Consider the following 72,089-nt stretch of genomic DNA (forward strand, 5'->3'; position numbering starts at 1 on the left):
GTGGTGTGATATGTTCCTTCTCTTGCATTTGATGTACACATGCTTTGTGGCTTGCTCCATGGCTTTCCGGCACTGTCCACTTCACTTTTGGCTAGCACATTTATTGTCCTCCATTGCGGCTGACATCTGGTATGTGTATGTGGCTGTGTGTCAGTGTGGGGTGTATCTGAGTGACTTGACAGGGAGTGTGTACAGTTAAGTGGTTGTTCATATGCAGTATGAGTTTTTTTGTGATTGGACTCAGTTTGCTTGACATGAGTGGAGGTTAGGTGTGAGGTGGAGGAATACCCTGCCCCTGAGCTTCTGTGCAGGGTGTTCCTCTTCACCCCCACCTTCTGAGACAGGCTCCCTGGTTGTTTGGTGTGTGTGGTGTAGGGTCTGGGTGCACCTGGCTGGTTAATTGTGCAGGGGATGCACAGGAGGAGCACACAGCATGTCCCCAAATGGGCATGGGGGCGTAGTGTGTGAAGGGTGGAGGTGGGGCCCTGTAAATCTTTGTGGACTGCCCATGCCTGGCACTGGCCCTGCCTCCTACATTGTGCGCAGGTTTTCCCTCTTCTGCACCGCTGTGGTGACGTGACCAGGACAGTGCTGTGATTTCACGGTTGATGGGTGACCCGGATGCGGAGAGGTGATTTAGTGACAGGTAGGACATGTGTGGGTACACTTGGGGATGTGTTCCTGTCCCCAATAGAGTGTCTGATGTGGACAGGAACTGTACATCAGCCCAGGAGTTGTGTGTTGTGGTTGTGTGCGGAGTTGTGTGATTGCATACCTGCGGTACGCAATCACACAAATCTGCTGGTAGTTTATTTGCTGGTTGTGGATTAGGTACAGCACTGGAAAGACATGTAGAGCTGGATCCATTGCGGGCAGACCGGGTCGAGGGGACTGGGAGTCTGGTTTCGTGCTCCGTCTCTGGTTGGGTGGTTTCTCCGCTGCGGTGTGACAGGCTGTTTGGGGCACCCTGATTTGTACGGTGGACGAGACGTCATTTCGCACACTGCTGGGTCTCTATTGGCTCCCACTGCCGCGGTGGCGTGCGCATTTTTATTGCGGTTCACGTTGCACCACGGCAGAGGGGAAATGGGCTATGTTTGCCCATTGTAATATGGCAGGCATGAGGAGCGCTGCTGGCGTGGGGAAAATTACATTTTCCGCCAGCACCGCGGAGGTGCCTCTGCCCGCCATCTGAATGAGCTCCTAAGTGCTCAGATCCAAAGCCTGCTGCTGGTACTGTTTAAGGTCAGCATGCTAAATACCAAGACTGTGTAGTCTTAATTCCACCCTATGGCTTTTTAATCCACCACTTGACGCTCTCTTCCGTTTTATCTCGCTCTTATAGGTCCTTTTTCATCCCTGCTGCAACCTTTTGTAAATGTTGTTCTATATTCATCCCTCTACATCTCCCCCCCTTTTGTGTTTTTCTCTCTCTTGCTCTTGATCAAAGTTTTTTGAGGAAGAAATGGCAGTCTCCAACCTGCGTGTGAGTGAGTCCCACAGGTTATAACTAAGCACTGATACTCACTGCCAAGAACTAATGGAAACACAATTAAGACAATATCACTATCATTGAAATGTCATGGGCTTCATGGAAAGCCATTCCAAGCAATGGCAAAGCTTGAAAGACACATGAAAGTCAATGACTGAGGGGGGCTGATCTAAAAGTCACTCTCTTGCTGTAATTTCAAATGCTCTTTTTTTTAAAGAATCGATTGCATTTCTTCTATGTTGGCAGAGCGCAAATTAACTTGTACTGTCCTTATGGGATGGTTCTTCCAATGTCACCCTATTGACAGATAGGCAACGATAGGCTTGGTTGGCTCTGCCACTTTTAAGCCAAGCTAGCAAGCCCCCATTGAGTTACCTTGGCAGTTGTAGAGGGGGGAGCAGCTGATTGAGTGTGGTTATGTGGGTGTTTTGGGGGTTTTCGACCTAGCAGCCTGCATTTTGCCCCCTCAATTGTAACTCCCACCAAGACAGCCTGGAATACTCCTTGTCTTAACACAACTAAATACCTTCACCATTGACATGATAAGCCTCACAAAGGTAATAAACATAGGAAGGGCGTCCTTCAGCTCCACATGCACCTTCCAACCACTACCACCCTAGGGCCATGTCTCCCCAGGACATCCTTTCCTACTAGAAGTCCACTGCGCTGCTCATCTACAGCCTGAAATCTGCAGAACCTGGGAGCCGAGGTCACACATGAATGGGGGTACAGAATCAAAGCTCTGTTAAGTATGAGTGACCGCAAGTGTAGCGCTTAAGTGAATGGGCACGACCGTTCAGTGACTCTGTGATGTCACAGATCTCCTTTGACACTAATGTGATGCTATGACCCCAGTGTGCTCCAGCTTTAAAGCCTGGAGCGTCACTGGTGTCAGCCTGGCCTTTGTGTGTCACTTAGAGTACTGTGAGCTGCCTCTCTCCACATAGAGTAAAATGAAAAAGCATTGGCATAGCCAATAAGTCTCGCCTTTGGGACCTTATAAGTGCATAACTAAATACTTATAAGGTCCCAAAAGCGAGACCTATTGGCTATGCCAAGCGGCCGTGGGGCCGCGAAAGTGAAAGTGATCGTGATCGCGATCACACTCAAACATCAAAGCGGCCGTGCAGCCGCTAAAGTGAAAGTAATCGCCGTAAAGCGCGGCGCGTGCGCGCACACATGCACTGTAGCTCTAGGCTGGCCTGGTAGCACTTTTTGGAGCCCTCTCAATAAGTCTCGCCAGACCAGCGCATGCGCTGGGTCAGGCAAGACCTAAAAATGGCTAACAGAGAGAGTGCAGTGACAGGAGGCTGCCACTACCAGATAGATGGGTACCGGAGTATCTGGGTAGGTGTCTGCCTCCCTAGCGTGCTGCTAAATAGATTATGTCAATTACACAGGCACAGAATGAGAGAAAAGGATTGCTGCGCACAGCTGGCCAACAAAGGACTCTAACATAGTCCACTGGTGCTAGTCCAGACAAACTATATGCTAGGACCACTTCTTGACTTCTAACAATGAAAATTACATAAGGGATGTCTGCAATGCAGTCCATCCTGCAGATGTCTGACCATCTCCCCCTCCCATCCATGCCCGCTTCAGGGCTTGAAATCTTAGAGTGGTAGTAGGAGCTACATAACTATCACTGCAATGCAATACAAGGAGCTATACGCACCTAACCACTCCTCCAGTCAGGCTATTCCCAAAGAGGTACCGATAATGAGGTACCAGCCCCTTGGCCGCATCGCCTGACACAATTAAGCCTGGGTGCTGCAGAGACGTGACAGTGCAGAATCCCCAGGGCTGTTCATGCTATAGAGGTCTTTACGTCTTTTCCCACGAGGCCCTGCTTTAGAGGCTATCTGGCGGAGAGCTGCAGAGTAATTGACTTCTTGAGAGTGAGAAATTATCTTTCTAGCTTTCTCTTGACAACGGAGCGATATTTTTAATTAAATTTTCTGCAAATCGTGGGTTAACAAATTTTGCTCACAGTGCTGCTGTCATTGTCTGCATGGTAACCAGGCTGTATATGGAGTTTGTGAGCAGACAGCAGACTAGCTCACTAATAGGGGCCACAGCTTAATTTGTAAAATAATAACTGCCGGGGCCTTAAGCTTTGCTCTGAAGCCCGCGGCCAGTGCTATTGAATGTCAGCGTGGGGGAGATCAAGGCTGCTTCACCTCAAGCCTCTTTTAGCCACCACCAGACACTCCCTGATCCTTTATCGCACTCTTCTGTGTTATTTTTTTATCATTGCTTTCTCCTTCCTTTCTTATGTTTTTTCCGTCTTTCTTTTTCTTTGTCTTTCCCCTTGTTTGTTTTCTCTCTCTTGATCTGGGTCAAAGTCTGATGAGGAAAAATAAGAGCCTGTCCACAAAAAAAAGAGTGCTAATGGAACCCGCCTCCAACCACCAACACAAATTAAGCAGGGGGTGAGCCCTCCAGCTCTCTGAATCATGCAGAGGCTAGCATAACTGCCTCTGTGCATATATTTGCTCCTTCATGGGACAGTCTGCACATTTTCTCCATCTCTTGAGGGTTGTCTATTCTTTCTCCATATCTCTCTATAACAGCATCCTATCATGTAGTACTTTGGCAATGTAATGAGGTTCTCACTCTCTAGAGAAACGGGTCTGTCACTTTCTCCCCAGAGCAGTGTCATGTCTGTGTCTATGTCTTTTAACCAGCCTCAAGATTATCATTGGCTCTCCAGACTGTCTGGAGCCTCTTACACTCTCTCTAGGGGTGCGTGCGGTCTATCAGTATCTCTCCAGGGCTGCCTTTGAGCTATTTATAGGGTTCACTGATAGAATATCAATGTTAAAAATATCTATGTTCTAAATATTGAAAAAAAATATAGACTACAAAAATATCGACTCCCATACCTACACAGGTAAGTACAAAAATATCGAATCAAAACTATTGATGTTAAAAACTATAGATGTAAAAAATATCGATCTAAAAAAAAAAAATATATAAAATAAAATAATATATATTACATATATTAATTATTAATATTAATTGTAACAACATAAATTAAATGTAATATACATTTTTACAAAATACTACACATAAACGTAATTTAAAAAAATAAACACATATTAATTTATATATATATATATTATTGTTTTTACTTTAAAATAATTAATAAACTAATATCTTTCATTTATTATAAAACTTTAAAATTATCTAAAAAATAATATATATATATATATATATAAATATTTTAAAATATAAAAACATTCTAGAATAAATTAAAACATTAAACAATAAAAATATTTAAACTTAATTTGTCCTATACAATCAGTGCAACAGTAGGAAAAGTGTTGGATAGCAAAATAATAAAATTCACTATTCCAACTCCAGTGAGTGCAAGAGTAGGGAAAGTGTTGGATAGCGCAGGGGTAAAAATGACTATTCCCACTCCAGTGAGAGCAACAGTACAGATAATGTTGGATAGTGGAGGGGAAAATATTACTATTCCCACTCCAGTGAGTGCAACAGTATGGAAAGTGCTGGATAGCGGAGGGGTAAATATTACTATTCCCACTCCAGCAAGAGCAACAGTAGGAAAAGTGTTGGATAGTGGAGGTGTAAAAATTACTATTCCCACTCCGGTGACTGCAAAAGTAGGGAAAGTGTTGGATAGCAGAGTGGTAAATATTACTATTCCCACTCCAGTGAGAGCAACAGTAGGGAACGTGTTGGATAGCGGAGGGGAAAAAATTACTATTCCCACTCCAGTGAGGGCAACAGTAGGGAAAGTGTTGGATAGCGGAGGGGTAAAAATTACTATTCCCACTCCAGGAAGAGTAACAGTAGGGAAAGTGCTGAGTAGCCGAGGGGTAAAAATAACACGTCCAACTCTAATGAGTGCAACAGTAGGAAAAGTGTTGGATAGCGGAGAGGTACAATTTAATATTCCCATTCCAGTGAGAGCAACAGTAGGGAAAGTGAAGGCTAGCGGAGGGGAAAAAAATAATATTCCCACTGCAGAGAGAGCAACAGTAGGGAAAGTGTTGGATAGCGGAGGGGTAAAATTTACTATTCCCACTCTAGAGTGTGCAACAGTAGGGAAAGTGTTGGATAGCGCATGTATGTGCGCAACTTGTGCACACATGCATATTTCAGGGGTGCAACAGGGTGTCCTTTTGGCACCCTTGCACCCTTGAAAATGCCTTTGCAAATTGCGATTACCTATTTGGTAATAGCAAATTGCGAATGTCTTCCCATTCATTCCTATGGCCCATAGGAATGAATGGGAATGTATCCCTTAATTGCGATTTGCAATTTGCGAGTCGTAATTAAGGAATATTTAGGATTCGCAAATTTCTCTGTAAATCCTACATACATTGCATTTTGCGCTTCTTAAATAGCAAATCGGTAAAATTCGTTATTTAAGAATCGCCAAAGCAATTCTTGATAAATCTGGTCCCTAGTCCGCTCTGAAGCTTGTGTAATTCCTTCGAGCTATGCCAATGGCGGTCTAATTGCTTGTGTATTCAGAGGAAGGTGTTGGAAAGAAGGGTGCAACATTCACAACTTACAATAGCACAATTCCCCCCCTTTTGCTGCTAATCTAATGCTATCCTATTCTGAATCCATATTTTGGCATACCACTCTACCACTATTCCTAAGGATAATGCGGTGAAGTTATCAATCTCCTCCCTGACTTCTGCATTTTGTCTTGCTTTATCTGAAGTACTAGCTGTACCATATGCTGATATAAGGGCAGAAAAGAATCTAGTTGTAGTTGAAGCAGCCCACCTACCCCATCTTCGCTGTAAAGGGTAGTCACCAAAATGTCTCATTGCAGGTACGACATATCTGGAATAACAGGTCCCAGTCCAGTCCAGGGACAGCCATGGATAAGGTTGGGATGCGCATTTCAAATGTGCATAGCACTCTTGCTTAAGATGCTTATGAAACAGCAATCTTGTGGAAGACGGAATTCATGAGTGAGTGATTCCAAAATAATTTTCTCTTCAACAAGATCATATTCACTCTTTCCAATGAACATACTTGATGGTGCTCACCGATAAATCCTAGTTCAGTCAATACAAGATGATTCACATCTGTCCTGCTCTGGCCCAAAGGACGCCCTCTTCTAAAGGCCCTGAAAAGAAGTGGGAGATATGTCTGTGCACTCTAGTAGTTGGTGCCCAGAGTAGAAGAGATCAAGACGCATGTCGTTATGACTGATGGGCACACCAACCTAGGGAATACTAGCCCCACTTCAACTAGCACATTTGTGCAAATCCAGCAAGAATATAGATGAGTTGTTTGTATTTTTTCAATGGCACATATGAGATGTTCCCATAGGCAGAGCTGCGACTCCACCCAAAGATATGCTCAGAACAGATATGCCTTGTAATAATTCCCTGTTCCACAGCAAGGATGTATCCCACCCCTAACTAAACACTTAAGGCAGCTGTAAAGAGAGCAGGTCAGACCCTCAAAAGGATCCAGTATCCAGCAGGTTGCTTTTTACCTCAGATGAAGGTGGTAATGATTAGAATCTGGGCGACAGCAGTGTGTGATGGTGGGGTATTAGACAGAGAGCGTGGTCACAGAAGGCCTACCCTCTGGCAAGTGGCAGGATAGTGGCACAGGCAGTCCCAGCAGGTGTTTCAAATCAAGGGCCATTCACAGCTCCAGAAGCAGAAATACTGTTAGCTGTAAGGGGACTAGCTCACTTGCTGTGAGATGAATGGATCCGCATCGCTAGACTATGACATTGAACGGATCTACACCAGTGTGGCTGACACACAATCTTCCTTTGTTGTATGTGTATGTACACCATGTCGCTGGGCTGAAGGGTGTGGCAGGCCTTAGTCGGACACATAGGTAAGGTGCTTGAATCTGAGAACATAAACTGTAGGAACACCATATAAGCCTTCTGTGTTGTATTTACAGCAATATGATGCATCCTTGTACTTTCCCGTGAGCCGGCACTAAAACAGCAGCCTAACGCCAATGCAGGCACCCTTACAACATGGTGCAAGGGTGCCTGCATTGCAGGGATGATTGCTAATGTTGAAGAAGGGACACCTTCCTGCCAGCCGCAATTGCGATGCAGCGCGCGCTACGAAATTTGTTTTATTTATTTAAGGGCATATTATCAAGCCAGGCGATAAAATTATCGCCGCTTTAGCGCCAGAAAACTGCCGCTAAAACGGCAATAATGGGCTTGATAATATGCTCTATGGAATTCCAATTGAAGCCCATGTTAAACGTCCTTCACATTTAACATGGGCTTCAATTGGAAATCCATAGAACATATTATCAAGCCCATTATCGCCGCTTTAGCGGCAGTTTTTCTGTCGCTAAAGCGGCGATAATTTTATCGCCTGGCTTGATAATATGCCCCCTAATTGTTTACTTACCTCCAATTATCCATATTCCGGTTTTTATTACCCCCACCCTGCCCCTCCCCCGCCCCGCCTTTCAGCCCCACGGAATGCCCTCCACAGGCCGCGGCTGCTTCCTGCACATAAACAATCATTAATGACAATTTGCTCCTTCTATGTGTCCCAGCAGGATGTAGCACACATAGAAAGAGCAAAAAACAAAGTGAAATAAAAGTATTTTCCCTGGTTGCGCCACTCTAACGTCTCCTTTTAAATAGCGTTAGTTTTTGGTGCTGCCTCAAATTTACACATCAGTCTAGTTCTGGGGCAGTGTCAAACACCAATGGGTGTTGCATGGATACACTCACATCAACACCCATTGCACACCCCTTTGATGCAGAAAACTGTGTTAGGTAAGGAAGCATTTTTAGTAGCTAATTAAAATAGGGTTTTATCGCTTGAGACATCATCGAACGGATGCTGATACGCGACACACTTTACAACTGCCAACTTCTTTGGTAATTGCAGTGTGTTTAGAAGATTTTGCACATACTGGGCATTCTTAATGGGGGTTTCTGGCTTATGTTAAGAACAAGCTATGCATCCAGGGGAACCAAAAGTCATATGTCATTGCAAATTCATTCTTTGGGTTCATATACACTGTAACAATCTTTTCTTTGGCTAGGACGCAGGCTCTGGAGGGCAGCTAACTTTGCAAGAGAGACCTGGCCTGGAAGTTCGGGCTGGACTGTTCCCATTGGGCGCAGGGTCAAGACTGATTTGCATATGGCTGGCTACAAACTGGAATGGCATGGTGAGCAAAAAAAACAGGTGGATTTAGGCCTAGATCTCTGTACTGGGGTGAATGTATGACATGACATTGTTCTGCATTCTGTCCTTTAATTGTTCTTTTTGCAACTTTGCAACTTGAGTAGATTTCCTATTTGGTATACAGTACATACAGTAATACCAGCAACTAGAATAGAATCATTATTTCTGAGACATGATGCATCAACAAAATACAGTAATTCACAGCAAAAAATAGCTGCATCCATTAATTCAACATGAGGTTTGGCCACATGAGAAGTTGCGAGGATCTGATTGTGGGGCTTCCCTTCCTCACAGATGGGCATTAAAGAAGCAGGGTTCTGGGCTGAACACTGGCGCAAGGTGATATCAAAAGCAGACAACAGTAAAAAGTTAATACCGGGTTAATCAAGCTATACAGAGATGCGATGCTGAGTTTTTGTAATGAGAAGCGTAACCACAGTTTGAGGCACAGCCACAGTTAGGGAAGAACTCACACAGTATTTGCAGATGCTTCAACATTATTTGCCATTACAAACTTATGGCCAATAGACCTGGGTACATTTTGATACAGGCAACATAAACTGATCCATTAGAGAGAGAGAGAGAGAGAGAATGACAATTGACTATGAAAATCAATTCAATTATTTATATTTTCTTATCAAGACAATGGGGTCCATTAGGATGTAGGGTGGATCGCCACAGTCCGCATGGCGGTGGCGATCCGCCCTTCATCCTTCCACGGCCGCCACCCATTTCCCGCTGCCATATTAGTATGGCGGGGGGGATCCCGGCGGACGGAAAGATCGTCTGCCGGTTTTCTGCCGGTCGACCAGTCGACCGGGCGGAAAAGGTACTCAATATGGTGGCGGTGTCTGCATGACACCGCCATCCATATTAGGATGCAGGCGGAGACATGCCTTTCCGTCGCGGCAGAAAGGCATGCGGGGTTTGCTGTTGGGGGCCAGTTGCGGGCCCCGAGGCTAAGGGGGTGGAGGGTGCACATGGGGGGTACCATTGTCATGGACATTGTGACAGGCACCTCGCAGTGCCTGTCACCTTGTGCATGACAATGCACACAGTGCATTCCCAGCATTGTGGCGGGCGGTGCTGTGAGCACCGCCCACCACAATGCTGGGAATGGAGGATGCCACCGCCACGGTGGCGGTGGCATCCTAATTGCAGGTGCGGGACCGCCGTACCACTGGCGGCTGGTCCCAGCACCGCTAGGGTGGCGGGCGGACTAAAGTACGCCCGCCATCCTAATGGGCCCCTAAGCATCCAATCAACAATTACTTTCTGGTTGCTCCATGAAGTGCATAAGAAAAGTACTCAAAGAAAGAATGATGAATCTAAAAGTTACAGGAAACATTAGACACAGTAGCAGGGTGCCACTGCGATAAGCCTGTCAGGAAGTCTCCCAAGTATTCAAGGTATATCCATATAAGAACATGTGGCCGATGAATCAAAGATACATCCATTATTAGGATAATAAGAACCAATCCAAGCTTGTATAATTGATATGGCTATTTTGAGCTAGATAGTGGGATTTCATAAGAACGTAAATAAAGGAGAGTAGGAAACCTTCAGTGGTGTGGGAGGACTCCACGCAAAATAAGTGCATAAGAGGGCCAATAGGCTCCTTGTCCACCCTTACGTGTAGGCGGGAGACCTAAACAATATAGTGAAACACTGTACCAAAGCAGCATGTACAGCTTCCTGGGCAATCTCTGTTGGACAGGGTGTGCCCAATACCTTTTTTATAACAATTGTTTATTGAGTTTTAATAACAAGGTCACAACGTTACATGCAGAGACACTGTTCTCAACATTCAATTCTTACATATAACTCCTGTCCAGTAACACCACTTTGGAAATGGCCTCAATAAAAAATACCTTACACCGTCTCTCACCCACCCGCTACCCACCTAGGGAAAAGCTGCAGTATGCCATACCCCCATCAACTCACTCTGCCCCCATCCTATCCCCGCATAGGTCATCAAGACAGAAAGATGCCACAAATGTCTTCAATTTTTGGTAGTTTAAAGTCTGTATATTATTTTTTACCAAACAACAGGAAAAGAACGTGCCCAAATAAGTTTTAGAGGGTCATCAATAGGATCCCAGAATAATAAAGGACAGTCCGGAAAGACAGTCGCAGTTAATCAATCACTTTATTTTTTATATGTTTTGAATAGATTAGATGCAGAGTATCGTAAAAAATATTATCTCATATTCAATCATACAAATACAAAATCAATATCAGCAAATAGTACAAACAAATAGGAGAAAGATATAACATTAATATCATCAGTACATATTATCAAGATGCGAGGTCCCACATAATCAGTCACGCAAAATATAATTCAATCATGCTAGCAACCATTCACATTCACACATTCACAATCGAAACAATCTAGAACAGCATCAGTAAGAATCATAAGCCACATGATGGTAGGATGGAAAGATTACATAAACCATCCACGAGGTGTCAGGTGGAGAGATCAGACAACCTAACAACTTAGGCACCAACGCGCGTTTCGGTGTCTAGCCCCAGCCGGGGCCACACCTTCATCAGGGCGTAGATGGTGAAACAGCACAGGGACCAACAGACAAACCTAAGGTCACAAAAAGATATATAGTCAACAATACAGCAATTTGCTAAAACATTAATTGGTTGACATTGAATTAATAATTAGAAAGCAAGTGTCGGAACAGTAAACATCAGAATATATAGAGATATTTCTTTTTAGTTAATAAAAGGAAGCGGCCAACTGGCCCAATAAAATATGGAATGGGGTGCACCCAAAGATTAGATGGTCAGATACCAAGAAATAGAACATCGCAAATGGTCCTATCATATTTCCTGGGAACAGGATTCAATGCCAAGGTTAGGCCATCCAAAGCAATAAAGAACCCAATGTGATAAAGTTCAGATCTATATAGAGAAATTCCGTGAAGAACCCAGGATAGAACACCTTAAACGTGAGCTTCAACAACGAGTAAGTGAGGATACATGAGAAGCATTAAGTAGGCAAAGAGACAAAGGATCAATACCTATCGGGGGAGAGCAGAGGAGTTATTTTGTATATATATATATTGATATCGTCGAGATAGTAGGCAGGGAGCGACAAACTCGTTCCGCTCCACCGGGAGGTAAACTAAGTAAAATGAAATAAATTAAAATAAAATCATACACAAAAGAAAAATACCCTTAGGTTTAATTTGAGTATGAGACAGAACAATATCCAAATCGTTAAGTAAAGTCTAAAGAAACTAAGTTGGGCGGGCCACGAAGCGCTAAAAAAGAACATTCATACCTGCCAGAAAGGGATTTATCGTGAAGAGTACCCAAAGTTTCTTCCAAGGGTCAACGACCCTATGCCGCGTCTGCCGATAACTGCAACGTAATGGATAAGGCTAGTTCGAAGATACAAGAAGCACAGATTTTCTAATGCGGCCGGCAAGGGTTTCTCAGGATGAAAACTTCCTCGTTGGGTAGTAAAAAGCGTCAGTCCATACACCGAAACCTGCAACTAAACAAGAAAGACAATCGATGCTAACCCATAAAGATAGCCAGCAGACTCAAAATAATTGCAAGTTTAAAAGAGAGAGCATGAAAATGGCACACATATTGAAAGCAACACAACTTTCAAGCAGGGCAAGATAGGCAAGATAGGAGGTGCAAAGCACGTTTGAAACGAGAAAGCGGTACATTTATGTCGTGAGGAACAATTTCAATATTTAAATACTGGCTCGCCATGAGTATGTTGAAAATATAGTACTCCGGGCTGTCAGTACATCGATATAAGTCTCAGAACTACGGGGGGAGGGTCAGGGTGTGCTCGGGGGAAAAAACCTACCCGCCGGGCTTCCGATCAGGATCGTTTTCCGTCAAGTCGAACGGCCGAAGGAAACTGGCTGGAATACGTCTGCGGGGGGCGGGACAATTTAGCGAGTTATCGTAGAAGGCCAGAGCCAATCGTTCAAAGGACAAAGATGAAGAAAGGACTAAAAAAGGGGGACGGAAGAGGAATCCCTGTGAATGATATGGTGGCCATAAAGTCTATACCGGATAAATGACTAATAAGATGTAGAGCAAGGGTAAAGAAAAGGAGGGAGGAAAGGGGGAGAACGAAGTTTGTTTGACAAGAGTAGGATCAAGACAGTCCGCCAGAGGCTGGATGGATCAACGTATTTTGGTCTGGAAATCCGATCAAACTTAATTACTTGTTCGAAAAAAAATATTTTTTGAAAAAGAAATAAAGACATTAATAAACATCATGATCCAAATAAGAATAAGAAAATAAATAAAATGGAATGAGAAGGTGAGAGAAATCGTGGATATAGATAAAACTGAGGTAAGACTAAGGGCGTCATAGCATGGTCAGATGACATAGAATGAAGGGTTCTAAGAGAGTGAAGTATTTTCTTTTTTTTTTTTCTTGTTTTCACCACCCACGCGTGACATCTATACCGAGTTACTGGGCTAACGTTCAACAGGAAAACAAACAAAAGTATCCAGAGTGAAAAGGTTCAAATTTAGGTAATGGCATTCTCCCATGAGCAATGTTCATTCAGGCCTTTTTTAACTGAGTTAAGGAGAAATATCCAGAACACCTCTCTTTTTTTACGAATCAGGTTAGGGTCTCTTCCAGGGCTGATACGAATTTTTTCCAAGATCGACCATTTAAGGTCATTCTCAGAATGTTTGAGGTTCTGCCAATGGGAAACAAGGGGTGCCATGAGTTTCTTGATTCGAATATTTGACTTGTGTTCCCCGGTCCGAGTTCTACACTCACGTTCTGTTTCTCCCACATAGATCAATTTGCATGGGCAGATGATTATGTAGATAACGTTAGACGTTCGACTGTTTGTCATACTCGAAAGAGAGACAGTCCGATCGGGGGTATAGATGGTGTCGCCCACGATGGCATTGGGGCAAGCATGACACGTGCCACAGCGGTGGTTACCTTGTATCGGCCTCATTCCACAAATGGATGTTTGGCGCAATGGGGCCAACTCCTCACATTTTCCTCTCACTAGGTGGTTTCTCAAGTTTTTGTTTCTTTTAAATGCAAAAAGAGGCTTGGGAAGTATGTGGTCATCATTACCCAAGTTGAGGAGGTGCCAACAAGAATTAATGGTTTGTCTTAGTTTGTGATTCACGTTGGAGTGTTTAGTGATACAAACCAGTTTATCCATTGTATATTATTTTTAGTCTTAATATTCCTACTTTGGTCATTGTCAATGCATTGATAACCATTTTTTCACATGAGTTGTTCAAGGTAGGCAACCCTGAGAAATCATGCAGACGTGTTCTCTGCACCTGAAAGGTTAGGGGTTTTCCCATGTCCGTCTCGGGGGTGGACCACATCTGCTGCTAATCTGCAGAGACCTTTTTCACATTCCCATATGATACGTATGATGTCTTCGTCCTACCTTTTGCACCTCCAACAGGATGTCATCGGAACTAGTTTCACCTTAAGGAGCTTCATCGGAGTCAATACCATCTGTAGAGAATTTTAAAGTGACTGTATTTTAATCTTGCTTCGCTCAACCCTGTGGCATGGTCATTCATCAATTCATTCCAGTCTTCATCATCAAATGTGAGCCTTAATCCATTTTCCCACCACCTTCATAACCCCCCACAGTCTAGGAAGAGCATATATAGTCAATAAGAAGGCTGTATAGCCCCGAAATGGTACGCCCCAATTGTTTTTCAGACATCACATATGTATGTATTGTTAGAGGTTAACAGTTCATATGGTGCCCTCCCAAGCACTGCTTGCAGAGCACTTTTCAGTTCGGTATGTCTCCAAGCATGTGTAGACGGTAAATCCTGAAAAGATTTGATCTCCCCTTCCTTGAACATGTCAGCCAGGCACTTAACGTTACTCTGCCTCCAGGGAGACCAGCACATCTCCAGTTGCCTCATTTTGATTGAAGCACTATGCCATGAGGGGGAACCTGCGTGTAAGGTGGCTGTGAGCCACCACGAGAGCTCTTTTCCATGCCATCTGCAAGGATTGTTTAACCGGATTGCCCGTCTTCATTCCCTTCCATGATCCTGCATATTATATTGGCAGATCACCCTCTGCCCCTGACAGATGCCATTCAAAGAAAGCTATAAGGGCATTTTTCTAAATGTTTTTATCATGTAAGCTTAGTTGACTGATTGGTGAGCAAGGCAATAACACTCCAGATGTTGCAATCGTTTTAGAGGTGGCATATAGTTTTGAGACAGGGCCTCTCCCTGCCCATACAAACGTGCATATAGTCTTCGACCATTTGGTGCAGGCAAAGGCAGCTTCCCAAAAATAATATTAAATTTGGGTAAACTGGTTTCATCTTAGAAAGTGGGCTGCTATCTTATCCATCGGGTGATGAGATTGTGCAGGAACATATTATCCAGGCCTATGTTGACCTGCACTTCCAGATATTTAAGGTGTCTGTATTTCGATTTAAAGGGTAAATCCCCCTAGGATGCCAGTGGGGTGGGGGAAACAACCTTTACAACGCAGTCCTTACATCGCACTACATATACAACGCAACCATTGCATCGCAACATCCTTTACAACGCATGTCTCAACAACGCAGCCATTACATCGCATGTCATTACAATGCATAATATTACAACGCTTAGTACCCCTACACTATCCAACACCCTATTGTTGCCCCCCCTGGAGTTAGAATAGTAATTTTTATCCCTACACTATCCAACACTTACCCTACTGTTGCACCCCTGAAGTTAAAATAGTAATTTTTACCCCTACACTATCCAACACTTACCCTACTGTTGCACCCCCTGGAGTTAGAATTTTAATTTTTACCCCTACACTATCCAACACTTACCTTAAATGCAATGTAATGGTATGCGTTGTAATGGTATGCGTTGTAAATGTATAATGCGATGTAATGGAATGCGTTGTAAATGTAGTTTAAAAAAATTCATTGTAGTGGCATGCGCTGTAAATGTATGCGTTGTAAAGGATTTTGCGATGTACAAACTGCGTTGTAAAGGCATGCGTTGCAAATGTATGCATTGTAAAGTCATACATTTGTGGGGTGGTGTACGTGAGGAAAATGGCCTCACATTCAGCCCACTTAATATGGTATCCAGAGAATTTCAAAAGGACTGTCAGGATTGAGCTAGCATCAGAAGGATACCATCTGGATATAGGTAAGCCATAGAATAACCTGCCACTGTTCCTTCTCAACGTATCCTTCAACCCTTTTGGAATTCCAGAGGGCCCACAGGATCAGATCTCATTTACCCCCTCACCTGACCCCAGAGAAAGATTCCTGCATGCTGTGTTTGTCATCAGCAAGCCCTGCAAATCCGGGACATTGTCAAGGGGCATAGGCCATACGTGTGGGAGAATAGCAAACTCCTCATCACTGTAAATTTCTCATTTGAAACCAATCAGACACAAAAACACTTCGTGGTACTTCGACCATGCCTATGGAAGAAAGAGATTTAATATCTGACCATGTGGATGCTCTGGAATTCCAAAAGTGGATTGAAAGATATGCTGAAAAGAGTTGAATGATGTGCCCAAGATAGTCTGCCACATCAGCCTCCTCTGCCCTTCCAGAACCCCAGAAGTTCTTACATTGTTCCAACAGCTCCTATCTTCCAAATCTGTTGTGCTCCTTGTCATAAGCCACCTAACGGGTTCCCAGGTGCTTCGAATGGGGCGGCGGCACTAGTTTCTAAATTCTCCCACAACTTGCCCTCAGTTTACAGGAGGAGACACTGCTCCAGTGGCAAATTCCAGGGTGTTGGGATGGAGAGACCGTGCAGAGTCAAATATGCTGTGACTCTTCTACTCAACAGCAACACTGCAGCACACATTCACACCAGTCTGATGAATGGTACCAGCAGATATGGCACTTATAAACAAGGAAATAAAAAGGCTTCAGTCTAGTATTAAATCTATCTCTTAAAGTATCACCTCACAAAAGCTTTTCAAATCTCAACAAACCTTTTGTCTTGTTGTTGTTATTGCCATAGAGGCTCCTTTATCCAAAAATTTGGAAACTGTAGTGAGTATGATTTTAGCAGCAAAATCACAAGCACATTTGAACTGGTTTAGCTTCACCCAGGTCCTCTCTGGCAGAGCCCTGCCAACAGTATGTACAAGTTGAACTATAACTCTGGTTACCTTTGTTTGCAGCACAACGTTGTGACTGAGATCAGCATGTAGTAAAATCAAGTCTGTTAATGCATCTCTCCTTTTCTACTTGTTCTTTTTTCCACCCAGGTGTGAGACTAATGCAAAATGTTCTTTGCGGTGAGGCGGAAGCGGAAGAATCAAGGGAGCTGGCAAGACAGAGTCCTGGAAGCCTGGAAACAGGTAGGTGGCAGGTGAAGGGGCCAAGCAAAGGTGAGGAGTGAGGATGGTCTTTAAATAAGACTGCTTCAGAATGTTCATAAAGGTCTAATTCTAATTGTTTTAAACATGGAACAGGTGCCGATAATTAACTTGATGAGGCTGCTTTCTAGAATGTGCTTTAGAATGCTCACAAAGGTTGTGTTCTTACGTCTTATAGCAAGCAACAGGTGCAGATAATTAATGTAATGAGACTGTCTTATAGAAGGTTTTTTAGAATGTTCACATAGGTCACATTCTAATTGCTTATAGCAAGAAACAGGTGCAGGGGATTCATTTGATGAGGGCTGTATTCTGGAAACGTTGAGGTCATCTATGTCGTATGCCCTCTGCCACTGTTGCCATCCCTGGTAGTGAAAAACTGGGTGGTTGTCCCCTCGCCAAGGGCATCCGTGTCACCTTCCGGAACTTCTTTTACCTGGCATGTCCTTCTATTGCACTACGCGTCTAGCGGGCCAACCCAGTGCTGTAGACCTGCACCACCAGCTGTGGGTGACTCAGAGTGCACCCCTTATGTTTTTAGGGCAGCATCAAGCCTTGTGGTGCAAAGCCAATTACTGCCTGTCTCATCTGCCCTTTTTAGGATGCCAGGGATGTGTTGGGTCAGGGCTTTCTGCAGGAGCCTCAGCCCAATGCTGCCATGTTCTCCGGTGGTCAGCCACACCCCTGCCCAAGTACATTTTCAAAAACATTCTTAGTTTATCCAAATAGTCAGCCAGTGTGTATGAAGTTGGTACCTTCAATAATATTTCAACTCAGAATAAAGGTGCCAAAGAAAGATTTATTGCATAGAAGAAACTCCAGCCACAGTCTCTGAAAGGTCTCCAGGTAACTGCCTTTCACAATCTCAGCTTCAACAATGAACATTCCACTTAGAAGTTAGAGATGAGTTTGTCTTGGATACATATAACACAGTCATTACTAAGCCTAAATAAATATTTATACATTACCACACAGTGCTTCATCCTTGTTTTGTTTACAGCTCAAGATCTTGGTCCAATCACGTTTCATCTTCGGTCACATTCAGCAATGCATCTTTTGCTGCACTCAACGGTCCTTCAATTCCAAGGTTCTCCCTTGGCCATAATGATTTCACAACCAAACTACCTCTCACTTCGGCTGCAAAGGGGAACATATCCAGCAAATCCTTCTCTCTCAGTCCACATTCTATTTCTCATTTTCCTGTGGTCCATTGATCTAGGGGAATAGATATGGAGAAGTCAGAGCAATTGAAGCACAAGCCCTAACTCTGTCACTGAGGTGACCAATTGGGTATTCTAGTTTCTCATGTTTTTTTCATACCTCAGGCTTGGGAATTGCACTTATGCTTGTGTGCCTCCTCACGTCATTGTAGGAAGTGTGGCCATTTCTCTGCATCTGTTTTATTCTTGGGATCCTTCAGTTTCTTCGCCAAGTTTGCTGATCTTTTGCTGCCAAAGGTACAATGTTTAAGAAAGAATTTCTTCCCATCCTCATTAGTGAGCACCACCCACTCTGGTAAATACCTGTATGTGCCTTTACCATATCGGTGATACAAAGCATGGGCAGGAGTCACTATCACTGGGACTCCCTACATTTAGATCTTTCAGACACACATACACATGCACACACACACACACACAGACACACAGAGACACACAAATGCGTTCAGCTCATACAATGGAGGTAGGGAAGGAAAAGGAAAACGGGATAGGGTTTCTTCAGTTATATTTCTTCTAACTGATCTCATGGAGATGGGGGACGGAATACCTACACTTACACCCAAAGATTCTCTTGCATTCGACTTTTCGTTTTTCCCACAACTTGGGGATCATGAAGGTGCTGTGATGGCTAGATTAGAGGGCCTCTTTCTGTCATATATTCATCTTCAAAGGCCTGAGATTCAGGTCTTGGTGCTCTTGCCTATCTTCCCCTTTACTCCACTATTAATAGAGCCTGCTTGCTCTATACCATGGATTCACACTCATTCAAATTTGTCTATTTACGGAACTTCCAATCCTACCTGTCCAACCAACTTTTGCCAATCATCTATCAGCCAGACAACAAAACATTGACAACTATAAAGTAATACAAGCTGTGCAAAGCAAACAGGCAAATGTACTGTAAGTGCTGTTGAACTTTATCTAGAATTTTGGTTCAACATGCTCACACTTTCTTGCCAATTCACCTGGTCTAGTGCTGGGCCTGTATCCCTGGAGAAACTTCTCCTTTACTTCTGGTGCCTACATGTGTTATGCAGAGTGTGTCCCACTGCTCTCTCATCTTTCTGAAGCAGCACATCCGGTAACCTAAATGCCTAACACGTGTTCAATGTACAAATTGCAAAAGGCACTGCACATAATAGGCGGCAATTGTTTTCATCTGACCAGAGCTCTCTTTCAAAATGCCAGTTGGAGAATGTAATGCTAAAATGTATGCAATTTCGATTAGTTCTTATACACTCTTCTCTCAGTGCAAATCTATGGTGTATAAACGTGTGACAGAAACCCTTACTTCAACAAAACAATCTAATGAGCAGGAGGCAGGATCTTCTAACAGAGTGAATTCGAGAAGACCTAGAATCAAAGCTACACAAACATACTGCTGAATTCATTATTTCCCCCAAATCACACTTCTGTTTGCCAATATCGAAAGTGAAGCTATGCTTTACTATGAGATGCAGGTTAATATTAAAACGATATTCAAATTCTATTTAGTGGTGTATCAGTGCAGCTTGGATATACATGTGCCCGAAAGCTTTAATCTTTCAGACAACAGGAACGTGACCTGATTATTTTTTCCCATATGCAACCTCAGAGGATGGATGTCTTTGAAAAACACACGTTTTCTTCAGCCGGTCTGGCGTTGCAGCCTGTTAATTCAGTTTGCCTGTTGAGTTGTTGTTACACGCATGTCCTTTGGGATTGAATACCATGGTTTGCCAAGGCAGGGCCGTTAGTTCCAGTGTAGCCCTTTGCTGGCATGCCTGGATGAGGTTGACAGTGTGCATGATTTGCTGATGGACATGTTCTTCAATGGATCCCGCTTTGGAACCCTTTATAGATAGCAGAGTGACAACGAGTTCCTTGGGGCTGCTGGCCACTGCCAAACAATTTGTACATAAGTTTTGGAAATTTAAGGGCTACTCCAGACGTTTAGTGTCTTTTCGGGGCCATGGCTGTGGATCTGTCAGGCAATGGGTGGGCGTGAAAAGGCACCAGTCTTTGAGTTCCTCCTTCCCTTCTACATCAACCAGTAAACCGCTGTAGTTTGCCCTCAGTGGCTCATGCCCACGCAATTGGAGGCTGAATTCAACATTTCCTTCCAGATTGGCAATTCATCATGTCTGACAGATGTGCCTTGCAAATTATTCAAAATGGATATGCCCTACCCTATCTTTCATCTCTGCCCCATATCTATTTCACTCAAGAAAGCATTTAGGATGGGCATCTGTCCATCCTCCTACAGGAGGTGTGTCTCTTGCTTTCCAAAGGTGCCATAGACAAGGTATCGGAAAAGGTGGGGTTTGTTGCTCTCTCTATTTCCCTGTCCTGAAAAAGAATGAGGCCCTCAGTCCTATATTGAACCTCCATTGTCTCAATGCCTTCCTGAAGAAGGACAGATACAAGATGCTCATGTTGGCCAAGATCCTCTCTCTTTCGGACCCCCTGACTGGATCATGTCTCTTGACTTTGGTAGATGATTTTTATCACATACCTCTCCTGCAGTCCCACAGTTGTGACCTGCGATGAAAGGTGAACCAGGAGCATTTTCAGTTTGCCCTGCTCCTTTAGAGGTTTGACAACTGGCTGTTGAAGGCCGACTCCCTGCGATCAGTTGTGTACCAGCCCCAGACAATGACAGAACTCCTGACATCATTGGGGAGCACCATCAATGAGCCAGAGTGCCACCTGATTCCATCTCAGAGGCTGCTTTCATTAGGGCGATCTTAGATGTGGTGGAGTTAAATACTTTCCATCCACAGGAGTAAGACCAGGACATTCAGACTATGATTCTGATTGTTTGGCTTGCTCCTAGATCAACGTGAGGGTAGCTTTGAACTTATTTTAGTGAAACCTGAATTCCTAGTGGGCCCACCACAAAGGTCGCCTTTCTCATACTGTCAAGATCTCAGAGAAGTCAGTTCAGGACCTACTATGGTGGTTAACCAATTTCAGTTTGTTACACATCAGGCCACTCTCCCTTCCCCAAGTGGAACTGTCAGTGTTGATAGATAAATCATTGCTGGTATTGGGGGGAGAAGTCACTTGGGGGAGGTGGAGATCAGAAGACTCTGATCTCCAGTGGAGTTGTTAATGTTATTCTCTCTGCCAGGCACCCCTCCATTAAATCTATTTATATCAGGCGCTGGGACAAATTTATGACCTTGTGCGGTTCCAGGCATACATACTCCTTACAGGTCAATCTGTTGGATGTCATTTTGTTTTGTTTTTTGCCAAGTCAAGCCCTTCTAGTGGGAACTTTTAAAGGATATTTTACACCAACACATTTTTACTGGCCTCCTAAGCAGCCTTCTAACCTAAAATTGTGTCCCTCTTCCACTTTGAGCAATCAATCACTCCATCAATGATCTTTTCTCCCCTTCACCACTTGAAAAAGGAGTAGAGGCTCCATTGGTTGGACTCCAAAAGGGCTCTAATCTTTTACATAGATCACACAAAAGATCGAGTGGATGATCAGCTTTTTGAGGGATTCTCCGGAGGAGAAAAGAAAGGCATGGCTGTGAAGAACAGAACATTGTTGAGGTGGATGGTCTTCAGCATTAGGATCTGCTGCACAATGGCTAAGGAACATCCCCAGAAGGTCTGAGAGCCTGTTCCTCAAAGTCTAGGGTTACTACCACTATTTTGATGCAAGGAGTACCTGAACTTGATATCTGCTAGGATGCGACATGGTGATCAGTTCATACATTCACAAAGCACTGGTGCCCTGAGAGCTAGGAATGGCAGGAAGGACTTGTTGCCTGCTCGCTCCTGCAAGACTTTTTGGTCTGAGTCAACTTCACATGCCCTCCACATTGGGAAGGTAAGGCTTTGGTTTCTAGTCTAAGGTGGGGAATCTTCAGTTAGAAGTATACTTACGTTTGGTAATGCTCTTTCTGGTGGAAACTCTTTCTCACTGCAGATTCCTCACTGCCCTCACAGCTCTCTGTTGATACAAGGATTACCTGTCCTTAATATCTGCCATGCTGCGACGTGGTGATCAGTGCATACATTCCCAAAGCACTACTGACTTGACTCAGGTATGGCGAGAAAGACACTTTGCCTGCTTGCTTCTGCAAGACTTTTTGGTCTGACTCAACTCCACATACCCTCCACAATGGGGAGGTAAGACATTAGTTTCTATTCTAAGGTGACGAATCTTCAGTTAAAAGTATCCATTCGAAGATTATTACGTTTGGTAATGCTCTTTCTAGTTGATACTCTATCCCACCACAGATTCATCACTGCCCTCACATCTCTCTGTTCTAAGGGACAGCCTCGGTTTAAGTTCTGAAAAGGTCCCATGTTGGCACTCATAACACTGTAAGCGACATTTTTTCACGCTCTGCCTCTGAGCATGCAGCAAGGGAAAGATAAGAAACTGAACACAGCACACAGAGATGGTGCATTATGCATCTCCACTCCATCACTTCTGGGGTGGTTCGGAGCCTATGCGGAGCTGCACAGGACCACCTAGTGGTGTACAAGAGCACTGCTATGACATATCTCCAGAGTCAGTCTGGCGGCTAGGGTATTTTCCATTGTGAGGACTTTGTAGTTACATAGAATAGCCACCATGAAGAGCATTACCAAGTAACTTGCTCTAGAGTGGTCTTTAGGTACATAATTAACATATTGTAAATTTGAGGAAACCTTTAATTACATTCACCAAGCTACAGTCTTGATTGACCCCTTTGTTGTGGACCTGAACGATGGCAGCCTTTACCAGTTTTTGGGGCAGAGTAGCTCGACCCACCAGTACACCAGTAATGCTTGCAGGTTATCATGCAAAGCAAGTCTGGTGACCTGAAGCAGAAAAGGTCATCTATTCTGTTTATGTCTTCAATTAATATGGATTGACACAAATATTATTTGCATAGGTTTTGCAGTAACAATCTCCAACATCAGGTGACAGGCAGTATGAAGACAGTTCACGACCTTCAGAGCCCCAGTTACAAGAGTTGCCCTTGGATGATAGTGAATCCACTTTCAGTTTAAAATGGTGGCTGCATGTTGGAGGGTGAGAACTGTTCACAGAGAACAGGTAGACAGATTCCTCATTTATGTTCTTCTGTCACCTCTTTTGTGATTTAAGCAGCAGCCCATACAGTTCATTTTGAGAGCTGGGTAAGTTCTGGCCTTTCCATAAAAAAACCCTCCAACAGGGGGTACTCTCCCTTAACTTAGTGGCTTATTTACAATAGAAGTGACAGCATGGCGTTAGCCTTCTTGGCGTAACGCCGTGCTCCACCACTTCTGAAATACAGAGCTGCACCATATTTTAACAATATGGTGCAGACCTGCACTTCCCTCTTTGCTGGTGCTACGTTTAGCTGCCTAGTGCCAACACAGGCACTCTTTCACCACAGTGCAAGCGTGTCTACGTTGCAGGGGAAGGTTGTTTATGTGCAGGAAGGTGTCCCTTCCTGCACATAAACAATCTTTAAATGGCATTTTGCAACTTCTATGCGTGCTGCTTTATGCCATTTTATTTTAATGCTTGTTTATGTGCAGAAAGGGACCTTTCTGCACATGAACAATCAATGGCATTTTGCTTTTTGCATGTGTACTGCACAACACACATGGAAACAGTAAAAATGAGGAGAAAGTAAACATTTCTTCTCGTTGTACCAGGGTAAGGCCAGGTTTTCTCTGTTCTTAATCTTGGTGCTACCCCATATTTACGTCGCCCTTGTAAATATGGGGCAGCATCAAAATCAATGGGTGTTATGGTGTAACGCTCATGGCAACACCCACTGCCCTCCCCTTTCACGCTAAGTATAGTGTCAAAGGGTGCCTTATTTACAAGGCATTGTTAAGCCACATTAGGTGGCTGACCGCTGCCTTGTAAATAAGGTGCAGCCCCTATCGCCACCACAACGTCATGAAAAGTGACTTTGTGGTGGCGATAGGGGCCTGTAAATATGCCCCTCAGTAGCTTAGAAATTCAACTATGTGAATCCACTGCCAAGAAGGACTGTTGAGTGCAAGCTGGAGCCTTACTCTAGCTATACAGAAATGTTACCTCAACCCAGACCCGTGTGATCCCTATTACTGTGCTTCATGAGCATATGGTATTGTGCTGCCTGTTTTCTAGGACTAAAACCTAATGGTTTTCTGAATCTGTGCTAGTCTGTCCTTACTTGTGTAGAATCCCTAAAATATCTAAGAGACCAGAGACGTAAACGTAGTGATACCTTCACCACAGACTAGAAGTGGAAACCATGAACATCTTATTCACCATGCTGGTGAGTTCAGCAGTGGCACTGACTAACCAGTGGACTCTGCCTATGTTCTAAGTGCTACTTCTGATCACAGTTGTGGACCCATCACATGTCCATTCCCAGTGCCCACTAGCCTATGCAAAGGCAAACATAGGCCCATTGCCAGCCAAAAGTGGCCAGGCTGATGGAAAAAGTATACGAGGGCTACATGGTGGGGTCTTCAAACTCTGCCTTACAGTGTATTAGTTCAACAATTGGCTGGTCTGTGCACTAGGTGGTGCTTGATAGCTTCGAAAAGTGTTTCTCAAGAAACAATCAACCAGCAGCTCACCAAAACCACCTACTGTATGTCTCTCAATCAGGATTCCACAGCACTGAGACCACGCTGATTGCTGCCACAGATGATGTTAGAACACTCCTTGGCTGTGGAGAAACTATGGCATTGATCCTCCTCGACCTCTCTGCGTTGTCTGACACAGTCTCCCACAATACCCTCATCAACAGACTCTACAACATAGGCATACAGCAAGATGCCCTCAAGTGTGTCGCCTCATTCCTTACAGGATGCATATAGAGCATCTGACTGCATACCTTCAACTCCACATCCAAAGACATTATATGCGGTGTGCCACAAGGATCCTCCCTCAGCCTGCCCTGTTCAACATCTACCTGACCCCCTAGCAGACGTTGTCAGATCTCACTGACTCAACATAATCTCCAACACAGATGACACTCAACTGGTCCTCTTGCTCACAGCGGACCCTTCCAATGCCAAAACCAACATCTGCAACACCATGATCAACGTAGCCAAATGGATGAGAGGCAACTGCCTCCAACTTAACTCTGACAAAACCGAAGTAGTGATCTTTGGGAAGAACACCTCTGCATGGGACCCCAGCTGGTGGCCTGCAGAACTCTGACCCATGCTACACCCACTGACCATCCACGCAACCTGGGCATCATCCTCAACAGCCAACTGACCATAAAATGACAAGTCAACACAGTGGCCTGCTTCCACAAACTTCGCATGCTCCACAGAATCTTCAGATGGATTCCAACCAACACCAGAAAGACTTTCAATCAGGCCCTCGTCACCAGCTGCCTTGACTACAGCAATGCCCCCTGAACTGGAATCACCATCCAGCTCATCACATGACTCCAGGCCATACAGAACTGCAGCCCGACTCATCCAGGACCTCATCAAACGAACTTGTCTCGCCACCCACATGAGAGACCTCCGCTGGCTCGCCATCCAGAAAAGATGCGAGTTCAAGATCCTCACACATGCCTACAAAAGCCCTCCATGACCTGCCTACCTCAACCATCGACCGAACTTCCACCAAACTGCTAGACGCCTACGCTCCTCTTTACTCGTCCATGCACACCTCCCCGCATCTGTCTCAGGCACATCGGTGGCTGCTCCTTCTCCTGCATCGCTGCCAAGACCTGGAACAACCCCCCCCCCAGCTCCAGAAAAAGACTCAAGACCTGGCTCTTCGACACATCACCCAGATACCCCTAGGGGTAATAGTTATGTGCTTAACAAATGCTGTTTGATTGGTTTGATTGATTGCCCTGGTGCCTGTTGGGGCCTGCTAATAAGACTGCCATTTGTCACCCAACGGTACCTAGATTTCCACCTTTGATTGTGGAGCCATTAACATGGAGTCACAAGCACTCAAGGTTGCAAGCTAACTATTTGTCATGGACCAGAGGACCCCAATCCTAAACCCTGAGATTACTCTGGACTAAAAACACAGGGACTCTTTATTCCGCTATGTTAAAATCTTGTTTTCCAAAGGTACATATTGTACCAGTATGATATTTTGTGTTTTGGTAAGATATCCGGGGGCTTATTTACAAGCCCTTTGCTCCGCCAGTACGTCACTTTTTCCCATTATAAAAGTGACACACCGGCAGCATAAGGGGCTTGTAACTAAGCCCCCCGGTGTTTACAAAAATGTAAAAAAGACAAGCAGTCTTTTTAAGAGTCACTTTGTTTCAGCTTCAGGATTGGAGTTGTGACAGCCATTTATGGTGCTGCTACAAGTGCCCTTTCTGTACTTGTTTTTTTAAGTTTCTGTTCCTCCAAGTTAGCTGTTGCTCACTCTGCCTGATTCCTTTCCTTGTCCTTTTCTTTTGTCTGCTTGAAATATGTATTATATAGGCTTGTATTTCTGGCCACGGTTTTGTCTCTATTCCCACTACTACGTCTTGGCTTGATTGTATATCCATGGGCAGGCCTAGTTTTAATACATTATAAAATAAAATAACAGTTCCTCCCATGTTTTCTCAATTACATCCTACATCCTGTACCCATTGTTCCATCATTCTAGTGATAAATTTAGCATCGTCTTCAGTCATTTTAATACTCTCTGCCATAAGAGCTCCAATGTCTGGCCTGTCTGGGTATGTATGCCGAGCGCCTCCCAGACATGTTGACGGATATTGTTGAAGCATGACCCATCAAACTGTGTGTTTAACAATGTTATTTGAGGGAATCCTGCTCTGGTAAAAATGGTAACAAAGACAGAGCACAGCACAAACAAGTAATATCTGACTACCACTAGTCAGTGATCAATTTAATAACAGACAAAACAGAAAATACGACGATCAATATACAGCAATCTTGATCTCCAATGAGGTTGACATGTAGGTAAACATGAAGAACAGCCGACACGTGTTTTGTCGTAAGACGACTTTTTCAAGGCTTCGGTCGATACTTCAGTGGTTTATGGGCAGCTGCCCACCTTTAAAAATGAGGGGTAACTGAGTTATTGGTTGAGGATTTTTGGGTCTTGGGTCTAACCTTGGAGCTGGTCTATCACTTTGAATGACTTCAGTTGGTTTTATCTATACCATACTCATCCCAGACCACAAGGCACTCTTGCATATAGGGGTCGTACCAATCTGGGTTGGCTTGTTCCTGTCGTATACAGTCTTCAGCAGTTGCTAAGTTGATGGGTTGAAAAGTCCCTTCTAAGGGCCATTGCTTCTTCCCCTCCTTCTTAGTCATCTGAGAAAGGTTGACAATAGTAACTGCCCTCCTCATATTCTATTACCTCTATGGGTGTCAGATCTGACCTACTCCTTTTTAAGATTGGCTTCTTCCACATTTCTAAGGTGTTTCTCACTGTCATAAATGACCCCCCACTGGGGACAAAAATTATATTGTCTTCGGTTAGTGTCATGTTCATTTGCATCCTGTTAGGCCTGTCTTCTCACTCTCTGCCCCCATATGTCTTGCAAATCATTTGGGAGTTCATGATATTGTGGTGTCTCTGTGTCCCTTTTCCATCCTCCTTCTTCACTTATGCATTCCTCAGTTGCCTCAAAAGAATCTCCCAGCCTAAAAACAACATGTTCCATAGTTGTTAGACCTGGCATCTTTGGCGTGGTTACCCCTGACTTTTTACCTCTACCTCCTGTATTTTTGATGCTATGCTGGATTTCGTTTTTGCTGGTTTAGATGCTTTGGGCACTTTGCCACTGCTGATCTGTGTCAAAGTGCAAGTGCTCCCTTGGTAAATTGTTATATTGATTGGTTATCCATGATTGGTATATTTGTTTCACCTGTTAGCCCCTAGTAAAGTGCACTGCGTGTGCCAGGGCTGGTGATTCAAATGCTACTAGTGGGCTGCAGCACTGATTGTGCCACCCACAGGAGAAGCGCTAAAATGATGTCTTAGGCCTGCTTGCAGTGCCTATGTGCAGTCCAGGACTGCCATGTCGACCTGGCCAGTGCGCCCACTGACCAGGCCTTATCCTTCCCTTTCTGTACATGTCAGGCATCCCTATGGTGGCCCTAGGTACCCCCTGGGCTGGGTGCAGTGTATCTGAAAGGTAGGGCATGTACTGAGGTGTGTAACATGCCCTGGTAGTGAATTACAGCCATTTTCGTTTTTCACTGCTGAGAAGCTATCTTGCCCATAGGATAGAATGGGGAAGGCTGTTTACATGCCTATCTTCCCATAAGGGCAAGATGGAAAATCCAAGTTTGGTATCTCTGTGTTCAGAATTTAATCACACATCTTTTTAGCAAGATGGTTTTTAAATTCACTATGTGAGAATAGCACTTTTTAGAAAGTAGCTATTCTCCTGTTTAACCTTCCTGTGTGCCTGTGTGCTGGTTGGCTGACTGGTGTCATGTGATGGGCTAGGTGGCTCCAGGAGCCTGGATGAGTCAGCAGCAGGGTGAATAGGGAGATCTGCTTTAGATGGGTGGGAGGAGTAGTCCCTGGGTTTGAATTGGGCTGCCCCTGCCAGCACAATGCTGGCTCCACCCCCTGCTGGCCAGGCTGAGGACTCTGCCTCTGCTGGCACAAAGAAGGCTCCACCTCCTGCTGAGCGTCTAACGAACCTGCCCCTCACTCTGAAAGGAACCAGGTGCTCCAGAGCAGAGCACACCCAGGAACCGGTTTGAGCAGGGGAATCCCCCCACTGAAACAAAGAGAGACAAAGACTTGGAGGCGTATAAGAAGAGGACCCCATACACAGAACTAATTTAAGACAAAATCCTAAACTTACTACTTTTGGTATTCACAGAAGTTAGGATTTTGTCTTAAGTTTGTCTTAAGACAAACTTAAGACAAACTTAAGACAAACTTAAAACAAACTTAAGACAAACTTAAGACAGTCTTAAGATAGACTTAAGACAGACTTAAGACAAACTTAAGACTAAATCCTAACTTCTGTGAATTCCAAAAGTAGTAAGTTTAGGATTTTGTCTTAAGTTAGTTCTGTGAATCGGGCCCATTAACTTTAGATCACTTTGGAACTAAGAAGAAACCTCTGCCAAGGAGAAAGCTGAAAAGAACTGAAGAGGAGAAGACTGCCTGCTTGCTGTTTTGCTTTGCTGCTTTGCTGCCAAGGAGAGGGGAAGGACTTTGCTGTGTCCCCTTCTGATCTCCAAGGGCCTGAGAAGAGCTGGCTTCCTGTTAAGAAGTCCCAGGAACAAAAGGACTTCACCACCAGCTCCCCTGGAACTCTGCTGAAGGAGTTCTGACCTGCCTTGGCGTGCTTGCCCAGTCTTGGGGCCTCAGGAGGTCGTTTTGCTGTGTTTTGAGAGCTGGGAAGCAGAAGCGTGAAAAAGAGTAACTGGTACCCAACGCATCATCCGATTGCGTGTCGCAAGAACGAGAGTGCGAGGAGAATTTCATTGCGGCGTCATCGCAGCACCCGGAGTCCCCGCATCGCCGAGTGCGTCGAGCATCGTCCTGGTGCGAGAAGATTCCTGACGCTGCGAGGGTCGTCGCAGAACCAGTTTGTGGGCCGCACCACTGCCGGTGCGTGAAAGTATCCAGTCGCTGCGTGCGTCGACGCAGAGTCCCGTTCCGTGGCGCATCGAGTGTTGCGGCGCCGGATGTCAACGCTGCGCCGCGCATCGTGCCACATCGAAGAGTGTCGCATCGAACCTGTGCGTGAAGCTTCCCCCTAAGAAACCTACGCAACAAAAGCCAAAGTCATCGCATCCTCCCCCTACAGATCGGAGCAGGCGCATCCACCTCTGCTGCGTGAAGCAGGGCTGCTGCAAAGCCTCCCCAGGATCTCAGGAGTATCGCATCGCCTTTGCCATCTTCCTTGTGATAGCTTTTGGGAACCTTATCGCAACTACAGGTACTGTTGGGCACGAGAGTGTCGCATTTTGTGCATTGAGAGTCGCATTGTGCAGGACACTGACTTTTACATCCTGGAGTACTTTCTGCAAACTCTTGAACTATCTTTAAAGTAACCTTTTGAATTATATGTTGGTTTGTCTGTAGTATTTGGTCTTGTGAAGTTTTTAGTAAAGATACATTATTTTTCTAAAGCTGGTGTGGAGTAAATCTGTGGTGTTTTCACTGTGTTACTGTGAGTGTTGGTACAAATACTTTACACATTGCCTTTGATAGCCTAGACTGCTCAGGCCAAGCTACCTAGAGGGTGAGCAGGGGTTATCTTAACAGTGTATCCCCCTTTTTCCTGACTAGAAGCAAGGGTCCCTACTTGGACAGAGGTACCTACCCTGCCAACTAGAGACCCCCAGATCTAACATTGGTGGCAGCGGTGGGATTGAACTTGTATTTGTACTTGACCCACAGTAATTGGTGTACATCACTAGGAGTGCAGACCAATAGACAACCACATACTGTATTTTTCTATTTTTGAGTAACTCTTCAAGAGCATCATGTCTCAGGTGACAACAAGTGAGAGGGCAGAATTGGAGTTTTCCATTGCGGATTTATATTCATACAAAGTTGAGGAGCTCAAGCAATTCTGCAAAGACCTTGGTTGCCCTGTGAAAAGCGGAGCTAGAAAGGATGTTCTACAAAGAATCTTGAAGGCCTGGTGGGAGGCCCAAGAGGAAGGTGGTGCAAATGAAGAGGATGGTTTTGTTCCCCAAGATCTGCCCATGGGCAGAGCAGTCTCAAGGGCTGGCAGCTCCCATTCCAGTAGGGGGCTCACTCCAGAGGAGTTGGAGGAGAATCAAAGGGTGAGAAACCATGAATTGGAATTAAGGAAAATGAAAATGAAGCAATTGGAAGTAGAGAAGGCGGTGGAGGAGAAGAAATTGCTTCTGGCTCATGAAGTGAGCATGAGAGAACTGGACATCAAGGCCAAGCAGGCGGAGTCTGGTTCCAATGGTGGCAGCGCACAGCCAGTGCCGGGGGGTAAAGTATATATCCCCAAAGATTTAGTACAGAATTACAATAGGAGTGAAGATATCTATGCCTGGTTTACATCGTATGAAATAGCATTGAGAATGAATGGTGTGCCTGAACAGCATTGGGGGGCGGGCCTGTGGAAACATTTTGAGGCTTCTGGGAGGAGTGCTCTAGAGCCCTTAGAATTAGCAGGTATCATGACCTATCCCAATATGAAGGAGGCCCTATGTCTCAGGTATGGACTTACTCCAGAGTAGTATAGACTGCAGTTTAGGAACTCCAAGAAGAAAGAGTCTGAGACTTGGATGGAGTGTGTGAATCTGTACTCGCGGGCACTGGAAGGTTGGATGAAGGGCAGCAAGGTAACTGATTATAAGGGTTGTTACATTTAATTAGTTGGGAGCACTTGAGTAGTCTATGTGTTCCAGAGCTGCGCCAGCATCTTTTAGACAGCAAGCTGACGGACCCCATTGAGCTTGCTAAGGAGGCGGACCGCTGGACCAGTACCAGGGTCCACAGAGGAATTGTGGGTACCATTGCCAAAGGTGGGCAGGGTCCCCAGCAGAAGAGTGGGGGGGACAAGGGTATCCAAAAGGAGTTCTCACAAGGGCCCCAAAACAGTTCCCAGGGTAACCAGTCCCAGCCCCCCAAGTCAAAACCCAAACCAACCTGGCCCCCTAAGGGCAGGTCGGATAAGAAGGGTCCCATTAAGTGTTATCACTGTCAGGAATTGGGTCACAAGTCTCCTGTGTGTCCCAAGAAATCCCAGGCACCCTCTGGTGCTCCAACCCCGGGTATAGCTAGTGTAGCTTTTGGTGGGAATTTAATTTCTAGCGATTTGGAGGGATTAGCAGTTATGCCCCTTGTCTCTTTAGGAGACACAGAGATGGTCCAGGAAACCCCTGTCCCTGATAACACTAAGAAGTACAGGCAGTGGGTGACCATCAATGGGAAGAGGGTGGAGGCTCTCAGGGACACTGGAGCCAGTGTGACCACAGTCAGGTGTCAGTGGGTCCCTGAGGAGCTGATCATTCCCGATGTACTTCACCCTGTAGTGTCAGCTGACAACTCTGTGCGCCTTTGCAAGGTAGCACAGGTTCCCTTTGAGTGGGGGGGGGTCTCAGGTCCTCTCAGAGTTGTTGTGAGTCCATCCATGCCAGTAGACTGTCTGCTAGGTAATGACCTGGAGAGTTCCCCATGGAAGGAGGTGGAACGCCAGGCTCATTTGGAGATGTCGGGTTTGCCTGAGTGGGTCTGTGTGACCACCCGGTCCATGGCAGCCAGACAGGGTTGTGAAGCAGACCTGGAGCCTGAAACAGTGGCCCAGGTCCCTGCCAGAAAGAGGAAGGGCAAGGGGCGTGGTGCGTCCACCCCCACTGTTCCCACGGTCCAGGAAGGAGCAGAACCTGCGGGGGATGCCCTGAAGCCTACAGGGGAACAGGTAGCTGAGCTGGGAGACATACCTGAGCTGACCCATTGGCAGCAAGAGGGTGGTCCCTCCAGAGAGGAGTTCTGCCGAGCGCAGAAGGCATGCCCTACTCTTGAAGGTCTGCGGCACCAGGCTGCAGACCAGGCAGCAGGTGCTGATCCGAAGAACTTCTTTCTCTACTGGGAGAATGACTTGTTGTACAGTGAGCCTAGGTTTGCTGAGCCCAGTGGATCACGTACCCTGGTGGTACCCGCAGGGTTCAGAGACTTCCTACTGGGTCTGGCTCATGACGTGCCTCTTGCAGGACATCTCGGGCAGGACAAGACCCGACAAAGGCTTGCCACCCACTTTTACTGGCCCGGGATGAAGACGGACGTCGCTTCCTTTTGTAAATCATGCCAGACTTGCCAGGCAAGTGGCAAGGCTGGAGGAAAATGCAAAGGCCCTCTCCAGCCTTTTCCGGTAGTGAGCACCCCTTTCGAGCGGGTAGGGATAGATATTGTGGGGCCACTGGACCCCAGGACAGCCTTAGGCAACAGGTTCATCCTGGTCCTGGTGGATCATGCCACCCGGTACCCGGAGGCTATCCCTCTCAGGACAACCACAGCCCCAGCGGTGGGCCGTGCGTTGATGGGGATCTTTTCCCGTGTGGGTTTCCCCAAAGAGGTGGTATCTGACCGGGGTACCAACTTCATCTCCAGGTATATGAAGTCTCTGTGGGAGGAGTGTGGGGTAACTTATAAGTTCACCACTCCTTACCACCCTCAAGGAAATGGGTTGGTTGAAAGGTTCAACCGGACCCTGAAAGGCATGATCATGGGGCTGACAGAGCCCATGAGACGGAAGTGGGACGTCTTTTTACCATGCCTATTATTTGCCTACAGGGAGGTACCACAGAAGTCTCTAGGGTTCAGTCCCTTTGAGCTTTTGTACGGGCACCCTGTTAGAGGACCTCTCAGTCTGGTGAAGGAGGGTTTGGAGAAATCCCCTGGGAAAACCCCCCAGGATATGTTCAGCTATGTGCTGGCCATCCGCAACCAGACACAGCGCTTCCGGGCCCTCGCTCAGGTGAACCTGGAAGCCAGCCAGGATGAGATGAAGAGGTGGTATGACCAGCATACCACTCTGGTGGAATTTCAACCTGGGCAGATGGTGTGGGTGATGGCGCCAGTGGAGCCTTGCGCGCTCCAAGACAAGTGGACTGGGCCATATGAGGTGGTGGAGCGCAAGAGTGAAGTGACCTACCTGGTCAACTTGCGGTCTCCCAGGAACCCCATGAGGGTCCTACATGTGAACTGCCTCAAACCCCATTTTGAGAGGTCTGAAATAACAATGCTACTTGCTACAGATGCAGGGATGGAGGAGGATAGCGATCCTCTTCCTGACCTCCTGGAAGCTAAGGAGCAAGATGGGTCAGTGGATGGAGTGGTCCTCTCGCCCACCCTGACCCCAGAACAGCAGAGGGACTGTCGCCATGTGCTGGGTCAGTTTGCATCTCTGTTCTCCCTGACCCCCGGTATCACCAACTGGTGTGTCCATGACGTGGACACGGGAGATAGCATGCCTGTGAAACAGAAGTTTTACCGGGTGGCTGACAAGGTCAGGGCCAGCATCAAGAAGGAGGTTTCTAAGATGTTGGAACTAGGGGTGATTGAGCCCTCCAGCAGCCCCTGGGCTAGCCCAGTGGTACTTGTACCGAAAGCTGCTGTGCCAGGTGCCACTCCAGAACTTAGGTTTTGTGTGGACTACCGTGGGCTCAATGCGGTCACGAAGACTGACGCACACCCCCTCCTGGTCCAGAACTGGATGCAGGCAAGATTCGAGGAGATGGCCCCTTTGAAGCCTGTTAGAACAGCACCTCATCTCAATTCTGCTCCTTGGTTCTCTTCCACTTTACGTACAATGCGACAAGATTGTAAAAAGCTGGAAAGGCGGTGGCGGCGCAAGTACGATCTTGTGGAGAGAATGAATTACCGGGACGCAATAAAATCTTATTATAAGCAGATTGCCGCAGCCAAAAAGAACTATCTGGAGCAGAGAATTGACATAGCCGATAATACGAGCCGGGAACTCTTTAGGATTGTGAAGGAGTTTGTCAACCCTGTAGTAGGGACCCCGGTTCATTCTCATACGGAAGAATGGATCAAACAGCTCGCCGAGTTTTTTGTGACTAAAATCTCAAAGATTCAGGACACTTTTCCAACGGTGGATTCCCAAACGGTTGATGCTGTGTTAGGGGACAAGTTGACCTGTTTAGCTCCCTTACAGGCTGAATCTGGGCCCGTATTATCTGTTTTTCCCCAGTTGTCCTGTGAGACATCGCTTGAGCTGTTATCCAGGCTGCAATCTGGCTCGCCTCTGGATGTTTGTCCGGCGAATGCCTGGGCAAGGTGGCCTCGGCGTTGAACAGTTTGCTGAACCCCCTGCTTAATCTTTTATTGAGTTCAGGGGTGGTTCCACGTCAATGGAAACACGCACTCATTCTGCCGCTGATTAAGAAGCCTCTGCTCGACCCCCTGCAATGCGCTAACTATAGACCAATCTCCCTTCTCCCCGCTCTGGCGAAGGTGTTGGAGAAACATGTTCAGCATACTTTGACCACCTTTATTGAGAACAACAAACTGCTGCATGATTCCCAGTCCGGCTTTCGTGCGAATTATAGCACGGAGACGGCTCTGGTAGAGGTTACCGACGCCATCAGGGAGACGCTCGACCATGGGGGAAAGGCTATGCTAGTTATGTTGGACCTATCGGCGGCATTCGACACCGTCCCACACGCAGGTCTTCTCTCAAGACTTAGGGAGATTGGTCTGCGTGGGACGGTGTTGGATTGGTTTCAATCCTTTCTTGCCGACCGCCGACAGGTGATCTGGGCTCCGCCGTTTTCGGCCGAAATGCATCCGCTGGAGGTGGGGGTGCCTCAGGGTTTTATCCTGAGCCCCACCATCTTCAACATATACATGGCCCCTCTTGCGGAGGTAGCGGAGACGTTTGGGGCCCGGGTCATCTCATACGCTGATGACACCCAGCTCTTGTTCACCTGCAGGAAGGGAGAGGCCTTTAGCGGCGGCAGAATCAAGGACTGTCTGAGTGCAGTCTTTGCGTGGTTTCGGCGGCACAGCCTGAAATGCAACTCAGACAAATCTGAGCTGCTCTTTTTCGGCTGTGCCCCTGATCCGGGCTGGAAGACATGGTGGCCCCAGGCCTTGTCCCCCCCAGAGAAGCCATCTTCTCAGGTAAACAATCTCGGAGTGGTGTTTGACGATGATCTATCTTTCCGTCCACACATCCTGGGATTAGCAGGGAAATGTTTCAGCATTCTTAAGATGCTCAGGAAATTCCTTCCTCTACTTTCATTGCAGTACCGTAGGAATGTAGTCCAGGCGCTTGTGGGCTCCCGCCTGGACTATGCGAATGCACTTTTTGCAGGCCTACCTAAGTATCTGCTATCTAGACTGCAGATTGTTCAGAATTCTGCGGCCAGAGCTATCTATGGGCTGCCCAGGAGAGCTAGTGCCTCTGCGCTTTTGGCTAGGCTGCACTGGCTCCCAATTTCGGGGAGAATTAGATTTAAGCTCCTCACTCTGGCATTTAAAGCCCTTCATGCGATTGGCCCTAACTATCTGAGGAAGCGTATTGTTTTCTATGTGCCGCGGAGGCCGCTGAGGTCGGCGGACCGGGCTAAAGTGGAGGTGCCTGTGGTCAGACGTGTTCGGATGGGAGGTCGTTCCTTCCAATACGTGACAGCTTGCTTGTGGAACGAGCTCCCACTCTCCCTTCGGAAAGTGAACAACCTCCTGGCTTTCAGGAAGGAGTTGAAGACTCTGTTGTTCACTAAGTAACCCGCTGTGACTGTAGTAGGTTGGTGCCTTTGGTTTCTTGTTTCTCTGGGTCTCTTTGCCAAAGCGCCGGGACACCCTTCTGGGGTAGCCGTGCGCTCAAAAAGTGCGGCCTAACATAACATAACATATAACCCCATCCCCAGAGCTGATGAGCTCGTGGATCGGTTGGGAGCTGCCAACTACCTCAGTACGTTTGATTTAACTTCTGGGTACTGGCAGATTGCCTTAACTGATGGGGCCAAGGAGAGGTCTGCGTTTTCAACGCCAGAGGGGCACTTCCAGTTCCGTGTCATGCCCTTTGGGTTGAAGAACGCCCCTGCCACATTCCAGAGACTGGTCAACCAGGTGCTGTCCGGGCTGGAGCAATTCAGCGCCGCATATCTGGATGACATTGCTGTGTTCAGCTCCACTTGGGAAGAACACTTGCAACACCTCTACGCAGTGTTGAAGGCTCTGCACAGTGCAGGCCTCACTATCAAGGCCAGTAAGTGCCAGATAGGGCAGGGTTCGGTGGTGTATTTGGGACACCAAGTAGGAAGCGGCCAGGTGGCGCCCCTATAAGCCAAGATAGATACCATCCGGGCCTGGGAACCCCCCAAGACCCAGACAGCGGTGAGAGCCTTCTTAGGACTCACCGGGTACTATCGCTGTTTTGTCAAGGGGTATGGCACCATTGTTGCTCCCTTGACAGAACTAACTTCCAAGAAGTTACCGAAGAGAGTGATTTGGACCAGTGCCTGCCAAGAAGCTTTTGATGCCCTGAAAGAGGCCATGTGTACAGCACCTGTACTCAAGGCGCCTGACTTCTCCAAGGAATTCATAGTGCAGACAGACGCTTCTGAGCATGGAGTGGGAGCGGTGCTCTCACAACTAAATGATGAGGACTTGGGCCAACCTGTAGCTTTCATTAGCAGGAGGCTACTTCCCAGGGAACAGAGGTGGAGTGCGATTGAAAGGGAAGCTTTTGCTGTGGTCTGGGCGCTGAAGAAGCTGAGACCCTACTTGTTTGGGACTCACTTTCGGGTTCAGATGGACCACAGGCCCCTCAGATGGTTGATGCAGATGAGGGGTGAGAATCCTAAGCTGTTGAGGTGGTCCATTTCCCTACAGGGGATGGACTTTACGGTGGAACACCGCCCCGGTACAGAACACGCCAACGCTGATGGTCTGTCCAGGTTTTTCCGCCTTAGCGATGAGAACTCCCAAGAGGGTGGGTAGTTCTCCCCACTTTCAGCTGGAGGGGACACGTGTTAGACCTGGCATCTTTGGCATGGTTACCCCTGACTTTTTACCTCTACCTCCTGTATTTTTGATGCTATGCTGGATTTCGTTTTTGCTGGTTTAGATGCTTTGGGCACTTTGCCACTGCTGATCAGTGTCAAAGTGCAAGTGCTCCCTTGGTAAATTGTTATATTGATTGGTTATCCATGATTGGTATATTTGTTTCACCTGTTATCCCCTAGTAAAGTGCACTGCGTGTGCCAGGGCTGGTGATTCAAATGCTACTAGTGGGCTGCAGCACTGATTGTGCCACCCACAGGAGTAGCGCTAAAATGATGTCTTAGGCCTGCTTGCAGTGCCTATGTGCAGTCCAGGACTGCCATGTCGACCTGGCCAGTGCACCCACTGACCAGGCCTTATCCTTCCCTTTCTGTACATGTCAGGCATCCCTATGGTGGCCCTAGGTACCCCCCTGGGCTGGGTGCAGTGTATCTGAAAGGTAGGGCATGTACTGAGGTGTGTAACATGCCCTGGTAGTGAATTACAGCCATTTTCGTTTTTCACTGCTGAGAGGCTATCTTGCCCATAGGATAGAATGGGGAAGGCTGTTTACATGCCTATCTTCCCATAAGGGCAAGATAGAAAATCCAAGTTTGGTATCTCTGTGTTCAGAATTTAATTACACATCTTTTTAGCAAGATGGTTTTTAAATTCACTGTGTGAGAATAGCACTTTTTAGAAAGTAGCTATTCTCCTGTTTAACCTTCCTGTGTGCCTGTGTGCCTGTGTGCTGGTTCGCTGACTGGTGTCATGTGATGGGCTAGGTGGCTCCAGGAGCCTGGATGAGTCTGCAGCAGGGTGAATAGGGAGATCTGCTTTAGATGGGTGGGAGGAGTAGTCCCTGGGTTTGAATAGGGCTGCCCCTGCTAGCACAATGCTGGCTCCACCCCCTGCTGGCCAGGCTGAGGACTCTGCCTCTGCTGGCACAAAGAAGGCTCCACCTCCTGCTGAGCGTCTAACGACCCTGCCCCTCACTCTGAAAGGAACCAGGTGCTCCAGAGAAGAGCACACCCAGGAATCGGTTTGAGCAGGGGAATCCCCCCACTGAAACAAAGAGAGACAAAGACTTGGAGGCGTATAAGAAGAGGACCCCAGACACCTAAACTTTAGATCACTTTGGAACTAAGAAGAAACCTCTGCCAAGGAGAAAGCTGAAAATAACTGAAGAGGAGAAGACTGCCTGCTTGCTGTTTTGCTTTGCTGCCAAGGAGAGGGGAAGGACTTTGCTGTGTCCCCTTCTTTTGATTCTGATCTCCAAGGGCCTGAGAAGAACTGGCTCCCTGTTAAGAAGTCCCAGGAACAAAAGGACTTCACCACCAGCTCCCCTGGAACTCTGCTGAAGGAGTTCTGACCTGCCTTGGAGTGCTTGCCCAGTCTTGGGGCCTCAGGAGGTCGTTTTGCTGTGTTTTGGGAGCTGGGAAGCAGAAGCGTGAAAAAGAGTAACTGGTACCCAACGCATCATCCGATTGCGTGTCGCAAGAACGAGAGTGCGAGGAGAATTTCATTGCGGCGTCATCGCAGCACCCGGAGTCCCCGCATCGCCGAGTGCGTCGAGCATCGTCCCGGTGCGAGAAGATTCCTGACGCTGCGAGGGTCGTCGCAGAACCAGTTTGCGGGCCGCACCACTGCCGGTGCGTGAAAGTATCCAGTCGCTGCGTGCGTCGACGCAGAGTCCCGTTCCGTGGCGCATAGAGAGTTGCGGCGCCGGAAGTCAATGCTGCGCCGCGCATCGTGCCACATCGAAGAGTGTCGCATCGAACCTGTGCGTGAAGCTTCCCCCTAAGAAACCTACGCAACGAAAGCCAAAGTCATCGCATCCTCCCCCTACAGATCGGAGCCGGCGCATCCACCTCTGCTGCGTGAAGCAGGGCTGCTGCAAAGCCTCCCCAGGATCTCAGGAGTATCGCATCGCCTTTGCCATCTTCCTTGTGATAGCTTTTGGGAACCTTATCGCAACTACAGGTACTGTTGGGCACGAGAGTGTCGCATTTTGTGCATTGAGAGTCGCATTGCGCAGGACACTGACTTTTACATCCTGGAGTACTTTCTGCAAACTCTTGAACTATCTTTAAAGTAACCTTTTGAATTATATGTTGGTTTGTCTGTAGTATTTGGTCTTGTGAAGTTTTTAGTAAAGATACATTATTTTTCTAAAGCTGGTGTGGAGTAAATCTGTGGTGTTTTCACTGTGTTACTGTGAGTGTTGGTACAAATACTTTACACATTGCCTTTGATAGCCTAGACTGCTCAGGCCAAGCTACCTAGAGGGTGTGCAGGGGTTATCTTAACAGTGTATCCCCCTTTCCCTGACTAGAAGCAAGGGTCCCTACTTGGACAGAGGTACCTACCCTGCCAACTAGAGACCCCCAGATCTAACAATAGTCCATTGTCCTCAATGACAAGCTGGAATTATAGAACATTCTGCATGTTAATGGTGTGCTGCAATTTATTTATGAGTCTGTCTCCTCAGTCTAGTTTTGGAATAGCCTGAGGAGGTTCCGGGGTGGAGTTTGAAGGTGCCTCGTTTCCCAGTGACTTTTGTTTCTCCTCTTTAGTGTGCAACTTGAACAGGATCATGGTACTCTGCAGTAGGCAGAGCGGGTTAAAGAACAGAAGGTGGGGGCTTATCTGGGGACTGTACCTCTTTGGGTGCTGTTGGTTTCACATTTGTTTTTTGTGTGTCATGGAATACCCGCCATAATGACAGGGAGGCTTCCCTTTTCTGTTTTTTCTTTCCATTATACTTAGAGCAACTATAATTCAATGTGTGTTCAATTATATCTTCATCAAATGTCCCATCCTTTGGCCATGCTGGGCCCTTCATACCTCTGTACCATTGTTTACAGTACTTTGTATCATCTTCGGATCTGAAGGGAGAGTTTTTATTATGTGTTCCAGAATGGTCTCCATGGTCCCCTACGGATGTGAGTGTTTCCTATATGTATTTAATAGAAGTGTCTGTTTTACTCCCTTGTTTATTTGCCCACTATCTTATGCCCCTTTTGGGCCTGTCTCCTTCACTAATAATGTTGTGCTCTATAAATATCGCTAACCTATAGTAGTGGTGAACACTAATTAATCTTATACAGTGGTACCTGACTTCTCATATACTACCAAAGAGGTAAACATCAAGCACACTTATATATATATGTATAACACTTCTTCTATGGTTACATCTGGTGCAAGTGCTTTTATGAGGGATCTAAGAGGATTTGTGCCTGATGCAATATATGTTATATTATTATAAATATATAAGACAATTTGTGGTGCACGAGGATGTGGGCTCTCATTCATATTTCAAATTCCTGACTCGTTAAATATCTGTGAGGAATGCATCAAGGAAGACCTTCAATATGATGAGGTACTCTGTTATTATATAAATTCAAAGGATATTACATGGGCACATAGGAATATACATTTGAATTAAATCTCAGCTGTTACCAGCTATGGTGAATTATCAGTCTCACTCAAAGGGAATTATTATTAATCTCTAGGCTTGTCTTGGGGCGTTTTATTTTGATTCCCTGTGTTCTTATCCCATATAGTTTTTCCCAACTCCCAGGACTCTGCAGGGGTTTGTATTGAAATGCCAAATATATAGAAAACATCTTGCTGCCTTTCTTCCTCGCTTATACCACACTATATGATAACTGGTGGTGAACCCTGCCACTTCTCTACGATTTGCCCCTTGTGATTGTGCAGTACTCTACTCTTTATGCCGTCTTCCTTATTTATGGAGGGATATTCACTTGTAACTAATGTGTTTTTGGGTTCGCAACCATGGATCTGGCCGTGCTCAGAGGAAAGTCAATTGGCACCAGCAGTTTGCTGCCCAATTACCAAACCGTCAGACTCACCAACTGATTCCTCAGCCTCAGTCATTCTTCATTAAAGACGCCTTCCATATATCTTAAATCTAGGAATTTGGTAGCCGGGCATCTGACTTATTCATAGTAAGGGCTGTGGGCACCAATCAAATGACCGTCTCTTTCCCAAATCAGACTTCACACAGACCTGTGTCACTATTTCTACACTAGCCCTCTGGATCTAACTAGGATACTTGTGGACACTCACCGAAGAAATGTCCCTTCCAGAAGTTTCCTTCTGGGTAATAGCATTATGACCTGCTAGATCACTCCGAATGAGTGTCTCTTCCAGGGGCAGTCTCATGGGTAATTTACCACAGCCTTCTAGATCACTCCCTGAAGGAGCATCACTTCCAAGTGCTGTCTCCTAGTTAATACACTACTGCCTTCTAGATCACCCCCTGAAGGAGCATCACTTCCAAGTGCTGTCTCCTAGTTAATACACTTCTGCCTTCTAGATCCCCCCCTGAAGGAGCATCACTTCCAAGTGCTGTCTCCTAGTTAATACACTACTGCCTTCTAGATCACCCCCTGAAGGAGCATCACTTCCAAGTGCTGTCTCCTAGTTAATACACTACAGCCTTCTAGATCACTCCCTGAAGGAACATCACTTCCAAGTGCTGTCTCCTAGTTAATACACTACTGCCTTCTAGATCACCCCCCTGAAAGGGAAATCACATTAGGTACTCTTGCGGTGTGTCCCAGGAATCACCACATTTCATTTCATTGCATCCCATCAAAAGAAAAAACCCATGCATGCATTTCTATACTATAATTGCCATAGAAGCATGCAATTTAATATTTTAAGGTACAAAGTTTGATCTCTCCTCCCCCCTTTTAACGGCAACCTGGGATTCTTACCTGCCAATCTTTAGAATAAGCAGACTTTAGCATAACACTGGGTGCCTGCTTACTGATATTCGTGCAGTTTGTATTCAATCAAGGGCAGGCCGCATCTCCTTTGGGTGCAGTCATGGAAAGTAGGGATGAACTCCTGTCTGTCCCTTCAAATGTTCCCAGATGAAACAAAAAAGATGATATGACTTCTATTGAAAATGTAGTAAAGAGTTTAAATAAAAGCGGGTCGAAGGACAGTCAGCTCCGTGGAACTGGAATCTTAGCTTCAACTTCCAATATGGCAGGACACGGTTGAAAAATAACGAAGCAAATGATGCGATTAATAGCATAATTTCTTAAAGATACTGTCTAAATAGAAGTTATAGGTTTTTATGGAAGCTCATATAACACGGGAATTCAATTTGGTATGCTCTCCTATTATTTTTCCAAAAGTATGCCATCTCACTTGACGTATACCTCCCGTTCTTAGATGTTTTGCCGCTCTTCTCCTTTCAAGAGTTTTATTTGTCACGGACAATGATGGGAAATCTACTTGCAAGCGAAAGATAATATATAGACTTCACAATATTAGGACTGAGTGAGAAGAGTTATCTCTCAAATTAGATAAACCTTACAGGCTCTGTCAGCAGAGCGATATCATGCCATTAAAGGCCAACGCCTGGGATGGTGGTTGTATGTAGTGATAAGGACAAAACTTGTGGTTGCTTGGCTACAGGAGCTAGTGAAACAGGCACATTATGATATGAATTTGGCACTAAATGTCTAGCCAGCCAAGGGTGCTGATCTGGGAATTATTTTCCCCTCTACCTCAAACTATCGGGGGTGGGGGGGGCAGAGGGAGAGACCCTAGTTGTCCTTACAAAGGACCCTATTGACCTCTAATGTTCAACAGTGCCCAAGCTCTCTAGATGCTATGGGGAGGTCAGTACTGTATATTGTCGTCTCTCTCAGTGATGTCCAAGACTTGATGTCTGAAGTAAACTTTGAACTGCAAGCACTTCCGAAGGACATTGCAAATGGGCCAGACTTCCTGTTCCAAAGAATGAAGGCGAAGGTCCTTTCGATCATTTTTAGAGATTCACACCCATTTACAGATTACGCACTGATTCATGGAGTTGCATCAAGAAGAGTTAGGGGCTCATTTAGGGGCATATTATCAAGCACAGCGTTAAAAACTCCCGCTAAAGCGGCGATAATGGGCTTGATAATATGCCCGTGAGAATTCCAATAGAAGCCCACGTTGACACCAGAACATGGACTTCTATTGGAATTCTCCAAGGCATATTATCAAGCCCATTATCGCCGCTTTAGATCCTAGCCAGAGGGTGGGAAGACCCCCAGGTGGGCGGAGGCCATAGTCTCCACCCCTTTAGTGGGATACTACCGTCCACATTTAGAGACCCCTGCCTGTCTGGCGGAGATGTCTGTGATGAAGGTGCACCTGTCACGCTGGCAGATGCACTTTCATCACAGGCTCAAAGAAAAATAACGATGGCCCTGACAGCAGATGCTGCATTCTAAATAGACAGGGGTGATAGGCAGCAGTCCTTTGGCTGAGGGACAGTCAAGTCCAGGGTTAAAACAGCTGAGTCATCTGCAGCCCCGCCATTAGGAACCTAATGTTTCTTCCACTTTTTTTTATATACCCAACAATCGCACAATTCACATATCTTTACTTCACATGTTTGTAATGTTTTCCTTCCTTGAAACAAAGAGCCCCTGTGAATTAGGGAATGTGAATATGTGGCCTCTTAGAGAATCAGTGGCGCCCTCCTTTTCATTAGGATTAAAAACAGTATGTCCCTCTTCTATGTTTGGAGTTCAGCGAGAATGCCTCTTGCTCCTTCTTGATGATCAGGAGAGATGACTCTCCTCTCTCCCTTGGTCGAAGGAAGGGTCCACTACATTTGAACATCTTAGAATGGCAGTGGCAATGTTCAATCCCTCGAGGTCTTTGATGGCAAAGTTGGATGTTTTGACCTGGCAGGTGCCTTTACTATATTAAGACGTTTTTTTACTCAGTGAAAGAATAACCATCTCTAGCCATGCTGTCCTATAAATCAGAGAAATGTGGTGTTTTAAGAAAACACTGTATTGTTGTTATTAGTGTTTATTGGAGTTCATGTTTGGTGTGCTGACCAGGAGAGAAAAGTGTCACACAAGTTGTTGAAAAACATAAGAGTCGCATGTGCAGTGGTGACTTAGCCCTGAGATCAGATGGAGGAAAACTGGTAGCCTATATGTACATTGAATTGAGAGTTTGTGCCAAGTGAGGATTTCACGTCCGCTCCTTCTCCCGCTCAAGGCTCTGCGAGATGATCACGGCTCTGTGCCTTTGCTTTTAATCTCTTTAATTGGTATTTGATTTGCTATAACAGGATTTTATGCTTGTAGAACACCTTGAGGTTTTGCATGCCAAGGCTCCATATTAACACTGATGTGATGCATTAATAAGTCCATACCTTCACCGTGCGAAGAGTGAATAGAGAACAGAAGGAAATGGCCTGCTGTGACCAGGACAGGTTCCAGCAGCAATGAGATTAGTCGCTCTCGTCAGCTGGTACAGTTTCAGTCCCAGTGAAAGGCGTAAGTGCCAGGTGATGTCAAGGGGAGCAGAAATGCCCTGACATGCTGGGGAGTGGTGCCATCTTCAGTGGGAAAAGTCCAACATCCCTGCACTGACTAAGGTTTAGATCTGGAGTCAAAGCACTTCATGCACACAAAGCATGTGCAACCTACAGGAATGAGAAAGGTTTCTTCTACAAGGCTAATGATAACTGGTCTTAGATGGATCTGCCCTTGCCCTTCATGGACTCAATAAGAAGAGAAGCTTCTCTTGAGATACGTAAATTCTTATCACACTGAATAAGTCCTGATCCTATAATAGATTCTGTTGAGTAGAGGAGCCACTGCTCTCAGCTATGGGTCCTGGGCATGTGAAGGCAGCCCTTGTGATAGTAAGATCCCATTGAACGCAGCACCTGCCTTTTCCCTGATGGGGAGCATGGGTATGTGAGGGGAGCCTTGCACGGCCTTGTAAGTAATGCAACGCAAGGCCGCTGCTCATGCTGCGTTACTTTACATCTCATTGTGGGAGGCGTTTAGTGGGTGGAGCATGGGATTTTCTCATTACTTCCTCTTTCCACGTGGGCTGAGTTTTGCAGCACACGTAGAAATGCCTCTAGGGATTGTTGTTGGGCATGAAGTGCACCTTCCTGCACAAAAAACAATCCTGCCTGTAGCCCAGGCACACCTGCACTATAGTGCAAGGGTGTCTGCGTTGGCGCCTGGATTCACACAGTGCGCCAGCTTTAGGAGAGGCCAGAAATACACCTTATCTTTGTAACCAAGGAGCATTTCTGCTCTCTTCCTTTCATGCAATGCAGCGCTGCAACTTTGCTTGCTGCCCTGCGTTGTGTGACAGTTTAGTAAATGTTCCCCCAGGGTGCACTGCCCCGTCTGCATCCTAGCACACCCTTCATTGGCTCCACCCAGTGCCGACAAGGACAGTGAACTCTATTGTAGGGAACAAAAGTATGCTGACCCAGCACAGATGCGGACCGGCGCCTTCGCTGGGACTGTGTGAAAGTGAAGGTCAGACTTCCAATACACATGTTATGAGGAAAGAGTCTTATCCCGTAAGATGAGGTTGTGTTGGGTGACTGCAGCTGTACCTTTCGAAATACCATGGGGTTCCTGAGACATTGATCACCCCTCCGCTCCAAAGGGGGGCCATCGGTGGGAGCACTCACTGTGCCTTATTAGGAGTGCCCCATACCATACATGTGCTAATTTCGGGTTATGATATCTGCATCCTAGTAGCACATCATCTACAGGACAGTGGATAATTCCTCCTCAGATAGGAACTTCAAAAACAACTTACAGTCATTGGCGACAGGATGTTCTAGAATTCCCTAAAGGGAAACTCATAGGACATGCAGTTTATCACCCTTGGCAGTCCTTTCACCCTCTCGTTGAATGTGTGACTTTATGATATGGGCCTACATCCTCCAGTCAAAACTGTACATGTTCCAGGGAGTCCTTTTTGACTAGTCTCTTTCAGAATCATGTCCATAAAACCTTCTCCACCTTGTTTTTCCTCTTGAAGATGCTGAGAAATATTCTTCCTCTTCTGACACTTTCACAGACAACTAAAACACGTGTTATCTTGTCTCGAAGTTTATGATTGTACTTAGAAGGCGCATGGGAAATCCTTCTATTTCTTGCATGTTTGTAAGTGTTCTCGCTTAAAGTGCCTCTTCTCCTCATGCTGTCCATAGCTCTGATCTCAACTTGTCGATTACTGGTTAGCAGACAGCTTTCCAGTCGTCTCGTCCATCTACTTTGCTCAATCTGCCGGTGGTTGTCCTCTGTCAGGCGTGCACGCATGTGGCGTTAGATCATCTCCTTCATAACATGTAAGGCCTGGAGCACTCTCCCACCCTCCTTTACACTTTCACTCATCTTTTTTGTGGATACCTCCGCTTTTCAGCCTTCGGTGGTTAATACAACAAATACTAAGAATCGGGTAATTATAAGAACACGTGTTATATAGCCATCCAGCCACAGTTATTCAATGTTGCAACTTGTGTGGGGCAGGCTCGGTCCACAGGTTATAAATGAATGTGCGCTGGCCGCTCATGGCTACTGCACTTAAAGTGTGGTGTGCCATTTACTGAGGTGGGGGTACAAAGGCCTTATACTAGGTGTGGCCCCTGTCATGTAGGCCCCTTTCACATTGGGGACCCCTTCTGAATCATTATTAGAATCCAGGGATGCCCACAAAGTTAATACTGGAAGCCAGGAAGCCCAATTTAAGCATTTTTGATTATTTGAACTGCAAAACAATACACAAAGCATTCATTAAATACATTAAAAAAATTGATATTTTATTTTTTCTCAAACACATATAAAACAACCTAAATTTTAATTTAAATAGGCAGGTTGGCGCTTTCCTAAATTCAATTGAAACCACTTGCTGTCCATATTACATTCTGTGCATTTTGCTTCTTCACTAATGCAAACAGTTAATATGTTTAATTTTCTAAGCAGTCACGGACCCCCTGAGTAGGCTTCGTGGACCCCCAGAGGTCCCAGGATCACAGGTAAAGAACCACTGCTGTAGTAGATTAGCATTTGTAAAAACACCACAGGCATTAGCATCTAATAACAGCCTTGAAATATGAACGCGCTCCTCTGAATACATATTCTAAATGGTCAATGCAGCTAAATAGATGAATGCATAGGGAATGCAGCACTGACAGATGTGGAAAGGGAAGCTCGGCAGTGTGCCACACATCTAAAGAAACATTTCTGGTTACAGCCGCCTCTAGAGCAGCAATAAATAGGATCTTGCTGTTTGGAATATGTCTGAGCTGCTTTCCTCTCTGCAGTGCTGGGGTCCTCTAAGGACGGTACACGCACAGACTCACACAAGACATTTTGTTCCAAAATATCACTTTGTGTTAATTTAGAAAAACAAGGACAGTCTCTAAAAATCTAAAGTGTGATTGTACAAATTTACACAACTCAGCTGCCTGCTATCCATGTGTTCTCACTCTTTGATAGTCATGTGCTAGGTGACACAGTAGGACATTAAGTAGGCCTGGGAGAAATTTAGATTAGGCTGGTGTAAATCGCATACTTTCAGGAATTTCGCGTTATGCTTGTTGTGCGAAATTCCTGAAATTATGCCATTGCGCCACTTCATGTAAGTAAGTACTCACCATTTGCAGTTAAAATTGACTGCAAAATGAGGCATTTAAGGTAAAAATGTACTGGAAATACACACAATGAACATAATGTGAGTGGCTTTTCACCTTTTTTTGTTTATATGTGTCCTCACTCCAAACATTGACACAAGGATGCATTTCGATCTAAATATCAGTGTGAAGGCTGCATAATTGTGCAAAAAATCTGCATAATTACGCAAAAGCAAATTTCATGAATTTTGCACACTCCTCATATAAAGGTGTTTCTAAAAGAGACTGTGCTTCTGACGTCATTTGGTGACGATATTTTAATTGTGCATCAGCTTTGCCCTATACAGGTCAAATAACAGATCCATAGCTGAATGTGTATAAAATAATATTTGGCAGGATGGTTAAGAACTTGAAGACTTAATGATATGTCTTTGTGCTATTCCCTTGATATTTTGAACAAATTATTTCTGTGTGTATTTGTCTTTGACATGTGTATATATTTTTATGTTTTATTTGGTACATTTTGAATAAATGTGTTTATTTGTTCTAAAACAAAAATGTTGCTGTATGTATGTTTTACACTTTGATGCAGAGTATCCTAATTTGAACTGTCTACAAAACATCTTCCTTTCTATTTATCTGTTGGTGACTTGGGTCAATCTTCTGTTTGTGTGGTTTATACTGACCCTGTCCCCTTGGTTTAAAGTGGTTGCTCTCTTATTGTGTTGGTTGTTGTTCAATGACATACCATCAAATACATCCACATAAATAGAAAGAATAGATTATATCCTAAGGAATTGTATATGAGAGCTGCCAAACCACATCATGGGCCTGAATACGATGTCGGGCGGAGCCTTTACAGGCTGCATCGTAGTCGGACCCTATGTGTGTGTACTCAGACATAGGGCCCTATGTACTAACATTATATTAGCTAAAAGTGGTTCAATTTGCACCCCAACTTTTAGTTAATCCAATGGTATTCTGTAAACCGACCTATGTACTGATTGGTCTGGTCACAAAATACTGATTCGCAGTAGGTCGCAATTCAACCTTGCTCATGAGACAGGTAGCAAACTGCGATCCACTATGATCTGCTGCCGTCACAGGGATGGTGGCCTGCTGGGGTCAGCAGACCTCCATGTTTGTGATTGTTTATAAATAAAACTATCTTTTTTTTTATGGAATCCATTGTCTTGATAAAAAACGGGATGCATTTAAAAAAAAGAAACCTTTTTCAATTTTTCTTAAGACTAGGCGGGTGTCCAAATTGTATTCATTTTTTTAATGGTCCAATATTTCTCCACTAAAGACACTGCTAAAAAATCTGGAAGGAATAACCTAGTCCTTGATCATCTACAGTCAAGATAAATGTTTCAAGGCATAACTCGCACTGTTACAAATATCAAGAATTAGTTAAAAAAGAAGTCACTTCACAGGTCATGGGAGGATTGTGGCTGCAGAGGTGTGTTCCGTGGGGGTCTTTTGGCAAAAAAAGTTAAGTGGGCGAGGACTGGCGGCTATAAAGGAGAGAGGGCGGGATTTAATGTCAGGGAAAGTGGCAGTTACACAGAAGCCTAAAAATACATTTAAGAGAACTGAAATTAATTAGGTACTAGAGCCCATCAAATATCAGAGAGATAAAAAATAAAAATAAAGAAAAAGAGATGAGGAAATACTGTAAAGATTTAGTTCAATATACTGAACCAGGCCAGAGCTAATTTAACATAAAAGAAGAGCCCATGTCGTAGTCATTTTGTTTTTTGTTTGTTCATAATATTTAGTTCCCTTTTCACTAATACTTGCCTTGTTTTTTTCTAAGGGTCTTGGAGCTCTAGATGGGCCACACCAAAGAAGATGAACTGGCTAGACCACTGATACTTTCAGAATTCTTTTCTACACTTTTTTACTACTCTTTTCTACACTCTGTTTCTCAAATGAAATTTGTAAAGAAGTGAGCACAGGCTCAAATCTCTTCTGTTCCAATTTACAGGTAAAATCACTGAAATCCATGTCTAGGGACAACAATAGTAAAAGTTTGCTGTCAAAATATCCTAATCAGTTATGCTCTACAACTTGATAAGGAATTCTATTTCCACATTTTATTACATCTGAATTCCTCAGGTTTGATGTCCATCTGTTATGTGAAGTGCCCTGCTCATGCTTTCTTAACCTTAATATTTTTCTCATTTGCATTCAAAGTCTGACTTTAATACTAACTTGCACTTCAAAATTAGTATTCTGTACTCTAAACCTCTCTCCATATTCCAACCTCTTCTCTACTTTGCATCATCCACTACTCTACCACTTTCACTTCTGACTAAGGGCCTCATTTACAAGCCACTTGCGCCGCCAGTGCATCAGCAGCGCGATGCTCTTGCCCATGTTTACTGGCCACGCATAGAAAGAGGAAAATGACATCAATGATTGCTTTCGTCACTGATTGGCAACGATTGTGCACAAAAACAAACACCCTCACAATGCAGGCACCCTTGCAACATGACGCAAGGGTGTCTGCGGTGGCCCATGGCTGCTTTTGTGCACCGACACAAGGGAGAAGGACAGGAATGCGCTGTATCTTGTAGATACAGCGCATTCCTGGTCTTTTATTTTGACATATGGCAGGAAAGCTAGCTGCGTTGCCCTGCATCAAAATACAGTAAATGAGGCAGTCACATTCTGAACTCTTCATAATCCTAATACGAGCCAACCCTACTGCTGCCCCACCTGTTGCCTAGTGGCCCATTTTTGCTTTCCTCATGGATGCACTTTATTCATTTATTCAATCATAACATGATGCTTTATCTCATTCTTTTTAGCTCTTACTCTATCTAAATTCTTCCCCAACACATGCAGTGATATGGTCATCCTTCAATTACTTAAAACAGTCTTTCAAGTGTCTGGCAGATAACAGTTGAAAAGCATAGCGTAGTATAAACAACCGCAATGGAGCGCACTCCGCTAGCCCCTCCTCCGGGTCGCCCCAAGGGAAGCTGGTACATGAAGTTCTTGAGTGGTTCACCCCAGTGGGTGCAAGTAAGTACTTGTTGAACTGGTGATCTCTGATAGAGTTCTTGAGTGGTTCACCCCAGTGGGTGCAAATAAGTACTTGTTGAACTGATGATCTCTAGACCCGATACATGTCCCCGGTTTTAAAATATCGCCCGAGACATGGCTCGGGTCTCGGGATAGCTTCCCTCCTCAGTAGAGAAAATAGTTAGGGGTGGAAGAGAGGGCCGCCAAGCAACCGTCAAGGGCCTCAGTGCCCGCACAGGCACGCAGGTGCGTCGTCCAGGAGCTCGTCAGCTCAAAGCTCGAGGGAGCCATTTTTATAAACAACCGCAATGGAGCGCACTCCGCTAGCCCCTCCTCCGGGTCGCCCCAAGGGAAGCTGGTACATGAAGTTCTTGAGTGGTTCACCCCAGTGGGTGCAAGTAAGTACTTGTTGAACTGGTGATCTCTGATAGAGTTCTTGAGTGGTTCACCCCAGTGGGTGCAAGTAAGTACTTGTTGAACTGATGATCTCTAGACCCGATACATGTCCCGGGTTTTAAAATATCGCCCGAGAAATGGCTCGGGTTTCGGGATAACTTCCCTCCTCAGTAGAGAAAATAGTTAGGGGTGGAAGAGAGGGCCGCCAAGCAACCGTCAAGGGCCTCAGTGCCCGCACAGACACGCAGGTGCGTCGTCCAGGAGCTCGTCAGCTCAAAGCTCGAGGGAGCCATTTTTATAAACAACCGCAATGGAGCGCACTCCGCTAGCCCCTCCTCCGGGTCGCCCCAAGGGAAGCTGGTACGTGAAGTTCTTGAGTGGTTCACCCCAGTGGGTGCAAGTAAGTACTTGTTGAACTGGTGATCTCTGATAGAGTTCTTGAGTGGTTCACCCCAGTGGGTGCAAGTAAGTACTTGTTGAACTGATGATCTCTAGACTCGATACATGTCCCGGGTTTTAAAATATCGCCCGAGACATGGCTCGGGTTTCGGGATAACTTCCCTCCTCAGTAGAGAAAATAGTTAGGGGTGGAAGAGAGGGCCGCCAAGCAACCGTCAAGGGCCTCAGTGCCCGCACAGGCACGCAGGTGCGTCGTCCAGGAGCTCGTCAGCTCAAAGCTCGAGGGAGCCATTTTTATAAACAACCGCAATGGAGCGCACTCCGCTAGCCCCTCCTCCGGGTCGCCCCAAGGGAAGCTGGTACATGAAGTTCTTGAGTGGTTTACCCCAGTGGGTGCAAGTAAGTACTTGTTGAACTGGTGATCTCTGATAGAGTTCTTGAGTGGTTCACCCCAGTGGGTGCAAGTAAGTACTTGTTGAACTGATGATCTCTAGACCCGATACATGTCCCGGGTTTTAAAATATCGCCCGAGACATGGCTCGGGTTTCGGGATAACTTCCCTCCTCAGTAGAGAAAATAGTTAGGGGTGGAAGAGAGGGCCGCCAAGCAACCGTCAAGGGCCTCAGTGCCCGCACAGGCACGCAGGTGCGTCGTCCAGGAGCTCGTCAGCTCAAAGCTCGAGGGAGCCATTTTTATAAACAACCACAATGGAGCGCACTCCGCTAGCCCCTCCTCCGGGTCGCCCCAAGGGAAGATGGTGTTCTTGAGTGGTTCACCCCAGTGGGTGCAAGTAAGTACTTGTTGAACTGGTGATCTCTGATAGAGTTCTTGAGTGGTTCACCCCAGTGGGTGCAAGTAAGTACTTGTTGAACTGATGATCTCTAGACCCGATACATGTCCCGGGTTTTAAAATATCGCCCGAGACATGGCTCGGGTTTCGGGATAACTTCCCTCCTCAGTAGAGAAAATAGTTAGGGGTGGAAGAGAGGGCCGCCAAGCAACCGTCAAGGGCCTCAGTGCCCGCACAGGCACGCAGGTGCGTCATCCAGGAGCTCGTCAGCTCAAAGCTCGAGGGAGCCATTTTTATAAACAACCGCAATGGAGCGCACTCCGCTAGCCCCTCCTCCGGGTCACCCCAAGGGAAGCTGGTACATGAAGTTCTTGAGTGGTTCACCCCAGTGGGTGCAAGTAAGTACTTGTTGAACTGGTGATCTCTGATAGAGTTCTTGAGTGGTTCACCCCAGTGGGTGCAAGTAAGTACTTGTTGAACTGATGATCTCTAGACCCGATACATGTCTCGGGTTTTAAAATATCGCCCGAGACATGGCTCGGGTTTCGGGATAACTTCCCTCCTCAGTAGAGAAAATAGTTAGGGGTGGAAGAGAGGGCCGCCAAGCAACCGTCAAGGGCCTCAGTGCCCGCACAGGCACGCAGGTGCGTCGTCCAGGAGCTCGTCAGCTCAAAGCTCGAGGGAGCCATTTTTATAAACAACTGCAATGGAGCGCACTCCGCTAGCCCCTCCTCCGGGTCGTCCCAAGGGAAGCTGGTACATGAAGTTCTTGAGTGGTTCACCCCAGTGGGTGCAAGTAAGTACTTGTTGAACTGGTGATCTCTGATAGAGTTCTTGAGTGGTTCACCCCAGTGGGTGCAAGTAAGTACTTGTTGAACTGATGATCTCTAGACCCGATGCATGTCCCGGGTTTTAAAATATCGCCCGAGACATGGCTCGGGTTTCGGGATAACTTCCCTCCTCAGTAGAGAAAATAGTTAGGGGTGGAAGAGAGGGCCGCCAAGCAACCGTCAAGGGCCTCAGTGCCCGCACAGGCACGCAGGTGCGTCGTCCAGGAGCTCGTCAGCTCAAAGCTCGAGGGAGCCATTTTTATAAACAACCGCAATGGAGCGCACTCCGCTAGCCCCTCCTCCGGGTCGCCCCAAGGGAAGCTGGTACATGAAGTTCTTGAGTGGTTCACCCCAGTGGGTGCAAGTAAGTACTTGTTGAACTGGTGATCTCTGATAGAGTTCTTGAGTGGTTCACCACAGTGGGTGCAAGTAAGTACTTGTTGAACTGATGATCTCTAGACCCGATACATGTCCCGGGTTTTAAAATATCGCCCGAGACATGGCTCGGGTTTCGGGATAACTTCCCTCCTCAGTAGAGAAAATAGTTAGGGGTGGAAGAGAGGGCCGCCAAGCAACCGTCAAGGGCCTCAGTGCCCGCACAGGCACGCAGGTGCGTCGTCCAGGAGCTCGTCAGCTCAAAGCTCGAGGGAGCCATTTTTATAAACAACCGCAATGGAGCGCACTCCGCTAGCCCCTCCTCCGGGTCGCCCCAAGGGAAGCTGGTACATGAAGTTCTTGAGTGGTTCACCCCAGTGGGTGCAAGTAAGTACTTGTTGAACTGGTGATCTCTGATAGAGTTCTTGAGTGGTTCACCCCAGTGGGTGCAAGTAAGTACTTGTTGAACTGATGATCTCTAGACCCGATACATGTCCCGGGTTTTAAAATATCGCCCGAGACATGGCTCGGGTTTCAGGATAACTTCCCTCCTCAGTAGAAAAAATAGTTAGGGGTGGAAGAGAGGGCCGCCAAGCAACCGTCAAGGGCCTCAGTGCCCGCACAGGCACGCAGGTGCGTCGTCCAGGAGCTCGTCAGCTCAAAGCTCGAGGGAGCCATTTTTATAAACAACCGCAATGGAGCGCACTCCGCTAGCCCCTCCTCCGGGTCGCCCCAAGGGAAGCTGGTACATGAAGTTCTTGAGTGGTTTACCCCAGTGGGTGCAAGTAAGTACTTGTTGAACTGGTGATCTCTGATAGAGTTCTTGAGTGGTTCACCCCAGTGGGTGCAAGTAAGTACTTGTTGAACTGATGATCTCTAGACCCGATACATGTCTCGGGTTTTAAAATATCGCCCGAGACATGGCTCGGGTTTCGGGATAACTTCCCTCCTCAGTAGAGAAAATAGTTAGGGGTGGAAGAGAGGGCCGCCAAGCAACCGTCAAGGGCCTCAGTGCCCGCACAGGCACGCAGGTGCGTCGTCCAGGAGCTCGTCAGCTCAACGCTCGAGGGAGCCATTTTTATAAACAACCGCAATGGAGCGCACTCCGCTAGCCCCTCCTCCGGGTCGCCCCAAGGGAAGCTGGTACATGAAGTTCTTGAGTGGTTCACCCCAGTGGGTGCAAGTAAGTACTTGTTGAACTGGTGATCTCTGATAGAGTTCTTGAGTGGTTCACCCCAGTGGGTGCAAGTAAGTACTTGTTGAACTGATGATCTCTAGACCCGATACATGTCCCGGGTTTTAAAATATCGCCCGAGACATGGCTCGGGTTTCGGGATAACTTCCCTCCTCAGTAGAGAAAATAGTTAGGGGTGGAAGAGAGGGCCGCCAAGCAACCGTCAAGGGCCTCAGTGCCCGCACAGGCATGCAGGTGCGTCGTCCAGGAGCTCGTCAGCTCAAAGCTCGAGGGAGCCATTTTTATAAACAACCGCAATGGAGCGCACTCTGCTAGCCCCTCCTCCGGGTCGCCCCAAGGGAAGCTGGTACATGAAGTTCTTGAGTGGTTCACCCCAGTGGGTGCAAGTAAGTACTTGTTGAACTGGTGATCTCTGATAGAGTTCTTTAGTGGTTCACCCCAGTGGGTGCAAGTAAGTACTTGTTGAACTGATGATCTCTAGACCCGATACATGTCCCGGGTTTTAAAATATCGCCCGAGACATGGCTCGGGTTTCGGGATAACTTCCCTCCTAAGTAGAGAAAATAGTTAGGGGTGGAAGAGAGGGCCGCCAAGCAACCGTCAAGGGCCTCAGTGCCCGTACAGGCACGCAGGTGCGTCGTCCAGGAGCTCGTCAGCTCAAAGCTCGAGGGAGCCATTTTTATAAACAACCGCAATGGAGCGCACTCCGCTAGCCCCTCCTCCGGGTCGCCCCAAGGGAAGCTGGTACATGAAGTTCTTGAGTGGTTCACCCCAGTGGGTGCAAGTAAGTACTGGTTGAACTGGTGATCTCTGATAGAGTTCTTGAGTGGTTCACCCCAGTGGGTGCAAGTAAGTACTTGTTGAACTGATGATCTCTAGACCCGATACATGTCCCGGGTTTTAAAATATCGCCCGAGACATGGCTCGGGTTTCGGGTTAACTTCCCTCCTCAGTAGAGAAAATAGTTAGGGGTGGAAGAGAGGGCCGCCAAGCAACCGTCAAGGGCCACAGTGCCCGCACAGGCATGCAGGTGCGTCGTCCAGGAGCTCGTCAGCTCAAAGCTCGAGGGAGCCATTTTTATAAACAACCGCAATGGAGCGCACTCCGCTAGCCCCTCCTCCGGGTCGCCCCAAGGGAAGCTGGTACATGAAGTTCTTGAGTGGTTCACCCCAGTGGGTGCAAGTAAGTACTTGTTGAACTGGTGATCTCTGATAGAGTTCTTGAGTGGTTCACCCCAGTGGGTGCAAGTAAGTACTTGTTGAACTGATGATCTCTAGACCCGATACATGTCCCGGGTTTTAAAATATCGCCCGAGACATGGCTCGGGTTTCGGGATAACTTCCCTCCTCAGTAGAGAAAATAGTTAGGGGTGGAAGAGAGGGCCGCCAAGCAACCGTCAAGGGCCTCAGTGCCCGCACAGGCACGCAGGTGCGTCGTCCAGGAGCTCATCAGCTCAAAGCTCGAGGGAGCCATTTTTATAAACAACCGCAATGGAGCGCACTCCGCTAGCCCCTCCTCCGGGTCGCCCCAAGGGAAGCTGGTACATGAAGTTCTTGAGTGGTTCACCCCAGTGGATGCAAGTAAGTACTTGTTGAACTGGTGATCTCTGATAGAGTTCTTGAGTGGTTCACCCCAGTGGGTGCAAGTAAGTACTTGTTGAACTGATGATCTCTAGACCCGATACATGTCCCGGGTTTTAAAATATCGCCCGAGACATGGCTCGGGTTTCGGGATAACTTCCCTCCTCAGTAGAGAAAATAGTTAGGGGTGGAAGAGAGGGCCGCCAAGCAACCGTCAAGGGCCTCAGTGCCCGCACAGGCACGCAGGTGCGTAGTCCAGGAGCTCGTCAGCTCAAAGCTCGAGGGACCCATTTTTATAAACAACCGCAATGGAGCGCACTCCGCTAGCCCCTCCTCCGGGTCGCCCCAAGGGAAGCTGGTACATGAAGTTCTTGAGTGGTTCACCCCAGTGGGTGCAAGTAAGTACTTGTTGAACTGGTGATCTCTGATAGAGTTCTTGAGTGGTTCACCCCAGTGGGTTCAAGTAAGTACTTGTTGAACTGATGATCTCTAGACCCGATACATGTCCTGGGTTTTAAAATATCGCCCGAGACATGGCTCGGGTTTCGGGATAACTTCCCTCCTCAGTAGAGAAAATAGTTAGGGGTGGAAGAGAGGGCCGCCAAGCAACCGTCAAGGGCCTGTGCTGGCCTGTGCGGGCCTCAGTGCCCGCACAGGCACGCAGGTGCGTCGTCCAGGAGCTCGTCAGCTCAAAGTTCAACAAGTACTTACTTGCACCCACTGGGGTGAACCACCCAAGAACTTCATGTACCAGCTTCCCTTGGGGCGACCCGGAGGAGGGGCTAGCGGAGTGCGGTCCATTGCGATTGTTTCTAAAAATGGCTCCCTCGAGCTTTGAGCTGACGAGCTCCTGGACGACGCACCTGCGTGCCTGTGCGGGCACTGAGGCCTTTGACGGTTGCTTGGCGGCCCTCTCTTCCACCCCTAACTATTTTCTCTACTGATGAGGGAAGTTATCCCGAAACCCGAGCCATGTCTCGGGCGATATTTTAAAACCCGGGACATGTATCGGGTCTAGAGATCATCAGTTCAACAAGTACTTACTTGCACCCACTGGGGTGAACCACTCAAGAACTTCATCAGAGATCACCAGTTCAACAAGTACTTACTTGCACCCACTGGGGTGAACCACCCAAGAACTTCATGTACCAGCTTCCCTTGGGGCGACCCGGAGGAGGGGCTAGCGGAGTGCGGTCCATTGCGATTGTTTCTAAGCATAGCGTAGTATCCTGCACCTTCATTACTACACCTAGCTTACATCAGCTATCAGCACTTCCCCTTCCTCCTCTCTCCGAAGAGGGGTTCTTCAGAACTGCATTCTGGGCTTCCATATATATAACAACCTCTCCTCAATTCAGGAATAAAGTTTCAATCTAGAGAAACAAAGCACCGTTATGCAGATGATTCTAAAATCTATGGGGCAGATTTACAAGCCCCTTGTGCTACCAGTGCATCACTTTTTGTGACGCACTGGCAGCCCATTTTTCTGCCCCATATTGACAAGGACAGTAAAAGCCACCCTGGGTGGCTTTTCCTGTCCTTGCGTGGTGCAGCAAAATGAATTTCATGTGACAATTATGCTGTAAAATTCCATGTTTTAAAAAACAATTCTCACAGGGAGATTTTACCCTACCCCCAACCCTTAGAGGCAGTTTGGCTCACTTGTTTCGTACACATTGTCTAATTGTAATTAGGACCCAGATTATTAAGGGCTAGCATCGCCGTTGTGCCATGCAAGGGGATGCAAGGCAATGAAAGTCCTTAAGGCAGATTTACTATGCAACGCAGAGCCACCTTACATGGCTCTGCATGGCATCGAAAATCTGGAGCAACGCAAGGCAGCGCAAGTCGAATCCTTGCATTACTCTGCACTGGGAAAGCATTCCATTGGTGGAGTGTGGGTGTTCCCATGCATCCACTCATGGTTTTTGGCGCATTACCAACTTTACTAAAACCAGTAAAACTGGGAATGAGCCAAAATGCTACGCCATCCCAGGGGAGTCATAATGAGGAGAAATATCTTTATCTCTCCTCGTTTTTTCTCTTTCTATCTAGGCTGCATTCTGCAGCCCACATAAAAAGAGGGAAATGTCTCAGAGGTTTATTTTAGTTTAGTAAGGTGCTCCTTCTGGCACACATAAGGGTCTAATTCATGAAAAGTGTTGCATCGCTGGGTGAAAATAGTGATCGGACACTTTTCAAAGCACCATCCTTGTGACACCATGGATGCACCATATTTACTGTATGGCGCTCCATGTCGCAAGGATTTACAGATACGTCAGTATTCCTGACATCACTAGGCGCAAAATTGGCGCATTGCTAAAGTGTGTCTGGCAACAGACGCAACACCAGCAATGTGTCATTTCACATGGGGCAAGCCCCATGTGAAAAGCACTGCATCACTCCTGATGTAGCGGAAACCGAAGTTCATTTGTAGGGGTGCATTATTAGCACACGTGAAGAGAACACCCACGTATGATCTTTTGTCATATTAACGTGAAGTTTAGAATTGCGAAATGTAATAACATGAACCGTGATGTGTTTGAGCCATTGAATAGTAACCTAGAAAACTAACGTAGAAGGTGAATGTGATTAGCAGCCAACATCAAAGTGAAGAGTTTGTGTTGTGCATCTTAGAACAAGCTCTGTCTCAATAGCTATATGCTATCTGACCCATCGGAGGTGGAGAGACCTCTAAATAAGTCTCCACTTGCTGACACCTTTCATTCCTTTTCCTTGAAGATGCTTAAGTAGGGATGTAATTTTAGTGTTAGTGTAGGGATAGATTAATGCTTTATACTCATCAACTCTCGATGCAGGGAAACTTGGAATCATGCTTTCTGATCCTCTTCATTCTGCTTCTTGAATTAATTATTTTGTTTATGCTGCATCGTTTGAACTGAATACCAACGTTTGGCTTTATGCTGATTCCGATGTATTTCTACACTCTCATCTTGAGGTGTCTTTATATCCAGTTATTTTTGACTTTGTAATAAAGAAACTAACTTCACATAATTGTCTGTGGTTATTATGTGTCCAGAGTAATTCCTGTTAAATTGATTTGCAATAATTAATGACATTCTCCCCTCTACGCTTACAGGCTGCTAAAAAGAACCATCGGATTGTGATTCTAGAGTAGGTCCAGAACTTATGGGCCCGGCCCTTTCACTCTTTATGCCTGCTTCTAGCAGGCGTAAGGATTTGACGTAGTGACGCCCTAAAAGTGTTGCAGTAAAATCTCATAGATTTCACCGCGTCACTTCTACGTTGCTTTCTTGCGTCGGAATGCCCACCCTGTATACATTATACCTGTTGCAGGTAAATTGTAGCGCAGGGGTTTACAAAGTGACACATCTGCCTAGATTCATCACTTTGTAAATATGGTGTATCGTGGCACGTTTTCTACACCATCGCTGCGTCACAAAAAGTGATGCAACGTCAGCATAAGGGCCTCATAAATGAGGCTCAAACAATCCTGCCTGTAACACAAGCCCCCTTGCACCATGGCTCTAGGCTGCACTCAGTGTGTCAGCTCAGGTAGAGAGCAGGACTACGTCATATCTTAGCAGATTTAGTGCACTCCTGCCCTCTTCATTTGATGCAGCAAGTTGTCTTGCTGTGCTGCATCAGATCTTTGTAAACCCACTTTTAAAATTTCACTGCTGCTGCTGTCTCTTAGCCTCTTGTAATTCTGTAAACACCCTACCTTAACCTTTTATCCTGTGCCTCTTTCTCCCTATCCTGCCTCACTAATAAATCACCTCTGTATGGAAAGCAGCTTTCACAGCAACACCGCTCCAGTGTAAGAACCTACCTAATGCATGCAAATGATATATTCTTCAGTTTGCCTTCTTCTTTGTCCGTGAAAAAAGTTACACCTGGTTTAGGTTTCTATATCGGACATGTGACAAAAGATGGGTTCTAGCAGAATGCAATTATCTCAGTTTTCATTTTAATAATATCTGACTTGACTCTATTTAAAATTGGTTCATCTAAATGAAATTTTAATTTCTGGGAATTTTCCTATGTTTGACTGCAGCAATGACTGATTGTTTCATGAGTTTGCATAATTATTGTATAATGTATAAAAAGTAATAGTTTTCGCAAATGGTGAAGTGCAAGTTTAGTTGTAAAAATGAACACTGTATAAATTGTGAGATACTGTAGGCTTTTAAATGTTTGATAAATTACTGTTAAATAATAAAGATCACACCGAGCCATAGCTCCTTAGTAAAGAAGTAACGGATGTGATTATGAAAGGGGGAGGAGTGTTTCATGCCTGGATCATATGCTGCAAAACACTGCATGCCCTAGATACTGGGGAGCAGATTTAACATTCTTTCACGCAGTGCAATGCAGGGAGCCACCTTGCTGCGCTGCGTGAAAAGGAAAGTGCAGAAATGCTCAGTATTTACCATTATAATGCGGATTCCTGTCCTTTACCAGTGCTGTCACACTTTTGGCTGCCTAGTGCCAACGCAGGCACCTTTGCATCATATTACAAGAGTGCCTGCGTAATGTCCCTCCCTTCACAAAAAGAATCCTGAGAGGAATTTTTCTCTTTCTATGTGCGCTGCAGAATACAACACATGGAAAAAACAGAGAGAAATAAAGATATTTTCCTCGTCACCCTCACCTGGGGAGTCGTAACATTTTGATACATTCCCAGGTCTACCACTAATGGTAGATTTGGGAATGCTCCAAAATCCATGAGTGGATGCGTGGGGTTACTCGTGCTCCACCCATGGTCAACCTCCCTGCCACAGAGTAATGCAAAGCAGCAATTTGTGCTGCCTTGCGGTACTCTAGATTTATCAAGCCAAGCATAGCCACTCAAGGTGACCTTGAGTGGCTTGATAAATCTCACTTCGATTTTGCGTCGCCACTGTGCTTTCTTGTGTGGTGCAAGGGTGATGCAACACCTTGATAAATATCGGCTCAAATGTTTCTGGGTGATAGGTATATGTAGAAAGATACTCTATATAGATCGTGATCTTTGAGAATTTGATTTATTGAGGCAATGGCTGAGTTCCAAAATGTTAAATGTTTTAGATACTACAAATATTTAGGGCCCGATTTAGAGTTTGCTGTATGGAATGAAGGCAATGAGGGTGGGGGAGGATTTTATGTTCACCATCCTGCTTTTACTCCTCCTAACAAATTTAGAATTTACCATTGGCCCTGCAGGGGTTTGTTGTCCACTGAGGTTTGAGCGCGGGGCTCAACCACAGGCCAGGCCCTGCACCCAACTCCTAATGCGCATGGCCACAGACCACAGGCAGTGGAGGTTGGTGATCTTGGAGGATTGGCTGCAGGGTTGCCAGCAAGTAGATGTTTGTGTGTATGGACAAGCAAGAGGCCAGGCCCTGAAATCAACAACAGATCATAGGGAAAATAAGTGTCACTGGAGGTAGCACTTCTTTATCCTCAGGTTGTCACAATAAGGCATCAGGTTTGCCATGCCAATTAGCATATCAGTAAACTACGTCATAGTATTACTAACAAAAAGTACAGCCCACCAGGAATTACAAGAATCAACAAGTTTCATGGAGCAGTGAAATAGTAGGTTTTTATGACAGTGAGCACGTTTGGCTCTCTGTAAATAATTAAGCCAATGTGAACAAACGTCTTTGATTGTTGACAAGGCACAAACGAACCTTTAGTTAAGTTGACAAGTTGTTGAATAATGAATAAAAACTATTGTATAAAATGCCAGTAAGAGTTGGAGAAGTCAATGAACTATTTAACTTTTTTCTAAGTGTTGGATGAAACCATTTTCAAAATTACTTTACATTTTTTCATCCACTCTTACTCCTTCTGCAGAATTTTATACCCCTAAATGTGATGTTGGAGGCTTAAAAGACAACCTCTATTGCTTCATCATAATGAAAATATGTTCATTATTAAGCCAAGACTCCTGGAAACATTTGTGTTTTCTAGAAAATGAGTCATTGATTGAGGCAGGTTAGGGGGGGTGAGAACCCTTTTTAAGCAGAAACCAAAATCCCTGTCAAGGTGAACCACAAAAGTCACTAAATTATCCTGTGCTTATCCCTCTGGTAGCTTGGCACAAAAGCAGGTAGGCTTAACTTACAGGCAATGTGTTAAGTATTTATGCAGCCCTCCAACAGTAATAAAGTGAGAACACAACACAAGACAAATCCCACACCAAATTTACAAAAATAGAGACAATTTTAATAAATAATTTTACACCAGAATGGCAAAAATCCAATCAGTAGAGCCAGAATTATAATTTTATGAAGATTTTAGTGGAAACTAGTGTCTAAAAGATCAAAGCGCCAACTGTGGACATCTAATCTTGCAAGACTCGGTCAAAGTCAAAAGAGATGGCTGACTGCAGTAGAGCACGGTTCAGATACTTGAAGTGGATTGGGCCCTGTATCAGCTTACCTTCAGACTTCGAACACATTTTTTAAGAAAAATATCTGAGAAGGTTACGTTCAGCAGGGAAAGACAGCCAGCACTGTCTGAGGATGAGGCGTCCTCATTGGGTAGATGCTGGGTGATATCATGGTGAAGATGTCTACGTTCAGACTTAGTGACTTTTTTGGAAGGCAAAAATCTGCAGCATGATAAAGTTGTGGTCTGTAGTTGATGCAGTCTCCACGAGGCCAGATATCCTTTCTGAGAGCTGAACAGGATTTTCTGCTGTAGTGAAGAACATGGACAAAGATTCACCAAAATCCCAGGGGTAGCTGAAGTAAGATCATTTACCAGCTAACCTTAATGTCACAGGAAGTGACATCGTACGACCTTTATCCTGCATCGTCCCATGAAGTAATGTCACATGACACAATTATCCGGATGACATCTTAATAATTTACATTGGTGAAGTTACACAATAATTGCACAATGAATATTATATATTCTTCTAAGGGAGAACAGCCATAGGCTCTGAAAAAACACTCACTAAATGTTCAAGTCCTTTCATGGCATTCCTAGGTAATGAAACGTGACAGTCCACATAAGTTCCCCCAATTATGTTTTTAATATGTCCTATGAGTATCCCCTTATTTCAAAAATGACCTCCATTGCTAGTACCAGCACGTTCCTATGGTGGGCCCTTTTGCCAAACATTGCATAAAATATGCCAGTGCCAGAACTTTCCTAATACTGCGTCTCTTTCACTATGGATATCCTTAATGTCAAAGGTTATGTCTAATATGTTGTTGGCCACATTTTGTCATGGATAGACCCATGACATGCCATAGTTTTCTTCCCATATGGCAAGAATTTCCTCCAATGTACCATCACTAGCAATTTGCCACAGGTGCTCCCTTTGCCAAGGATTTCATCCAGTAGGAGAGCGCTGGCATTTTTTCATGGGTGCCCCTGCCAAAATGTACCTACAGTGTGCCAGCACTAGCATTTTGCTGAGGGTATCTCATATGCAAGTATTATTTCCATTATGCCAGTGGCAACATTTTGCCAAGGGTGCTTCTATATGCCAAGAAGTTTGCCAGGTCCAACAGTGGATTTGCAGGCATATACAGGTTCACTTACATTCTGGTACTCAAATTCACTCACTCATTAGCACTCAGTTGCACTCATTCATTTTCACCTAGTGTCTTGCACTTACTCTCTCCCTGAATCACTCATGTAAATTGATACTTGTATAGCGCACTACTCACCCGCAAGGGTCTCAAGGCGCTTGTACGAATACCGCTGTGGAACCCATCCTGGCTTTCCCTGTGAGGCGTCCACTCCTGGGCACCCCCAAGGTGGAGGCCAGGCATCCTTAGCGTTGTGGGGGCCGTTGTGGAGATTAAGCAAGCTATTGCCCAGAGTTGCAGAGTGGGACCCCATGATTGGAATGGCACCGAGGCGAGAATTATCAGGTCCATGGAATTTTGAGCCCAAGACCCGCCGAGGCAGGGAATTGAACCCTGGTCCCGGGCTAGACCTCTGCATCAGGGTCTGCCGCTCTAATCATTGAGCCACACTTCTCAACCACTCATTTGCACTGTCTCTGGTTGACTTATACTTACTTCCTCATTTCGACACACACACACCGACGATCTCACAGACAAACATACATGCTCACACATATACATGCTCTCTCACACAAACTCACTCTCACCCATATTTGTGCACATGACATACATTTAAAGCCATTTTATTTTTATTTCCTCTGATGCAAGTGAAAGTTCAGATCTTGTTGCTCCACTTTTTATTACACTAATAGTGAATAATAAACTATTATCCAGTATTAATGTAATAAAAATGAACAGAAAACAAGGTTAGAGCCTATCTCTGATAACGTGAGACAGTCTTGTGTTTTTGGCATTGATTTTGCCTCTTCTGAGGCCAGGGGTCACAAAAGCAGTGCCAGGGGTAGCAAGGGGCAATCTAGGGGCACAACAGCGATCCCTAACGATCCCTAAATGACATCCATGGTGAAGAATGTAGCAGGAGCTACCATGAAGTCAGGCCGACTGGCGATGCACCTTGGGTGGATCGGCGAGTGGATAGGTCACAGTCTCCAGTAGGTTCTCAGGTCCCAAGTTTCTGTTTCTTGCTGTTTAGGCATATTTAGCACAACCTCCAAGGTTTCAGGACTGAGTGGGCACTGCTTGGATGGCAGGACTCACTTCAGGAGGGGTCCAGGTGCAGGTACAATTTTCTTGGAGCTTTTTAGGCCCCTGTAGTTCAGAACAGGAGCCCAGTCAACTAGCCATTGTAGTTACTCTGGTAGTCCTGGGATGAAACAGCAACGCAGACCTCAGGCAGCAAGGCAGTCCTTTGAGGATACAAGGCAGGCTTTAAGCTGCAGGACAGTCCTCTGGTAGCAGCAGGGCAGTCCATTGAAGTACAAAAAAGGCCTCACACAACAAGGCAGTCCTCTGATGCACAAGGCAGTCCTTCTGGGGGTCCACCGCAGGTGTAAGTGTGAACTGAAGAGCTGGTCCGAAGGTACAATATTTATACCTGCTGCCAGGCTTTGAATTGGGCGAAACATTTAGGCCATTCTACATCTGGTTTCTGAAAGCTTTCCCCTGTCCAGGCTCCAAAATAGGGTGACAAAAGACTGGCGTGAAGTTCTTTGTGAGTGTGCTCATTAAGCTCATTTGAAATGTGAGTGGGGCAGGGAACAGCTCTACCCCACACATCCTGGCAGGATTGCTCATCCTGCCTAAACCTATTTCCCTCTGTCTCTCTTTCTGGAAGGAATACACAAAGGCCAACTATCGTGCTAATCACAGTCATGTGATTCAGGTCACAGACTGCAGGCACCAAATGGTTAGGACAAGAAAATTCCAACTTTAAAAAAAAAAGAGGTTTTAATTTACAATTCTTTGGAGATCAAGCATGACATTTCTATCTGTTCCCAGTCAACGTTTAGCACTTATTAAATGTAATAAGGTAACTCAGTGTTATCCTATGGGAGAGGCAGGTCTTAAAATAGTGAAACATGAATTTAGGAGCTTTTCATTACCAGGACATGTAAAACTTAAAAGTACATGTCCAACTTTTTAAATCCAATGACCCTGCCCTATGGACAGTTTAGGGTCAAACCTAGGTTTGACTATAAGTATTAAAAAAGGAGTTTTAGGCCTGGCAAAACATTGGCAGTTTGAAACTGCAAACGGGCTGGAATGGCAGAACCTGAGACATGTTTTAAAAGGCTATATAAGAGGGCACAAAACAAGTGCTGCAGGCCCACTGGTAGCCCTTAATTTACAGGCCCAGGGGACATTTTGTACCACTTTCCTAGGGACTTACAAGTTACTTAAATGTGACAATTGTGTGTAAGTTAATTCTACCATGTTTAGCGGAGTGAGCACAAGCATTTTAGCACTGGTTACCAGTGGTAAATCACACAGTCCCAAGGCCAACGAAACAAATTTCAACAGGAGGGGAGAAGCAAAAAGTCTTTGGGAAGATCACCCTAAAGGTTGTCAGGTCTAAGAGCGGAGTTGGTTCAAGTTTTAAGAAAAGATAATAATAATAATAATAATAATAATAATAATAATAATAATAATAATAATAATAATAATGATAATAATAAGGTGTTTTGTAGAGTGCACAGTTACATCAAAAGACATGTCCCAGCGCTGCTGGTCCCTATCCTATGTGTCAAGTAAGGCAAACTTGAGGGCCAGGCTAGATGGATCTAAAAAGCCAGATTTTCATCTTTTTCCAAAACAAGATTTGTGACTTCTCCTGTCTGAGTAAAAAGGTAGTGAGTTCCATAATTTTGCTGTTGGGAGGCTAAACGAGCATCCTCCTATGCAATTTATTTTGATTCTAGGGATGAGTGCTAGCGAGGTGTTAGCCGACTTCCTAGATCTTTTAGGGGAAGGAATGTGCCCTTTCCTGCACAAAAACAATCCTTTCTGCAAGTCAGGCACCCTTGCACCACGGCACAAGGGTTCGTGTATTGGCGCAATGCAACACATTGTGTGCCTGTGCAAGTAAAGGACAGGAATGTGCCAAATAACAGTAAATACAGCTCATTCCTGCCCTTTCCCTTTCACACACCACAGCAAGATGGTTTGCTGCACTGCATGAAATACTGGTAAATATGCCCCTGCGTCTCTTGGGTTGTGACAGCCCAGAAACACGCCAGCCTTCATGGGATCAAAAGGTTTATTTCCTTTGTATCATCCCCACTTGAGTTAAAAAAAAAACATGGTACTTCCCCTCTTGAATCGACCTTTGGGTCTCTTGTGAACACTTTTACTTTTATTCTTGTTGCTCCCCTTTTTTCCGTAATGAGCAGCTGAAATCCCTCTCAGACAAATTATGATCCACTAAGCACTGGTGTAACTCCAAATTTCAATTTCTTAAGATGTGCTCCTTCATGATCGAAATATATAACCCACCATAAGTAGGGACTATATTGCCTTTTATCCAGCCCTCTAGGATTGTTGTGTGTCTTTGTATGTGTCCTGGAACTTCTGCCACTACTCCTCAGGTGTGAGACAAAACATCCCTACAAGAGCATCATTCATGTGAGTGTACCTCTTCTTCCACAGTCGGGAGTGCAGTCCACCCCAGTGTTAGTGCTAACTCTCACAGGTAGGCTCTCCAGTGCTGTGACCAACCTGTGCTTCCCTAGTGCTCTTTCATGGGAAACAAACCGTTTGTCAATGTGGTCTCCCATCACATAGCTAGGCACAATACTTTTAGGCAAGTGAGGGCTGTGCGACCCCTCTGCAGATTACTCATTTCTGACACCCTCTTCACTGGACATCAACATCATCCTTGGCTTCTTCTCCTCCAAGGCCAATTTATTTTCTTTTTGTGGTAGTTTCTTTGTCCTCCAAGTCTATGGCTGCTTGTCACCTAACACATTGGCTGAGGCTGCAATTGTTCTAAATAAGTATTTGAAACAAAATAAAAAAGAAATAAGAAAAAAGAAATAAGAACTTCAAGCAATCTCCCATACCTTTTTCATTTTGAGTGCGCTACTATGTTTATACAATCATAACAATCCTTTAATACATAATAACATGCAATAAGCAATATACAGGCTAGGTAACTTTAGGGAAAGCAATAAGGAACCAGGGAGACCTGGATACTTATCCTGCAGCCCACAAAATCAGCACCACAATAAAATGGAATACACTGCTATGCATTCAATTGAGTGGGGCAGAGTGGAATAGCGTAGAGTGGAGTGCTGTAGAGTTGAGTGGGGTGGACTGGCCTACAGTGGCGCACAGTTGAGTGGTATAGAGTGGAATAGCTTAAAGTGGAGTGGGGTAGAGTGGATTGGCAGACAGTGGAGGTGCGTGGAGCAAAGTGGCATAGAGTGGAGTGGCATAGAGTGGAATAGGTCAGATTGCAGTAGAGGAGCACAGAGTCGAGTGGCCACAGTGAGGTGCCGTAGTGTGGAGTAGAATATAGTTGAGTACTTTAGAGGGTAGTGGAATAAAGTATAGTGGCCTCGAGTGAAGTTGTGTAAAGTGAAATAGAGTAGAGAGGAGTAGAGTGGAGTGGCGTAGTGTGGAATATTGTAGAGGACAGTGGCATAGAGTGGTTAGAAAATGAATGACATACAGTGGATTAGCGTAGAGTGGAGTTGCGTAGTGTGGCGCACAGAAGAGTGGCTTTGAGTGGAGAGGTGGAGAGTTGAATAGTGTAGACTGGCGCAGCATAGAGTGGAGTGGTGTAGAGTGAAGTGGCTTTGAGTGGAATAGAGGACAGTAGAGTGACATGGAGTAGAGTGTTGTGGCATAGAGTGCAATAGCATAGAGTGGAGTGCCATTGAGTGGAGTACAGTACAGTGGAATAACTTAGAGTGTAATGGCATAGCCTGGAGTGAAGTGGAGTGTCGTATGGTGGAGTGACGTAGAGTAGACTAGCATTGAGTGGAGTGGCAGACAGAGGAATGGCATACAGTGGAGTGACATTGAATGGAGTGGCATAGTGTTGAATACCATGGAGTGGAGTGGCGTACAGTAGGGTGATGTAGAGTGGAGTAGTGTAGAGTGGAACGATGTACAGTGGAGTGGTGTTGAGTGGAGTAGTGTAGCAGCATAGAGTGGAGTAGTGTAGAGTGGAGTGTATAGAGCTGAGCGGGGTATAGTGGAGTGGCAGACAATGGTGTGGTGTAGATTGGAATAGCATAGAGTGCACTGGTTTAGAGTGAAGTGGCATAGAGTGGAGTGCCATACAGTGGAGTGGTATACAGTGAAATAGCATACAGTGGAGTGGTGTAGAGTTGAGTAGCGTAAAGTAGAATATCTCAGAGTGTAGGGTGTGGAGTGGAGTGGAGTGGCGTAAGTTTGAGTGCTGTAGAGTAGAGTATCGTAGAGTGGAGTAGCATAGAGTGGAATAGAGTAGAGTAGAGTAGAGTGGTGTAGAGTGGAATAGCATAGAGTGGAGTGGTGTAGAGTGGCATTGAGTGAAACGGCATTGCATGGAATAGCGTAGAGTGGATGGCATAGAGTGGTGTGCCGTAGAGTGGCGGGACATACAGTAAAGTTGCATACAATAGATTGGCATACAGAGTCCAGTGGCATAGAGAGGAGAGTCATGGAGTGCCATGTATTGGAGTGGCATATTGTGGAATAGCGTAGCAAATAATGGAGTGGCGTGGAATAGTTTAGAGTGGAGTGGCATAGAGACGAGTGGCGTAGAATGGAGTGTTGTAAAGTGGAATAGTGTAGAGTGGAGTAGTGTAGAGTGGAGTGTCATAGAATGCAGTGGCATAGCGTTCAGTGGTGTGTCGTTTAATACAGTGTAGTTTAAACCGACGTAGAAAGAAAATGACTGAGTGTGTGTAGATGAAATTTGGCAGAAATGGTAATTTTGGGCTTGAAAGAGTCCTTTTTGTGAGTAAATCTGAATGGGTTAAGGAGTGTTAAAGTTATAAGACACAAATTATTTTTTTATAAATTGGCCCCTGTTATACAGTGGCAAATTCACGGTATACCATGGTACATCGCAAAGAGAACACAGTACATGATTGGAACATAAAATCCATTATAAAATTAAAATGTAGCCATATTGTTTAAACCACTTAGGGCCTTATTACCAGTTTGGCAGTCCTTGTGTCGGCAAGCCACCGCCACGCCAACAGGAGGACTGACAAGCCCATCAAGCGCCGGCCCACCGGATTACAACTGTTATCCATGGTGGGCGGCTGGGCGGTGCTGTAGTGGTCTCACGAAGTCCGGTTTAAAAGGCTCATAGTTGAGCCTTAACTGCAGACGCCGTTGTGACAGTGCCTGCAGCACGTTTAGGCATGGTGTGGCATGCATGCCACATCATGCAGGAACTAGGGTGCAATTCCAATTTTCATGTCGAGCTCACTGCCATGAAAGGGGCTGTGGACAAGCAACTCATAATATGCTCAGCGGTGCAGAAGCGGCACTGCCAGCATAATGCTGCCCCCTTCCGCTGTGCTACCACCACAGGATCCAGGATTTGCGGTGGATGCCATGGTCCTGTGGTGGTCCGTCTGCCAGACTCTGAATACTGCTGAGGATCCTGCAATGGTGGCGGTGGTCACGCAACCAGAGTGAGTACGGCTGTGCTTGTAATAAGCCCCCTAGTCTGTGTCCTGAGTTTTAAGTGGAAATATAAGGCCGGGTTACAATGCTGGTGAAACCACCATGACAGCCTGTCGGTGGTAGCTTCACCACCACCATAAGCAGGTTTTACGCCCACCTTATTACATGACCGGCATGTCTTTGGCGGTTGGGAAGACCAAGGAGCCCGTCAGACCGTCGGAGGGGAATCATATCCCCACAATGGTGGCGGTGCCTGCCAGGCACCGCCATAGGGATTATGATGTCCCTTTCCGCCTGCCTTTTTTCATGGCAGGTAACGGTTAGACTTGGGCAGGCGCCCTTTTAAAGACCTAGTGCGCCTGCGCCCACTACTCTTTTGGGTTCGTTTGCGAAGGACCCGGGAGCTTCAAAATTATGCAGCTACTTTAGACGAACTTATTTTGCTTAACACAGGTACTAAGATTAAGTGGTTGAGCAATCTGAGGCAGTTGGTTGTGTTATTGGGTTTGAGCGAATCATGGAAGAGCCAAATACCGCCGCCCAAGCTAGTGATTAAGCAGCTGTATTGGGACTGGGTCCAGAAGGCGACCTCATGTAGAGGTGTAGGGGGCCCTCTAACTGAGCGGTTCTTGATGTTCAAATGGACAAGGAAACTTGAACCGTTTTTGGACTTTATAGAGAAACCCCTGGATAGATCACTTTTCCTAAAGGTTAGGTTCGGGATTCTCCCGGTGAATGATTTCACCTCTGGGTGGAATAACCAGGGTGGCTCATCGAAACCTTGCCCAGGTTGTGCAGCCCCTAATGAGTCCGTGGCGCATTTCTTCTTTGCCTGTCCAGCATACAGGGTAGCCAGGAGGACATGGTTAAAGCCACTATGCAAGGGGCTGGGCCTCAGATGTCACAAAATGGCCCTGCGGGTTCTTTGCACCGACACGACCTCCACTGCCATGGTGTGCGGAGTAGATAAATACTTGGGCAGTGCATGGTTGTCACGCATGAGGCGTATCAAGACCCTCCCTCATCCCACCTAATCGCTAGAAGGCACCTGGTAGGAAGTCCCCATAATATCTGACAGTGTTTTTATGTACTTTTTACTAAATTAATAAAATTGAAGCATGGGTTGTTGTTTGTATTTAAGGATTGGTGGATTCCTGTTTCTATTTTTTATTGTATTGTAAAAATTGTACACTTTTATGATGATTTTTTTTTTATCGAATAAAGTATTACTACTACATAAATGGTAACCAGCCATGAAAGGGCAGGTGGAAAGGGACTTTGTGGGCCCATAGCGGCCCCCTTCCCCCCTGCACCCCAGATTTGGGCAATGGGGGGGCACCTATGCTGCCCCTATACATATCCCTGCACAATGTGGCAGGCACTGCATGATGCCTGCTACGTAGCGGAGGGATATGTT

The sequence above is a fragment of the Triturus cristatus genome, chromosome 1_2, assembly GCF_964204655.1.
Source record: "Triturus cristatus chromosome 1_2, aTriCri1.1, whole genome shotgun sequence".
Taxonomy (NCBI): Eukaryota; Metazoa; Chordata; class Amphibia; order Caudata; family Salamandridae; genus Triturus; species Triturus cristatus.